The sequence below is a fragment of the Rutidosis leptorrhynchoides genome, chromosome 11 (assembly GCF_046630445.1).
Source record: "Rutidosis leptorrhynchoides isolate AG116_Rl617_1_P2 chromosome 11, CSIRO_AGI_Rlap_v1, whole genome shotgun sequence".
Taxonomy (NCBI): Eukaryota; Viridiplantae; Streptophyta; class Magnoliopsida; order Asterales; family Asteraceae; genus Rutidosis; species Rutidosis leptorrhynchoides.
This window is the reverse complement of record NC_092343.1, coordinates 318480363-318552451: the sequence shown is the minus strand read 5'-3', so window position 1 is coordinate 318552451 and position 72089 is coordinate 318480363. Positions and strand designations below refer to the sequence as shown.

The 72089-nt window shown below is 34.6% G+C and overlaps 2 protein-coding genes across 2 annotated transcripts; both read left to right on the top strand.

The window, feature by feature from the left end:
• The first annotated feature begins 32367 nt into the window (after positions 1-32367).
• Positions 32368-34528, top strand: LOC139877627 (uncharacterized). Its single transcript, XM_071865054.1, has 4 exons — positions 32368-32766; positions 33523-33607; positions 34113-34154; positions 34277-34528. The coding sequence occupies exons 1-4, from the start codon at positions 32395-32397 to the stop codon at positions 34342-34344; spliced, it is 567 nt and encodes a 188-aa protein (XP_071721155.1). The 5' UTR covers positions 32368-32394; the 3' UTR covers positions 34345-34528.
• A 5321-nt stretch (positions 34529-39849) lies between these two features.
• On the top strand, positions 39850-44173 carry LOC139875681 (uncharacterized). The gene is made up of 6 exons (XM_071862994.1): positions 39850-39973; positions 41320-41426; positions 42652-42771; positions 42950-43215; positions 43346-43483; positions 43984-44173. Exons 1-6 carry the CDS (start codon positions 39850-39852, stop codon positions 44171-44173), a joined length of 945 nt encoding a protein of 314 aa, XP_071719095.1.
• The last annotated feature ends 27916 nt before the right edge of the window (positions 44174-72089 follow it).

The window sequence follows — 72089 nt, the reverse complement described above, 5'->3', positions numbered from 1 at the left end:
AAAGATCGAAACCGTTGAAAAGTGGGAAACCCCAAAAACTCCGAAGCATATACGTCAATTTTTAGGATTGGCTGGTTACTACAGAAGATTCATCCAAGATTTCTCCAAAATAGCAAAACCCTTGACTGCATTAACGCATAAAGGGAAGAAATTTGAATGGAAGGATGAACAAGAGAAGGCGTTTCAATTATTGAAGAAAAAGCTAACTACGGCACCTATATTGTCATTGCCTGAAGGGAATGATGATTTTGTGATTTATTGTGACGCATCAAAGCAAGGTCTCGGTTGTGTATTAATGCAACGGACGAAGGTGATTGCTTATGCGTCTAGACAATTGAAGATTCACGAGCAAAATTATACGACGCATGATTTGGAATTAGGCGCGGTTGTTTTTGCATTAAAGACTTGGAGGCACTACTTATATGGGGTCAAAAGTATTATATATACCGACCACAAAAGTCTTCAACACATATTTAATCAGAAACAACTGAATATGAGGCAGCGTAGGTGGATTGAATTGTTGAATGATTACGACTTTGAGATTCATTACCACCCGGGGAAGGCAAATGTGGTAGCCGACGCCTTGAGCAGAAAGGACAGAGAACCCATTCGAGTAAAATCTATGAATATAATGATTCACACTAACCTTACTACTCAAATAAAGGAGGCGCAACAAGGAGTTTTAAAAGAGGGAAATTTAAAGGATGAAATACCCAAAGGATCGGAGAATCATCTTAATATTCGGGAAGACGGAACCCGGTATAGGGCTGAAAGAATTTGGGTACCAAAATTTGGAGATATGAGAGAAATGGTACTTAGAGAAGCTCATAAAACCAGATACTCAATACATCCTAGAACGGGGAAGATGTACAAGGATCTTAAGAAACATTTTTGGTGGCCAGGTATGAAAGCCGATATTGCTAAATATGTAGGAGAATGTTTGACGTGTTCTAAGGTCAAAGCTGAACATCAGAAACCATCAGGTCTGCTACAACAACCTGAAATCCCGGAATGGAAATGGGAAAACATTACCATGGATTTCATTACTAAATTACCAAGGGCTGCAAGTGGTTATGATACTATTTGGGTAATAGTTGATCGTCTCACCAAGTCAGCACACTTCCTGCCAATAAGAGAAGATGACAAGATGGAGAAGTTAGCACGACTGTATTTGAAGGAAGTCATCTCCAGACATGGAATACCAATCTCTATTATCTCTGATAGGGATGGCAGATTAATTTCAAGATTCTGGCAGACATTACAGCAAGCATTGGGAACTCGTCTAGACATGAGTACTGCCTATCATCCACAAACTGATGGGCAGAGTGAAAGGACGATACAAACGCTTGAAGACATGCTACGAGCTTGTGTTATTGATTTCGGAAACAGTTGGGATCAACATCTACCGTTAGCAGAATTTTCCTACAACAACAGCAACCATTCATGCATTGAGATGGCACCGTTTGAAGCACTTTATGGTAGAAAGTGCAGGTCTCCAATTTGTTGGAGTGAAGTGGGGGATAGACAGATTACGGGTCCGGAGATAATACAAGAAACTACCGAGAAAATCATCCAAATTCAACAAAGATTGAAAACCGCCCAGAGTCGACAAAAGAGCTACGCGGACAGTAAAAGAAAAGATATAGAGTTTGAAATTGGAGAAATGGTCATGCTTAAGGTTTCACCTTGGAAAGGCGTTGTTCGATTCGGTAAACGGGGGAAACTAAATCCAAGGTACATTGGACCATTTAAGATTATAGATCCTGTCGGACCAGTAGCTTACCAACTGGAGCTACCTCAACAACTTGCGGCTGAACATAACACTTTCCACATCTCAAATTTGAAGAAATGTTTTGCTAAAGAAGATCTCACTATTCCGTTGGACGAAATCCAAATCAATGAAAAACTTCAATTCATTGAAGATCCCGTCGAAATAATGAATCGTGAGGTTAAGAGACTTAAACAAAATAAGATACCGATTGTTAAGGTTTGATGGAATGCTCATAGAGGACCCGAGTTCACCAGGGAGAGTGAAGATCAGATGAAGAAGAAATACCCGCATTTATTTCCAGAAGATACATCAACACCTCCAACTGCTTAAAATTTCGGGACGAAATTTATTTAACGGGTAGGTACTGTAGTGACCCGAACTTTTCCATGTTTATATATATATTAAATGAAATTGTTATTTACATGATTAAGTGTTTCCAACATGTTAAGCAATCAAACTTGTTAAGACTTGATTAATTGAAATAGGTTTCATATAGACAATTGACCACCCAAGTTGACCGGTGATTCACGAACGTTAAAACTTGTAAAAACTATACGATGACATACATATGGTTATATATATAGTTAACATGATTTTATTATAAGTATGTATCTTATTAGGTATTTTAACAATGAGTTATATACATAAAAATGAGACTATTAATTTAAGAAACTCGAAAACGATATATATAACGATTATCGTTATAACAACGTCTTACTAGGTACATATGAATCATATTAAGATATTGATACACTTGGTTAATTATTTTAAATGATAAGTAAATATATTATTAAGTGTATTAACAATGAAATACATATGTAAAAATAAGACTACTAACTTAATGATTTCGAAACGAGATATATATGTAACGATTATCGTTGTAACGACATTTAACTGTATATATATCATACTAAGATATATTATATATTATATATCATAATATCATGATAATATAACAATTTAACATCTCATTTGTTATAATAAATAATGGGTTAACAACATTCAACAAGATCGTTAACCTAAAGGTTTCAAAACAACATTTACATGTAACGACTAACGATGACTTAACGACTCAGTTAAAATGTATATACATGTAGTGTTTTAATATGTATTCATACACTTTTGAAAGACTTCAAGACACTTATCAAAATACTTCTACTTAACAAAAATTCTTACAATTACATCCTCGTTCAGTTTCATCAACAATTCTACTCGTATGCACCCGTATTCGTACTCGTACAATACACAGCTTTTAGATGTATGTACTATTGGTATATACACTCCAATGATCAGCTCTTAGCAGCCCAAGTGAGTCACCTAACACATGTGGGAACCATCATTTGGCAACTAGCATAAAATATCTCATAAAATTACAAAAATATGAGTAATCATTCATGACTTATTTACATGAAAACAAAATTACATATCCTTTATATCTAATCCATACACCAACGACCAAAAACACCTACAAACACTTTCATTCTTCAATTTTCTTCATCTAATTGATCTCTCTCAAGTTCTATCTTCAAGTTCTAAGTGTTCTTCATAAATTCCAAAAGTTCTAGTTTCATAAAATCAAGAATACTTCCAAGATTGCAAGTTTACTTCCAAGTTTTCTAAATCCATTCCAAGTAATCATACAAGATCAAGAAACCTTTGTTACTTACAGTAGGTTATCTTTCTAATACAAGGTAATAATCATATTCAAACTTTAATTCAATTTCTATAACTATAACAATCTTATTTCGAGTGGAAATCTTACTTGAAATTGTTTTCGTGTCATGATTCTGCTTCAAGAACTTTCAAGCCATCCAAGGATCCTTTGAAGCTAGATCCATTTTTCTCATTTCCAGTAGGTTTATCCAAGGAACTTGAGGTATTAATGATGTTCATAACATCATTCTATTCATACATATAAAGCTATCTTATTCGAAGGTTTAAACTTGTAATCACTAGAACATAGTTTAGTTAATTCTAAACTTGTTCGCAAATAAAAGTTAATCCTTCTAACTTGACTTTTAAAATCAACTAAACACATGTTCTATATCATTATGATATGCTAACTTAATGATTTAAAACCTGGAAACACGAAAAATACCGTAAAACAGGATTTACGCCGTCGTAGTAACACCGCGGGCTGTTTTGGGTTAGTTAATTAAAAACTATGATAAACTTTGATTTAAAAGTTGTTATTCTGGGAAAATGATTTTTATTATGAACATGAAACTATATCCAAAAATTATGGTTAAACTCAAAGTGGAAGTATGTTTTCTAAAATGGTCATCTAGACGTCGTTCTTTCGACTGAAATGACTACCTTTACAAAAACGACTTGTAACTTATTTTTCCGACTATAAACCTATACTTTTTTCTGTTTAGATTCATAAAATAGAGTTCAATATGAAACCATAGCAATTTGATTCACTCAAAACGGATTTAAAATGAAGAAGTTATGGGTAAAACAAGATTGGATAATTTTTCTCATTTTAGCTACGTGAAAATTGGTAACAAATCTATTCCAACCATAACTTAATCAACTTGTATTGTATATTATGTAATCTTGAGATACCATAGACACGTATACAATGTTTCGACCTATCATGTCAACACATCTATATATATTTCGGAACAACCATAGACACTCTATATGTGAATGTTGGAGTTAGCTATACAGGGTTGAGGTTGATTCCAAAATAAATATAGTTTGAGTTGTGATCAATACTGAGATACGTATACATTGGGTCGTGGATTGATTCAAGATAATATTTATCGATTTATTTCTGTACATCTAACTGTGGACAACTAGTTGTAGGTTACTAACGAGGACAGCTGACTTAATAAACTTAAAACATCAAAATATATTAAAAGTTTTGTAAATACATTTTGAACATACTTTGATATATATGTATATATTGTTATAGGTTCGTGAATCAACCAGTGGCCAAGTCTTACTTCCCGACGAAGTAAAAATCTGTGAAAGTGAGTTATAGTCCCACTTTTAAAATCTAATATTTTTGGGATGAGAATACATGCAGGTTTTATAAATGATTTACAAAATAGACACAAGTACGTCAAACTACAATCTATGGTTGAATTGTCGAAATCGAATATGCCCCTTTTTATTAAGTCTGGTAATCTAAGAATTAGGGAACAGACACCCTAATTGACGCGAATCCTAAAGATAGATCTATTGGGCCTAACAAACCCCATCCAAAGTACCGGATGCTTTAGTACTTCGAAATTTATATCATATCCGAAGGGTGTCCCGGAATGATGGGGATATTCTTATATATGCATCTTGTTAATGTCGGTTACTAGGTGTTCACCATATGAATGATTTTTATCTCTATGTATGGGATGTGTATCGAAATATGAAATCTTGTGGTCTATTGTTACGATTTGATATATATAGGTTAAACCTATAACTCACCAACATTTTTTTGTTGACGTTTAAAGCATGTTTATTCTCAGGTGAATACTAAGAGCTTCCGCTGTTGCATACTAAAATAAGGACAAGATTTGGAGTCCATGTTTGTATGATATTTTGTAAAAACTGCATTCAAGAAACTGAATTCGATGTAACATATTTGTATTGTAAACCATTATGTAATGGTCGTGTGTAAACAGAATATTTTAGATTATCATTATTTGATAATCTACGTAAAGCTTTTTAAACCTTTATTTATGAAATAAAGGTTATGGTTTGTTTTAAAAATGAATGCAGTCTTTGAAAAACGTCTCATATAGAGGTCAAAACCTCGCAACGAAATCAATTAATATGGAACGTTTTTAATCAATAAGAATGGGACATTTCAGCTAACGTGGTGGAACACGTTAGCTCAAGCGAAAGGCATTGATGAGGCGTATGCTACGCCATGGGAGGAATTCAAAGCGGCTATGATTGAGGAGTATTGTCCGAGAACCGAAATCCAAAAGATGGAGATGGAATTCATGCAGTTAAAGGCCGTTGGGAACGACCTTGATGGTTACAACAGGAGATTTTTGGAACTAGCGCTGATGTGTCCGACAATGGTCACCCTGGAATTCAAACGAATGGAAAGGTATTTCTGGGGACTCCCTAAGAGCATCAAGGGAAACGTCACCTCGTCCAAGCCACCGAATGTTCCCGAAGCAATGCGCATGGCGCATACCCTCATGAATCAGATTCTCATTGATGAGCCGGAGAAGGCTAAGTTTGAAGCTGGTGGTAGCGAAAAGCAAAAGTGGGATAATAACAACAACAACAACAATAACAACAACAACAACAGGGGGAGAACCTATGACCAGACCCCCACCAAGAGGCACAACAACGGTGGAAACCCTAACCTCAACAACAACACCAACTCCAACCCGAACTACAAGGGAACCTTACCACAATGCAAGCGGTGCTACAAGCACCATACTGGATATTGCAATGTTGTCTGCGAGAAGTACCAACGGACTGGGCACATCGGGAAGGACTGCAAGGTCACTACTTTGAATGGGAAGCCAAACACCAATGGGCCGAAGAAGTGCTACGAATGCGGGCAGACGGGCCATTTCAGAAATGCATGCCCAAACAAGGGAAAAGATGGCGGGCCACCCCGTGGTAGAGCTTTCAACGTTAATGCAAGGGACGCACGCGATAACCCCGACTTGGTGACAGGTATATTCAAAATCAACAATCTTTTAGCTTCTGTCTTGTTTGATACTGGTGCGGATAGAAGTTATGTATGTAGACATTTTTGCGATAAGATTAATTGGTCATTAGTTCCGTTAAAAGAGAGTATGCTTGTCGAGGTCGCCAATGGAAAACTTGAAAAGGTTGACCATATTAGTCGTGGAGCTATTATCAACATAGCTGGTGCAGATTACGACATTGATTTGATACCTATCAAACTGGGGAGTTTTGACGTGATCGTTGGTATGGATTGGTTGAGTAAGATAAGGGCCGATATTATCTGCGGAGATAAAACACTTCGCATACCACAAGGAGATGGCGAACCACTGGTTATCTACGGAGAGAGATGTACCTCGAAGCTGAACCTCATTAGTGGCGTGAAAGCGCAAAAGATCATGAAGAAAGGACGTTTTGCTGTCCTAGTACATGTGAAAGCGGTAGAAACTGAGGTGAAAAGCATGAACGACGTTCGAATTGTGAACGAATTTTCCGATGTACTCCCAGAGGAATTGCCTGGATTGCCGCCGCAGAGAGCAGTAGAGTTTCAGATTGATTTGGTACCAGGAGCTGCACCTGTAGCTCGCGCACCTTATAGACTCGCACCTTTCGAGATGCAAGAATTACAGAGTCAACTACAAGAGCAACTTGATCGAGGATTTATCCAACCAAGCTTCTCGCCTTGGGGCGCACCTATGTTGTTTGTGAAGAAGAAGGATGGATCCTTCCGTATGTGTATCGACTACCGTGAGCTCAACAAATTGACAATCAAGAATCGGTATCCTCTTCCACGAATTGACGATCTTTTTGATCAACTACAAGGATCGAGTGTCTACTCAAAGATCGATTTGCGATCCGGTTATCACCAGTTGAGGGTGAAGGAAAGTCATGTGATGAAAACTGCATTCAGAACTTGTTATGGTCATTATGAGTTTCTCGTGATGCCATTCGGTTTGACAAATGCACCTGCCGTGTTCATGGACCTCATGAATCGTGTCTGCAAGCCGTATTTAGATAAGTTTGTTATCGTCTTCATAGATGATATCTTCATCTACTCTAAGAGCGAATAAGAGCATGAGCAACACCTCCGACTAGTACTTGAACTCCTGAGACAAGAGCAACTTTACGCCAAATTCTCCAAGTGTGAATTTTGGTTGAAGGAAGTACAATTTCTGGGTCATGTTGTGAGCGACCAGGGTATCAAAGTTGATCCCGCCAAAATTGAAGCTATCAGCAAATGGGAGACCCCCACTACTCCGACTCACATCCGCCAATTCCTAGGCCTCACCGGTTACTACCAAAGGTTCATTGAAGGATTTTCTCTGATTGCGCGTCCTTTGACCGCGCTAACTCACAAGGGCAAGAAGTTCATTTGGGAACCCGCACACAAATCAGCATTCCAAACTTTGAAGGAGAAGTTAACCACCGCACCTATCCTATCACTTCCTGAGGGCAGTGACGACTTTGTTGTTTATTGTGATGCTTCAAAAAGTGGCTTTGGTTGTGTACTGATGCAACGATCAAAAGTTATTGCCTATGCCCCCCGCTAATTGAAGATTCACGAGCGAAACTACACTACTCACGATCTTGAACTTGTAGCCGTTGTCTTTGCGCTCAAATTGTGGAGACATTATTTGTATGGAACTAAGAGCACTATCTTCACCGATCACAAGAGTCTCCAGCACATCTTCGATCAGAAGCAACTGAATATGCGACAGCGTCGATGGATCGAGACGCTCAACGACTACGATTGTGAACTCCGTTATCACCTTGGCAAGGCCAATGTTGTAGCTGACGCTTTGAGCTGAAAGGAGAGGACGGCACCTCTTCGTGTTAGGGCTCTGAACATCACCATTCATTCGAACCTCAACAGTCAGATCAGAGTAGCCCAAGATGAGGCTCTCAAGGAGGAGAACATATCTCACGAACATTTGAACATACTTGTCTCTCGATTCGAGGTTAGGGAGTCTGGACTCCGATGTTATGCCGGAAGAATTTGGGTACCTCTTTATGGAGATCTACGGAACCTTATACTTGATGAAGCACACAAATCGAGATATTAGATTCATCCTGGAGCGGGCAAGATGTACCACGACCTTAAAGAACAGTATTGGTGGCCGAATCTTAAGAAGGACGTTGCGACTTATGTTGGTAAGTGTTTGACTTGCTTGAAGGTTAAAGCCGAGCATCAGAGACCTTCTGGGTTACTTCAGCAATCGGAGATCTCATAATAGAAGTGGGAAAGGATCACAATGGATTTCATTACTAAGCTGCCGAAGACGGTGGGCGGATACGACACTATTTGGGTTATTGTTGACGAAATATGCACACTTTCTAGCGATGAAGGAAACGGATACAATGGAGAGACTTGCTTAACTATACATCAAGGAGGTTGTATCTCGTCATGGTGTACCTTTATCAATCATCTCCGATCGCGATCCCCGTTTTTCTTCCAGATTTTGGCGTTCTTTGCAAGAAGCCATGGGAACTCGTCTTGGAGGACATGCTGCGTGCATGTGTCATTGATTTCGGAAAGGCCTGGGAAAGGAATTTGCTGTTAGCCGAATTCTCGTACAACAACAGTTATCACTCGAGCATTAATGCTGCACCTTTCGAAGCGTTGTATGGTCGCAAGTGCCGATCTCCTATTTGTTGGGCCGAAGTAGGCGAAAAACAAATCACCGGACCCGAAGTAGTCCATGAAACAACGGAGAAGATTGCTCAGATCCAAGCTAGACTTAAGACTGCCAGCGATTGTCAAAAGAGTTATGCCGATCTTAAACGTAAGGACTTTGAATTCAACGTTGGTGACCACGTAATGTTGAAGGTTGCACCTTGGAAAGGTGTAATCCGTTTTGGAAAACGTGGAAAGTTAAACCCACGATACATTGGTCCTTTTGAGATCTTTGGACCCGTTGCTTACCGCTTAGATCTCCCAGCACAATTGAGCTCAGTTCATCCTACCTTCCACGTGTCGAACTTGAAGAAGTGTCTTGCTACACCAGAATTTATCATACCACTGGAAGAACTTACGATTGACGACAAACTCCACTTTGTGGAAGAACCTGTTGAGATTATGGACCGAGAGGTCAAGACTTTAAAACGCAACAAGATTCCGATCGTCCGAGTACGATGGAATGCCAAACGAGGACCTGAGTTTACCTGGGAGCGAGAGGATCAAATGATGCAGAAGTATCCTCACCTTTTCCCGACTCCTCCATCTACCTCAGTTTAAAATTTCGGGACGAAATTTTCTTTAACAGGTGGGTAATGTAACGACCCTGGATTTTCCAACGTTTATTTATTAATAATTATTATTATTAATACGTATGATTAAACGAATGTATGTTATTACATTTACATGTTTCCATGACTAAACGTACTTGACTTTAATTGCCCGAAACGTCTTTGTGACACCCGAAACTTACATGAATAATATTTTCAGATATTATTTACATTCATGATTATTATTTTTAATCATTTTAATTAACTAAGGTTAATAGTTAATTACTTGGGCTTTATTTAGTTAATTGCATCCTTATTTGGACTTGGGCCTTTAATTAATAAACTTGGACTAGTAAGCCCACCCTACACTTTATATGGACTTGTAAGCCCATGTTATAAGCTAGTATTACATTAAGGTTAAGTGTGGTTTTATTACACTAATTAGGAGACAAATTACTTAAGCATGCAAGACCATACTCCCATGTAATTTAACCTTATTACTCTTCTTAGCTTTTCACATCTTTCCCATGCTTGAAAGTTGCCATTTGACCTCCCATTTTTTTTTACAAAAACCGTTGGCATTAGCTAGCATATGGGGAGCTCATTTTTCACTTCACTTGTTACTTGTATACTTGCATTTCTCTTTCATTTACACACACATCCAACACCACTTCAAACTCTCTCAATTTTCTCTCTTTTTCTTGTAAGTAATAAACTTTTCTTCTCATTTTTCTTGCTACCAAAACCGTAACATTGTACATCATCATCATCTATATCACTTGCTTTATTACTTGTTTGTTACTTGTAGTTTGTTAGTTGTTATTCAAGATCAAACTTATTAGTTTGCATCTCCATGAACCTTGTTTTTCTTCACTTCTTTTGTTGATGAAAATCAACACAAGAACTCAAACTTGTTAGTTTGGAGTTCTACATTTAAGTGTTTCAAAAGTTCATAAGATTTATAAATTTCTTTCTTTGTTTTAATGTTTGTAGACTTAAACCCTAAGATTCAACTTTGTTTTGAATCTTCCTAAGTATGACACAAACATGAAACATAATACTTATAGATCTAGTTATTTTCTTCATTTATGTTCACTTTAAATTCGTTATTTCAAGTTCATAAGTTTTAGAATCTTCTTTATGTTTATGTTTTGTAGACTTGAACTCTTAAGATCTAAACTTTGGGTTGGATCTTCTCAAGTATGAAACAAATATAAACATAATACTTGTAGATCTATGTTATTACTTTCTTTTGTGCACTTTTGAATTCGTGATTTATAATTATGGTCAAGTAATTACTAGTTAATCTTGATTATTATTCTTGAAACTTTGTAAGTTCAAGACATAGAAGTTTAACTTTCTAGTTACAACTTCATATACTTGTGTTTGATTTAACTTAATAACTTTAGATCTAGACTTTTGAGTCTTGGATCTTCAAGATCTAACTAAGAATTATGTTTTACATCTTAAGATCTTGATTAGTTAGTTACTTTCAAGTTTGTAGTTCCATATTTACTTTTATAGTTCATGAAAGTGTCAAACCTAAGATATTGATGTAACTTTGGTTCATCAAAACACTTACAACTCTTAAGTGAAGTTGTGCTACATGTCTTAGACTTACACTTGGGTTATGATGGTCAAACCTTGGTAAAGATGATGTAAACACATCAATGATTTGTACACTTGAAGCTATAGGCATCAAGGATGAGAACCATGATGAACATCAAGCACCAAACTCACCGGAACCCATTATTTTTCTGTTTACTGTCTTCTACCTAGTGTTTTGGTGATTCTGTAACATACCAATAGACCTGGGCTGTTGTGGTTATGATTTTCAAATATCTCTTTTTGAGTAGATAACTTTTCATATAAGACTCGTCTTAATCCGAGTTACGGTTTAGGATTTATGGCCCTCCGATCGTCACTATGTCCTTTTAACGTTGTGCAGAAATTTCTGACCTACTCGCACTTAAACCGTCACCACGGTTAAACGAAGACGAGTTTGCTTCTGGAATTTTTACCACACCTAAGGGACTCATATACGGAGCCATGTCCACTTGTCTCACCTTAATTCAGTAAGGGTAGAGGCCGTGGTGACTGACTGAAATCAGCCTTTGTTTTAAAACTACTTCCATAAACGAAACTTACTTTACGCCTTTTGTTTGATGATGAATGATGATAACCTTTAAGACCTTAATTACATACTTTTAAACCTATTAAGACGATTTACTGACTTAGTACTATTTGACTTAGGTTGAGGACCTTCGGACCGATTACTTGCACACCTTTTCCGAACCAACTTTACGACTACATTATCATTGTGAGTTATAGCATCCCTTTTTACTTTAACTATTTTGGGACTGAGAATACATGCGCTTTTACATTTTACATACTAGGCACGAGTACTTAAACTTATATATGTGTGGGTTATACAACGGCATAAACATTCCCTTTAGCTCGGTAACGTTTAATCATTGGTTTTTGAACCGTGAACGCGAATCTTAGATATGGATCCATAGGGTTTGACATCCCCACTCAGGCTAGTCGCGCTAGCATTTAACGGGTGTTTAATACTTTGTAATTCATACGCACTCGCCAAGTGTACTTTCAGGGGGTATAAACGTTAAGTTAGTTACCAAGTTCCCACGGTTAGCATATACTTTACATACTTTTGAAACGCTCGTTGTAGCACTGAAATCTCGTGGCCTACTTACATTACTGTTATACTTAAACTATAGCTTACCAACCTTTGTGTTGATGTTTTTAAGCATGTTTTTCTCAGGTGCTTGAGGTTAGCTTCCGCTGTGTACTAATCGTGCTGTAGACACCCGCTGCTTAGAGTTGTCGTCGCATGAACTAATTTACCTTGCATTCAAACTTTAGTACTTATGAACTATGACTTGTAACGACCATTGTTGTCACATACACTTATTAGTTGCTTCTACTTAGTGAAGCATGCTTTTGGATTGTAAAACATTCAATGTTGGTTTATACATCACTCTATTATTGAATGCAAACTCTTTTTGAAAACGCATATAGTACTTAACCTTGTAATGATCCTGTTGTTGATGATTCGTACACGATGGTTTTGTACGGGGCGTCACACCTGTTGTTAATCAAAGGACCAACATGTCCTAAGTGTGGAAAAGTAAATAAGTGGAAAGATATCCGGAGTATGAAGATCATGAAAATGTTGATCAAGATATTAGTGTTGCGTTAGGGAAAGGTAATTATGCTTATGTTAAAGCTATTCTTGAATGATGTAGATCTGGTTGGACGAGCCAATTACACAGACCTACTTGTCTCTGAACTCTCGGAGTTCTCTTTGAGCAGTGAGAAGTATGTCACTTGGTTGTATAATTGAAAGGTAGCTATACCTTGGAGGTTATCCTCAGGAAAGTACTAGGTTTATTAGTGAGTTGAGCTCTAATCCTAACCCTCGTTATCAGTTTGGTTAACTGAATAACAACGTGCCGTGTTGATTGAACACTAATCACAAACGGAAGGAATCCGTCGGTTTAAGTTGGCACAACCTTAAATGAAAACTAACAACTATTTCATCATACTAATGAGATCATATCAGTTCAAGCATTATACAGTTGATATAATAAAAGTAAAGCAGATAGAAACATAATAAATACCTAAACAATTGATATGACTTAATCCTAAGGCAACAATCATTCAAGAACATGCAGTAGGCTTGGATCGTAAAGTGAAGGCACTAACTAGATCTTAACAGCCCCTAAGAAGTCTCTTCAGAATAGTCTATAAGCATACTAGGTCATTCATGTCTCAATTCCTAAGTTCCGTGTCCTAAAAGCGCATTAAATGCCTCTCGGGAACTCCGGCCATACCGAGTTCATAGAATATTCAGATACAGTATAACCAGGGGTCTTAATCCTATGAAGTATCTAAGTTTATATAGGTGGACAAGTCCTGATCACAACCTAGGTTGGCCAATCCTTAAGATGCTAGCATACAAATCTATCAGACTTACTAGTTCAGTATTACGACAGTAATCGTACTAAATTAACATAATTACGCTAACCCAAACTTCTATCATGGCAACATACAGATTAATTAAGCTATCATGGTAATATCAGAACACATTATTAAACATAAAAAGTAAGAACACATGTTTAATACAAAAGACAATCGTTTCGGATAAAAACCTAAAAAGGGTGAAGAAATCTGCCCGAGATCACAGAGACTCGCCGGGATATCCTCCGAAAAATAAAAGCTAAGCTAACTACTACTAAAAACTAACTAAAAGCTTGAAAATATATAGTGAATTACAAATTGAATGTGTGTTGAAATGGATGGAGAGAGCCCTTTAAATAGACTTGATTTTTGTCAGCAAACGGCTGGCAGGCCGTTTGGCAAGCCGTTTGCTAGGCCCGTTTGCTTTGTTTGCCCGTTTAAGGTGCCCGTTTGATTAGGCCATTTGGCAGGCCGTTTGCAAGCCAGGCAAGCCGTTTGGCAGGCCGTTTGGCAGGCCGTTTGGTTTGCCTGGTCAGCTGAAATTCACTGGATTGTAACTTGATTTCTTGTCTATCACCGTTTTCGCTCTAGAATATTCGTTTTAGCTCCGTTTTACTTGATTATTTTTGCATCGCCTTCGTAATTACTTAATCTACAAAATCAACCGAAAACACGATAATTTTGCTGACAAAGTTTGAATCTTTATTGTTTTAGGGCTAAATATTGGGGGTAAAAATGTGACTTTTTGGCCGATATCAATGACAATATCAACAAAATGATTGACTAGCGTATGTTAATGTAATTTTTATTAGCGTAAAAAGTGAAACTTATTTAAACAAGGGAAAACTTCATCAAAACGAGGAATACCTGAAGAAACCATACAAACCGAAAAAGTTCCCCACATTAGGAGAGAAAAAAAAGGGACATCTATAAAGTCATTATTTGATAGCCTTCACGAAACAAAATTAACCTTACTCGAAAATGACATAAAACTAGCAACACAAACCAACCAAACAACTAAACACCTAAAACAAACTACAACAAACATAACAAAGGCAAAAAAAAGAGGGTCGACAAAAGCAAGACACCGCAGGACAAAAAGAAAAAAACACCAATAAATCGAAAGGAACCAAACTCGCCACTATGAATTAAATATCATTCACGAACACTGATATTGCTCTAAACATACATATTATTCAACGCAATATCACTTATATTTCATAGGTTTTTACCATCTACAAAGACATTCAATGCGCATTTCACGAGAAAAACGATTAAAGTAAACATAGAAGTGAAGTTGGAAGAAAAGACGATAAACGATGAGTTTAAATCAAATATATCGAGGAAACGTTCATCCGAATTCAAGAACGAAGAAAACTAAAGAAAAAAGGTTACAACAAGTCATCCAAAATGTTACACGTCGATACGAGGTCAACATAGAACAAACGAAAAAGAAAAATAAAGAAAACTGTCATTATCTCTTACGCGAATCGTGTAGATCTACACGAAACGCGTAGTAATTTAGCCTTACGCGAATTGTGTGACCTCTACACGAAATGCGTAATGTTAGGCCGAGTTAATCATGAAACTGAAATGGGGCGGCTGCTTTTGTGTTTAAAAATCAATTCTTTTTCTGAATTGTGCTACAGCAAGGAACCAATTAAGCTTCACCTACTACTATTTCTCAATGATAAATACGGAGTACATGTTGAAAGCAATAGGAGACACTTATTATACACACATACAAATTATTGTCATTTATTTTTAGTACTCTATATCATTTTCATTTTAATCTCAAGGTTCAATATTTAGGATAGTTTCAAATATTAAGGGTGTATTGTTCGTGATTAAGGGTGTTATTGTACGCGTGAAAGGGGTGTTATTATTGTAATTTTCTACCGTTTGAAGTTAATGAAAGTGAAGATATTTTAGTAAGTTTACTCTGTTAAAATTATCGTTGTTATTATGTTTGCATATCCATATTTTTATGTTTACCCTAGCGTAATGAATAGCTAAATTTTCATAGTGTTTGCTTAGATGTAGAGCCCCTAGTGAAATGGATTGTTATCAATTGTAAAAGTTAAAATGTAACTTTAGTATTTTTAATATTGAGCCTAGTTAAAAGAACCATTTTTATGTAATTAGGTATTTAACTCTTGCCACTTAATTTATTAAATTTAAAATAACGAAAGTTGTTTTTATTTACATAAATTAAGCTTCAACATTAAAAATGATCTAGACGAATTTATGGATAAGTTATTAACACCAATTTAGAAATAAACTTCGGTGGTTTGGGTAATATCAATAATTATATGACAGTGAAATTGTAAAAAGGGAAACCGTTACGATTTGGGTATTGGCGAAAGTCAAAACTAGGCTAGGTCTCAATTTAAATACTTAAGGAATAGTAGCTATCTAAAAAGAATCCGATGAAAATTAGATTTTATTTAGTTAGTCTTAACCTTATATTTATTCGAAAGAAAAATATAAAGTTTATTACTAAAACATTTTAAATAGGGCGTAAACTCAAAACAATCCATGGACCTAGGGGTGACACATTTAAGTAAACACTCCCATTTATCCCATTATTATTTCTTGTAAACGTATTATTATTATTATTTACGAATTATTATTATAAAATATAAAAGATTACATAAAAATACTTAAAATTCGTACCAGATTGTTTGTCACATCGTATAAGTCATACGCGAATCGTGTATGGTATACGCGAAACGCGTATGCCTGTAAATCAAACTGTACGATCAGAATCACACAATTCGCGTAGGTTTTAAATTATACGCGATACGCGTATAAATACGCGAAACGCGTAAGGTAATAACGCGGCTACAGTACCAGTTAGGGTAAAATTAGGGTTTTAATTATTTAATTATTTATATTTAGGTTATTACTATATAATTAATATTAGTTATTATAAAATACCTTAATACATGTTTTAACCTTATAATTAGTGTTAATTAAAAGTTTATAACTTATAATTAGTTTGTAAGTAGTTAAATTACTATTCCTAATAATTTATATTAATATAATTAAAACTTGTCATTTAGTTAATTTAAATAAGTTTATATTATAATTACTCAAAACAAAATTCTAAACATATAGTTTTATTAAAAATTACTATTTTACTAATTACCATCTAGTAATATAATTAATGCATCATAATTAGCATAATTTCATTTAGTTCCTTTTTAAGTTATTTATTGTAATCTTGTAATTTTATTTATGAAGTAAATTAGTTAAGTTATTTTCTGTTACTGTTATATTATAAATTCCTAATCCAAAACCCCCTTTAATTAAGTTTGACATCAAAGACTATTAAAAACCATTAAACACTCCATCTCCCTGTGGAACGAATCGAATTTACCAACAAACTAAACTACATGAATAGGACTAGTTGCCTATATATGTGTGAAATCAACCTGAATTCAATAAAATACCACATATACAATAAATCAATTCGTGTAACAAAACAACTCAAATCCGTTCATAAATAAAGGTTACGATCCAGCACATCAACTTTTTGGCGCCGCTGCCGGGGAGTTGGCAGTTAAATAAATAGATAATTTTTCTGATTCGTAGTAGTAGTTGGATTTGTACGTGGACCGGGTTGTTGGATCACCAATTTTATTGGTCAATAGAAGGATCCTGCCCCTCTGTTGCATCTTTTGGCTATTCGAAACGTGGGCAAAATCAGAAGGAAAATCTGTTTGTTTAAGGGTTTTTATCATTGTTTTTATGTTATTCGATACTCTCGAGGAAATTCATTTCCAAGAAAGTTCAAAGTTTTTGAATAAATCCTTTAATTCTTTGTACAATTTCCCAAATTGTATGATCCGTTCAATCCTAAACTCGTTAAACTTAATCCGGAACCTCAAAGAATTAATAAAGGACAAAAACAACAAAAAGAAATAGGAAGTACTAGTAATTTTAAAACACCGAAAAACACTAAAAAAGAGAAACAAGTAGGTAACCCTAGATAAACCTTTAGTGAAGTGATCTCATAATAGAAATTAATGTATGAACTTACGTTCCTCCAACGCTGAATTAACTCCTTCACATCCTGAACCCGAAAGAAAATTCCACGAACGCTTAAGAGCTCAAGAAGTAGAATCTCTTGCTAAAAATTTAGAGTCACTTTTCTTAGAATCTGACTCTGAACCAATAATTCAATCAATCATAGAGCCGATTATTAAAGAAGAAGAAGAAATGGCTGATACAAATCAAACGATGGAAGCATTAATGAAGGCCACAAGAAAAGGTCAAGGCCACGCAATCATCCAACCCACGATGAGTGATGGCTTTGAAATAAAAGGTCAATTTTTACACATGGTAACTAATACATGTCAATTCGGTGGAGCCCCAAATGAGGATGCTAACGACCATCTTCGTAAGTTTGTAAGCATTTGCAAGCTTTTCAAAATCAAAGATGTCACCGATGAAGTTGCATGTTTAAAAATCTTTCCATGGTCCTTAAAAGATGATGCAAGAGATTGGCTAGACTCATTACCAGAAGGTTATATTGAAAACTGGAATGATATGATGGATAAATTTTTGTCAGAATTCTTTCCTGCTTCAAAAGCAGCAAAATTACAAAGTAACATAAATCACTTTAAACAAAAGCCTAATGAAACTCTTTATGAAGCTTGGACCCGATTCAATAAAATGCTTCGAATATGTCCTCAACACGGGTTGAATACATTCCAAAAGGTCCAAATATTCTATAAAGGAGTCAATGTGGCAACTAGAAAAGATATAGATGTTGCAGCCGGAGGTTCGATCATGAAGAAAACACCTGAAGACGCTCACACAATCATTGCTGATTTAGCTTCCCATTCCCATAATTGGCATCAAGAAATAGAATTCTCTAGATCATCAAATGTTGCTAGTATTGAAAGCAATGATGAAATTGCTTCTTTAAAAGTTCAAATAGCAAATCAAGCACGGCAAATCGAGAAAGTAACCAAGGAAATGCATGCTATCAGAGTAGGATGTGAACTGTGCCAAGGTCCCCATCTTACTAGAGATTGTGATCAAAGTACAATGGAAGAGCAAGCAAATTTGTTAGGTTACTTACGAAAAGGTGAAATGAACTTCAGTGATTTTCCAGCTATAGAAGCAAACAACCGAAAATATCCTCCTATAAACAGCTATCAAGTAGGAGGACCTTCAGGATCAAATAATAATAACTATCAAAATAATAATAACTATCAAGGAGGAAATCCAGGTTACCAAAATAACCGGAATTTCCCAAATCAAAATCAAAGAAATCCGCCACCAGGCTATAATAACCGAAATCAACCTCAACGAAATTATCAAAATAATTTCCAACACAATCAGCCACAACCACTAGCACTTATGCAACCACAACCATTAGCAATTATGCAACCTCAACCTGAGAGGAAATCTGGTTTAGAAGATCTCTTAAGAGATTTTATGGTTAAGCACGAGCAAAATGCAGAGCTCCAAACTCAGCAAATCCGAAATCAACAAGCCACAATACAAAACTTAGAAAGGAATGTTGGAAGGATATCACAGTTACTATCAGAGAGACCACCAGGTACTCTCTCCTCAAATACTCAAGTGAATCCCAACAACCCCCAAACAAGGAACGAGCATGTAAATGCTATAACTACTAGAAGTGGTTTAACTACTAAACCGGAGACTCTTAAGTCCCCGGAAGTTCCTTTATGTCCTTCTGTTTTACAAATTCCGGTTGATGAAAATGAGCAAGTTGACAAAGAACAAGAGAAAGATGATCCACCTGAGGTCATACCAAAGAAAAGTGAAGAACCAACAGTAAAGGTGCATAAGGAACCTATTCCATACCCAAAAGCATTAAAAAAAGACAGACTCGCAAGGCGATATGAGAAATTTGCGGACATGATTAAGCAAATTAGCATTAACATGCCACTCGCGGAGGTTCTTAGGGATATGCCCAATTACGGGAAGTTTTTAAAGGATCTCATATCCTCGAAGGGTAAATACCACGACGTTTCTGCCACATTCCTCCATGAGGAATGTTCGGCCATCTTAAAGAAACAAAATGTACCTCCAAAATTAGGAGACCCTGGTAGTTTTATCATACCATGTATGATGGGTGATTCGGTGGTTTACGATGTACTAGCCGACCTAGGTGCAAGTGTTAACTTAATGCCTTACTCGTTATATTTAAAACTTGACTTAGGAGACTTAAAACCAACCCGAATGGGTATTCGATTAGCAAACCAATCATTTGATAATCCCATAGGTATAGCCGAGGATATACTTGTAAAAGTTGGCTCACTTATTTTTCCCGTTGACTTTGTTATTCTAGAAATGCAAGAGGACACTAAAGTTCCTATCATTTTAGGACGTCCTTTCCTAAACACTGCAGATGCTATCATTAATGTCCAAAAAGAACAATTGAGTCTAGGTGTGGGAAACGAGAGAATAATTTGTCACATTGACAAAGCCATGAAAAGACCCACTTCTACCGATGACTCTTGTTTTCAAATTGATGTTATAGATCTTTGTGTCGAGAATGAATTGAAGGAGCTACTTGAAATTGATATCCCGGGGTTAGCCCCGGTAAGTGAGAATGAATACTTCAATATTGATAAAGATTTTGATGAGTTGATGAAGGTGGTCACGGATGACGAGACCATAACAAAAGAAATTCCCATGGAAGAGGAATCGTTTGAGGAAATCAAAAATGAAGATAGATTTCGTATAAAAAATTCCTTAGAAGAACCACCCGTACTAGAGCTTAAAGAGCTACCCAAACACTTGGAGTATGCTTATCTCGAAGGTACATCTCAATTACCAGTAATTATTGCTTCACATCTTTCAGATAATGAGAAGGATAAGCTAATTTCTGTATTAAAAACCCATAAAAAGGCTATAGCCTGGAAAACAACCGACATTCCGGGAATAAACCCGTCTTATTGTACACATAAAATTATCCTTGAGAATGACTACAAACCCATAGTACAAAGACAACGCAGGCTAAATCCCAACATGAAAGAGGTTGTTAAAAAGGAGGTCGTCAAGCTTCTTGACGCCGGGTTAATCTACCCCATCTCCGATAGTCCATGGGTTAGTCCAGTACAAGTAGTACCCAAAAAGGGGGGTACAACCGTTATATTAAATGAAAAGGACGAACTCGTCCCAACTAGAACAGTTACCGGCTGGAGAGTCTGTATTGATTACAGACGTCTAAATGATGCCACTAGAAAGGATCATTTCCCGTTACCTTTTATTGATCAAATGCTTGAACGATTAGCGGGAAAAGAATATTATTGCTTTTTAGACGGTTTCTCCGGTTACTTCCAAATTCCAATTGATCCCAACGACCAAGAAAAGACCACATTCACTTGTCCTTTCGGTACCTTTGCCTATCGACGCATGCCGTTTGGTTTATGCAATGCACCCGGAACCTTTCAAAGGTGCATGATGGCAATCTTTGATGACATGGTAGAGGATTGTATGGAAGTCTTCATGGATGACTTTTCCGTATTTGGAGACTCCTTTGAATCGTGTCTTTTCAACCTTGAACGTATGCTTATCCGATGTGAGAAAGCAAACTTGGTCCTAAATTGGGAAAAATGCCACTTCATGGTGAAAGAGGGCATTGTACTTGGTCACAAAATATCTCGTGCGGGAATAGAGGTAGATAAAGCTAAAATTGAAGTTATCTCTAAGCTACCTAAACCATCAAATGTTAAAGCAATTAGAAGCTTTCTTGGTCACGCAGGATTTTATAGGCGATTTATCAAAGATTTTTCTAAAATCGCCCGCCCATTGACCAAACTTCTTGAAAAGGATGCTCCATTTGACTTCGATTCTAATTGCGAGAATGCATTCTCGATTCTAAAGTCAAAACTCACACAAGCTCCCATTATGGTATCTCCAGATTGGAGTATGCCATTTGAGCTAATGTGTGACGCAAGCGACTATGCTTTAGGTGCTGTTTTAGGACAACGTCCCGATAATCATTTTCTTCCGATTTATTATGCAAGTAAAACTCTAACGGGAGCCCAAATTAATTATACCACCATGGAAAAAGAACTCCTAGCGGTTGTTTATGCATTTGATAAATTTCGGTCATATTTGGTGTTGTCCAAGACCATTGTTTACACGGACCATTCGGCACTTAGGTATTTATTCTCGAAACTAGATGCAAAACATCGTCTCATACGTTGGGTTCTTTTACTTCAAGAATTTGACATTGAGATACGTGACAAGAAAGGAGCTGAGAATCTAGCTGCCAATCATTTATCCCGACTTGAAAACCCCGAATTAGATAAACTTGATGACACAATCATCAAGGACACATTTCCTGATGAATCTCTAATGAGGGTTGAAAAAGAATCTGAAATCCCATGGTTTGCCCATTTTGCAAACTATCTTGCTTCAGGCATTCTACAAAAAGGACTTACTTATCAGCAAAAGAAGAAATTTTTTGCGGATTTAAAGTCTTATTTCTGGGAATACCCAGACCTATTTCGTGTTGGTGCGGATCAAATAATTCGCCGTTGTGTGTACGGACAAGAAGCTCAACAAATTCTTGAGCATTGCCATCAAGGGCCAACCGGCGGTCATTTCGGACCAAACCACACTGCAAGAAAAATCCTTGAATCGGGATTTTATTGGCCCACGATCTTTAAAGATACCCATGATTTCGTTCGGACTTGTAACGCATGCCAACGAACGGGTAACATCACGAAAAAGGATGAGATGCCTCAAACCGGCATCCAAGTTTGTGAAATCTTTGACATTTGGGGAATCGATTTCATGGGACCATTTCCAAGTTCCCATAAGTGCAAGTACATACTAGTAGCCGTTGACTATGTATCCAAATGGGCTGAAGCAAAAGCTTTGCCTACAAATGATGCTAGAGTGGTGGTAAACTTCTTGAAAAATCTCTTCTCACGCTTTGGAATCCCAAAAGCACTCATATCCGACCGAGGAACACATTTTACCAACAACCTTCTTGAAAAGGTGTTGAAGAAGTATGGAGTAACTCATCGTTTCTCTACTTCGTACCACCCGCAAACAAGTGGTCAAGTGGAGAACACGAATCGTGCTTTAAAACGCATACTTGAGAAGACGGTTAATAACAACCCTAAAATCTGGCAACGCAAGTTAGATGACGCGTTGTAGGCTTTTAGGACTGCGTATAAAACACCAATAGGTACCACGCCATTTAGACTTGTATACGGTAAAGCGTGTCATCTACCTGTTGAAGTTGAACACAAGGCATACTGGGCTATGAGAGAATGTAATACTGACCTTGTACAAGCCGGAGAAAATAGGTTATTACAACTTAACGAACTAGATGAATTAAGATTACAAGCCTACGAAAATTCTAAAACATATAAAGAAAAAACTAAAGTATGGCACGATGCACGATTAAAAAAGAAAGAATTTGAACAAGGGGATAAAGTATTAGTATTCCAATCACGTTTCAAGTTTTCACCTGGTAAACTTAGATCCCGATGGACTGGGCAATATATAATAAAACAGGTTTTTCCATCTGGATATGCAGAGTTGTATGGTAAAGACGGTGGAACTTTCAAAGTGAACGGACACAGACTCAAGTTATACTTTGAAGAAATCAATACTACGGAAAGAGACGAAACCACCTTCTACCCTAAGGACAAATAAATTCAGGGTAACTCTAAGGTTTTAAACTCCATTCTTGATTTTTATTCTTATCTTTAAGAGTGGGGTTAGATTGGTCTTTCCCTAGCAGACCCTAAAGAACTAGTCTTCTCCCTCCATTCTACCTTTTTAATTTCTTTTTGTTTTTATTGTGTAATTTCAAGATGCGCAGTCAGTATATCTACAACCATTTCATTTTAAAGTGCGATAAGATTTTACCGAGGGTTGTGGTGTTAGATATTAAGAAAAGATGCGATAAGGCGAGGAAAGAAGAAAGACAGAAACTAAATGAGACAAACTATGCAAGAGGAAAATCTAAATCAGCTAAAAGGCGTAGAGCACGTCATTTGGGTAAATGTGTGAAATGTGGAAAACCGACTCACTCCGGAGATTGCCCAAAGAACCAAACGGACTCTAATTACGAGTACGTAACCTTATGCCGAGAAGGGCCTTTAAAATGTGCAGAAGAAAACCTCTTAAACCAGCGAGGTTACGCCTACGAAGCAATGGGGAGCGAAATAATGCGACTCCACTACGAGGCGAGCCAACGAGGCTTCACTCTTTAAATCTTTTTCTCGCCAATTGTGTGTTTGTGCATTTTTGTGTGTAATGTTTTGGTGTGTTTGGTTTGTTTTTGTTTGTTGTATGTTCTATTAAAACGGTCTACCATTTAAAAGTGATGAACCTTGAGTTCAATATGTTTTCATTAAAAACGATAAATGTTAAGTGTTACAACTGAATTATCGTTTTTCAAATTGCACGAAATTTCTTATTGGATTCATAAGATATCTGTTAAATAGTAAACCACGAAAACAAAAAAAAAATTTTAAAAAAAAAAAATCCTTCCTACTAAATTGAAGGTGAAACGCCTTGAGTTTAACTTGTTTCTTTGAAAATAAAAATGTTTAGGTGTCACAACTGAATTTTCATTCTTCAAATTGCACAAATTTTTTTTTTTTTTTGTTGTTAAATTCTAAAAGTCTACAGTAGATTGCAAAATATACCTTTTTATCAATAACCGTAAAAATATATAACTTGTAAATCTTTGTCGTGGATAATGATAGGTTTGACGACCGAATTTATCTCTACCTAATCGATAGGAAACAAAGTTTTAAGTTTGAAAATTAGTTGATCTAGGGGTATACACAAAAAAAATAGAGTGTATTTTAATTTGTGTAATTTTTATTTTTCATGTACTTGTTTTAAAATTAAAAATGTTAATAATTTTAACACAAAAATAGAGTGTTTTTATTTTATTTTAAATTTGTTTTCGAAAAACATTAAAAACTTTAACTTTTAATGGATTGAATTTTATAAATTGAAATTAAAAATTTATAAACAGATTAAGATCAGGTGTAACAACCGAATTTCCGTTACAAATATAAATCTATAAAAGATATTTTAAAATCAATTGTTTATAAGTTGAAAAAAAAAAAAAAATTAGAGACAAAGCATACGCGAATCGTGTAGACCTACACGAAACGCGTGGAATACAAAGCTTACGCGAATCGCGTAGACCTACGCGAAACGCGTAAGGTCAAAAATAGCTGAACATAACAGACGGGCAGCAGGCTGTTCTTCACACACTCTCTTTCAATTTTTTTTCTGCTGTGGACGAGAAGAAAGCACAAAAACCCGAAAATCACACCCAAAAACTTAAATTAACAATTCCAATCTTCCCCAATCCTTCAATCTTTCAACATGCCTAGATTGGTAAGGGTCCTAAACCCATTTTACCTCATGTTCTTCAAGTTTTTCATTATTTTTCTTTATAGCTTTAATCCGATTTATATGCATGTTTTTGTTGAATTTTGCTTGATTAATGCTATATCTATGTTGTTAGTAGGATAATAAACCCGATTAGCATAAAAAAAATGATGTTTAATTGGTTATTGAAAATTAGGGTTTATACAAAATTGGGGAAAATTAGGAAATTGATACTGAGGTGTGTTATTTTGGTTGTAATTAGTTGTTTTTGAGTGTTTTGTTAGTAGTTAGAACTTTTGAACATGATTTTGATTGTTTGACTGTGTGATTTTTAATTTTAGCCTAAATTTGTTAATTTTTTGCAAGTTCATTTTAATGAATCAAGTATGAACTTTAATGCTATTAAGGATTGTTTAAAAGTTGAAATACACGCAATGTGATTGAGTTGAATTAGATACACTTAGATAAATTGCGTGTTTTCACTTGTGAATTAAACTTTGCATATGAAACTTGATTTTTGAATTATGATTTTTGGTTTGTTTCTGCTTTATTTTGAATTATAGAACTAAATCTTCCAATGTTGTTGAAATAGATTGATTCATGTGGTGATGAAACAAGCTTGTTTGTTGAATTTAAACTCTTTGCTAACATTGACACATCCTATTGGGATGATTTCCTTGTTTTTAAAATGTTATGCAGGGACCATTTAGAATGAGGGCATTTAACCAACAACAAGTACAAGATCAAGTTACCCCCGAAATGGAACAACAACTCTTGAACCTACACCCGATCCTGCAATTTCCTAACGAATTACATCAAAGGGTGCAAAAAGTTAAGGATTTACTCATTCTGGTAAATCGAACCATCTCTCCAGTTTACGTTGTTGATTGGGATCCCCTAGGAGACCCAGTCAATTTAGATACACCGATAAGGGAAATTTTAACCCAAAGTTTCACGAATGAATTTGGGGAAATTAGGTATTATAATGACTTTGAGAGATTGTTTAGGTTAAATTCTCCTGTATATAGAGAATGGTGTTTAGAATTTTATTCTACCGTTAGGATGAATATACACCCGGAAAATATCGAAGATACTAGTTTCCTACAATTTAGATTGGGTGGTGTAGATAGAGTAATGTCCCTAGGCGACATGACTATGGCCTTAGGGATTTATGACGGTAATGAGATGAATGCTCCAGGTTTTTGGGAATATATTTTTACAGGAGCTAGGTATACAGGAGATTATGATTCTTTGAGTGTCTGGCGCTCTTTTTCCCAAAAGAATACTTATGTAGCAGGCCAAGAATCATACCTTAAGATCACTGATGTTCGCTATCGAATAATTCATAAATTTATAGCGAACACAATTAACCAAAGGGCATTCCTTAATACAGATAAGATTAATTATGTTGACCTTTGGTATTTAGATGCAATCAGAGATAGGGATACATTTATTAGTATACCCTATGGAGTGGCCTACTTTTTAGCCCACTTTGGTAAGGGTGCTCGAGGATCCAGTGACATGTCGGGGGGTCACTATGTCACGTGTTTGGCAGCCTGGTTCGGTCTCGACCCGAACGAATTTGATCCTCCAATCCAACCAATAGATCAACCGGTTCGTAATTTGGGATTGGAGGTGTATAGGACAGCTAAGGCTATACGTGTAAGGGGTGGGGTACGTAGTTTAAGGCAACAGGAAGTTGCTGCTCACGCACCTATGGAGGAGGATGATGAACCCGCGAGGGAAGCTAGGAGGAGACGCAGAGAGACAGATCAGGCTAGCTCGTCTCATACAGGTACTTCTGATTTCGATATGCTCCAAAACTCGTTTAACGCATTGAGTTTAGATGTACGTAATTCATATCAAAACTGGGGAGCGAGATCAGAAGATCAGTACACTGCTTTATCTCGGCAATTAGGGGACATTAGGCATACCCAGCTAGATCAATATAATATGCTATCCAACATCCGATATGATCAGAGGGGAATGGGAAATCAATTAGAGTGGGCGCACCAACAGGCATATCTATACGCGTCTAACCCGCAAGCTTACGCACCCTCAGCCTTTCCATCATATCCCCCATGGCAGACACCCAATGACCCTCTACCTCCACCCTATGACCATAACGCCGCCATAGCCTCGAGTCAGGATGCATATAGGCGTTTCTACGAGGAACAACGCCTAAACGAGCAACGGCAGCGACAGCAACAGGAGGAGGGCGAACGAGGAGGACCATTTTGGAGCCCATTTGACTAGTTCTATTGTTTTAAACATTTTTATTTTTATGGTGTGTAATAACGTTATTGTATGGTGTGTTTTAATACTTTTATGTTTCTTATGTTTTATTATATATTAGCAAGAAAGTAGTGTGGGGTAAAATTGTTTTGTACGATTGATGTACAACCCCATGTTTTGTGTGCTTTTACATGGTTTTGACAGGTACAGAAGAAAATGCAATTAGACGAAACGAAATATCGAATTACATTGTGGTACAAACATTGGATAAAATCATAGGTAAAACAATTTGAAAATCCAAATCGGTTAACAAAGGAAGTTCCAAATATTCTACACTTTTTGTCCTCTCAAATTTATACATTATTATCTGATTTTATGTAATGAGGGCATTACATAATCTTAAGTGTGGGGTGGGAATATATAAATTCTCGAGAACTTATAAGTTATTGGTTTTTATGAAAATTTGAAAATCTTTAAACAAATATAATAAATAAATTTTTAAGGTAACTACGAGCGATTAAAGCATAGGTGTCAAAAACCGAAATTATCGTCTCAATACATTAAAAACGCATAAGTTTATTTGTTTAAAACCTATAAAAGAAAACCAAGTATAACAAGAATTTATAAAACCTTATGTTGAGAACCATATATCACATGTTTCTATGAAGTTATTGCAGATATCATTGCTTTGGAACGTATAAACCTGAATATTCCATTATTACGAGTAATAGGGGATGAATCAAGTCCATCCCGTAAGGAAGTAAAGTCTTCCAAATTGACACACTTGCTAACTTATGTTAGAAGATGTAGTCCAGAACAGCTGTAGGTTGACGAAAAATCTTGTAAAGTCATCCCTAAAATCGGCTGGAAATCCACCTAACCTCAGCATCAAACAGGGTTTTTGGTGGTCAGACTTATCCTAACCATGAGAAGGATATGTCTCGTACAATGGGGGGGCACAATGCAAATTAGCTTTTAAGACTAATGAATCTAATCCCCAGATGGATAATCTCCGTAAAGATTAACCGCATCTATGTTTGACCGCGGTCAACATACATATGCCATAACAAATTGAGGTGTGCAAACTCATGGTTCACCGATGATATTTGGACACGATATAATTTTGTTCTAAAAACTTATGCTATTTTATGAATTATATTTGTGTAAAACTATTTTTGAACATTTGGCTTCAAGTTCCATGATACTACAATCATGGGGGCGAATAGCTTGCTAATCGCCGACTGAGACTTCGGTTTTCAGTTACCCTCAACCGGAATTTGAGGTTAAAACCGGAAAATGTGTCTAGTGTAAAAACTAGCATGACATTTTATAAAATCATAAAACGTTTTCACAAGGTCCAATTTTCCCTAACGATCCAAATTTTTAAACCCTAATCACGAGTTTCATGTTTGTTTCTGTTGTCAGAATTTCGTTTCGTGTGCGTGTGATCTAATAAATGCTGTGTTGTGTAATATATTTCATATAGCGTGTGTTTCATTTCGTGTAGTGTGTGTTGTGTGATCTAATGTTCGATAATAAAGATATATATAATGTTCCGATTCTGTTCAAAGATGTAATTGCTTGAGGACAAGCAACGTTCAAGTGTGGGGTATTTTGATATTGCTCTAAACATACATATTATTCAACGCAATATCACTTATATTTCATAGGTTTTTACCATCTACAAAGACATTCAATGCGCATTTCACGAGAAAAACGATTAAAGTAAACATAGAAGTGAAGTTGGAAGAAAAGACGATAAACGATGAGTTTAAATCAAATATATCGAGGAAACGTTCATCCGAATTCAAGAACGAAGAAAACTAAAGAAAAAAGGTTACAACAAGTCATCCAAAATGTTACACGTCGATACGAGGTCAACATAGAACAAACGAAAAAGAAAAATAAAGAAAACTGCCATTATCTCTTACGCGAATCGTGTAGATCTACACGAAACGCGTAGTAATTTAGCCTTACGCGAATCGTGTGACCTCTACACGAAACGCGTAATGTTAGGCCGAGTTAATCATGAAACTGAAATGGGGCGGCTGCTTTTGTGTTTAAAAATCAATTCTTTTTCTGAATTGTGCTACAGCAAGGAACCAATTAAGCTTCACCTACTACTATTTCTCAATGATAAATACGGAGTACATGTTGAAAGCAAGAGGAGACAATTATTATACACACATACAAATTATTGTCATTTATTTTTAGTACTCTGTATCATTTTCATTTTAATCTCAAGGTTCAATATTTAGGATAGTTTCAAATATTAAGGGTGTATTGTTCGTGATTAAGGGTGTTATTGTACGCGTGAAAGGGGTGTTATTATTGTAATTTTCTACCGTTTGAAGTTAATGAAAGTGAAGATATTTTAGTAAGTTTACTCTGTTAAAATTATCGTTGTTATTATGTTTGCATATCCATATTTTTATGTTTACCCTAGCGTAATGAATATCTAAATTTTCATAGTGTTTGCTTAGATGTAGAGCCCCTAGTGAAATGGATTATTATCAATTGTAAAAGTTAAAATGTAACTTTAGTATTTTTAATATTGAGCCTAGTTAAAAGAACCATTTTTATGTAATTAGGTATTTAACTCTTGCCACTTAATTTATTAAATTTAAAATAACGAAAGTTGTTTTTATTTACATAAATTAAGCTTCAACATTAAAAATGATCTAGACGAATTTATGGATAAGTTATTAACACCAATTTAGAAATAAACTTCGGTGGTTTGGGTAATATCAATAATTATATGACAGTGAAATTGTAAAAAGGGAAACCGTTACGATTTGGGTATTTGCGAAAGTCAAAACTAGGCTAGGTCTCAATTTAAATACTTAAGGAATAGTAGCTATCTAAAAAGAATCCGATGAAAATTAGATTTTATTTAGTTAGTCTTAACCTTATATTTATTCGAAAGAAAAATATAAAGTTTATTACTAAAACATTTTAAATAGGGCGTAAACTCAAAACAATCCATGGACCTAGGGGTGACACATTTAAGTAAACACTCCCATTTATCCCATTATTATTTCTTGTAAACGTAATATTATTATTATTTACGAATTATTATTATAAAATATAAAAGATTACATAAAAATACTTAAAATTCGTACCAGACTGTTTGTCACATCGTATAAGTCATACGCGAATCGTGTATGGTATACGCGAAACGCATATGCCTGTAAATCAAACTGTACGATCAGAATCACACAATTCGCGTAGGTTTTAAATTATACGCGATACGCGTATAAATACGCGAAACGCGTAAGGTAATAACGCTGCTACAGTACCAGTTAGGGTAAAATTAGGGTTTTAATTATTTAATTATTTATATTTAGGTTATTACTATATAATTAATATTAGTTATTATAAAATACCTTAATACATGTTTTAACCTTATAATTAGTGTTAATTAAAAGTTTATAACTTATAATTAGTTTGTAATTAGTTAAATTACTATTCCTAATAATTTATATTAATATAATTAAAACTTGTCATTTAGTTAATTTAAATAAGTTTATATTATAATTACCCAAAACAAAATTCTAAACATATAGTTTTATTAAAAATTACTATTTTACTAATTACCATCTAGTAATATAATTAATGCATCATAATTAGCATAATTTCATTTAGTTCTTTTTTAAGTTATTTATTGTAATCTTGTAATTTTATTTATGAAGTAAATTAGTTAAGTTATTTTCTGTTACTGTTATATTATAAATTCCTAATCCAAAACCCCCTTTAATTAAGTTTGACATCAAAGACTATTAAAAACCATTAAACACTCCATCTCCCTGTGGAACGAATCGGATTTACCAACAAACTAAACTACATGAATAGGACTAGTTGCCTATATATGTGTGAAATCAACCTGAATTCAATAAAATACCACATATACAATAAATCAATTCGTGTAACAAAACAACTCAAATCCGTTCATAAATAAAGGTTACGATCCAGCACATCAAACACCTTAAAGATCTTCAACTCGACTCCTTGAACGACAATTTTCTTCTTAGGCCTAGTTGGTTGCTGCGAGTTAATGAGCTTTGCGTCAACCCGCTAGTATTCAAAATCTTTTAACTCTTTATTATAATAACGGGCTTTTATAAAAGGTCCAAATAGCTTAACAGGCCTATATAAATATATCAAAACAAGCCAGTAACGTGATACATCACCGATTTAAAAGTTCATGCGACAACAGAAGAAAATGGCGATGGAGCAAAACTCCTGCACCGGAAAAATCAAAATTATCGCATCAGCGAAATCGAACGGTAAAAATAAAAGCATGGAAACTGATAAACCTTCGGTTGTTTGGTTTTGATTTACGGTTTGATGTACGGTCTACGGTTTTGATTTACGATTTTGATTTACGGTAACCATTTCGAATTTGATTTACGGTTTTGATTTTTTGGGGACGATGACAAAATTAGGGTTTTGTTTTTCTTCGGACGTTTGAGAATGACTCACTGAGAAAACATAAGTGATAGTTTAATAGCCAACAAAAGACTTCTTTAAACTGACCAAAATACCCCTTAGCTGCTACCCACATGAGCCAACTTAACGGAACAAATTTAACATTTGTTAAATCGAAGGTTATCTATGAAATATATTAAAAGTTCAGGGTCAACGAAGTCAAAAATTAATTTAAGATCACCTGCAATGTTTAATACAAAATTCAGGGACCGACCATCGACAAAACATTATCTTTAGAATATAATTCTATAGAACCCACCCCAGTGATTCAATGGTTCACCCTTTTACACTTGATTATTGAGATGATATTGGGGAGGTCTCAAGTTCGAGTCCCTCCCCTTAAAAGTATCTGTGGGATTTATTTCCCGAAAGCCATATTGCTGCGGCGAGGTTTTATCGATCCGTATTCCGGACCCAGATCCGACCCGCCTACTTTTCGGGATGGTTTAAAGTTTGGCTCCCTGTAATGCGGTTCGGGTTTCCGCCGAAAGCGCGTGCGTGGCTGGCAAATGAGAGTATTCGATGACAATAAATAAAAAAAATATAATTTTATCGGGCTTTTACAACAGGCCCAATTAGCTTAACGGGTTTATATATATATAAATATATCAAAACAAGCGAGTAGCGTGCTCAATCACTTAGTTTAAAGATTCCTGCGACAACAGAAGAAAATGGCGACGGAGCAAAACTCCGGCACCGGAAAAAGTAAAATCACGGCATCAGCGAAATCCAACGGTAAACCTAAAATCAAAGAAACCGATAAACCCCCGGTTGTTAAGTCTTCAACTTCTAATTCTCACAGTCACAGTAACGGAACAAAAGCAAAATCATCAAAATCAAAAACAAAGGCATCACAACCACAAGGAGAAGGTTCTAGAGAAGATGAAGTCATAGAAGTTAACGGAAATGATGATTTGAAACAGAGTGTTAGTAGTAGTATATTGTATCAAATACCGATGAATCGAGTGAGTCGGATAATTAAGAGTGAAGATGCGAATATTCGTATTACTCAAGATGCTGTTTACGTCATTAACAAAGCTTCGGTATAATACATCTCTCTCACACTTGATTTGTTTTTTTTATTTTTTTTTGTTTTTTTTTTTTTTTTTGGTTAAATTAGGGTTTTTATATCTTGTTGCTTTTGCTTACTTTTTATCATTTTAGGTTTGTTGTGGTAAATTGACTCGTATAATGCAATTAGCCTGGATAGGTGACATGTTGAAACATATGTTATAGAATACTTAATTGTGAAATGTTTGTATGTTTAGACAGTGTTTTGTTTAGATACTTATATATTGTATTATAATTAAAATGATTAATGTTGTCTATATAGATAATGATTTACTTATTTATGAAGAGATTTGATATTGCTAAGAGACAGACAATACAAAATATAAAAATGAACTTGGATACAAACAATAAACTTTGGATCATAGGTTGATACATTCTTAATCCAGATACGTATCTCAAGTTCTTAACTTTATAACAATCTGGCTTCTAATAACAAATTGTGATAGTAATTGTTCTGTTAATAATTTGTGATCCTAGTTCTACCTGTTTGACACAATAATTGTGAAGTCTCAATGTTGTTTAAAATGCTTAAATTAAGCACGATTAGCTACAAGATATAAGCAGACACCATATAGTAGCCACATCTACATGCATCTTGATGTTCAAACATTTGCAACTCAATTAAAATTGAAACTTATTGGGACATCAATCTTTTATTTGAGGTTTTTCCTTTATTTGCTGCATTTCTACTGTTTAAATTCATGTGCATTGTATATATCTATATGCAGGAAAAGTTTCTCCAGCTGTTAACTACTGAAGCATTTGCTAGTGCTTTTCTGGATCGCAAGAAGAATATCGATTACAAATGCCTTTGTAAGTTCTCTTCCTTAGCCTCGTCAACAAGTATCATATGATAGGTCAGATTTAGCAATGCTGAAATTATATGTACTCCCATTTTCCAGCCGACTTTGACCCGATTTACCGACTTTTTAACTGATCTGGGCGAAACGGGTCAGGATAACCACCATTCGGCCGTCGCCACCTTTTTTAACAACCTTGCTTTGGCGGTACGCCCAGTTTGATCGCATATGAGTTTGTTGGCCTGGTGGTTTGAGCACTTATGCGGAACGGGTCGGCGTGTACCATCCAAGTCATTTCTATTTATTGTATTTGCACATTAATCTTAAATATTAATTTGATGGAAGGTTACTTGTTGAATAGTCAGTTTTCGCGTACAAGACACATTTTATCAAATCATGGGCAACATTTTGGGGACACTAAATTGTTTCAAACTTGTATAGTATGTGGATGTTCGCATTAAAGTATTATAAATATCATAAATTTCTAACAAATCTTCTTATTTGTGTTCTTGAATCAGCATCGGTTGTTAGTAAACGAAGAAGATTGGACTTTCTTTCAGGTATCTTACACGCCCAATCACAACTGCAAATTCGTTTCTTTTTTACCCATAAAATTCTATCCAAAAGTATCATTTTTCAACATGTTTTATATCCGTTTTATCTTGTGTTTGTTTATTATCAGATTTTGTTCCTGAAAAAGTCAAAGTAGAGGATGCACTAAAAGAGTCACCACCAGCAGTAGAGAATTAAAAAGGTATTCTAAGATTGATTGACTTACTGATCCCTTTTTCGTATGTGGAACGAATCTAATCAGTAGTTTTTACCCGATTAGCGATTTTGTAATATCTGTTTATGAAGATGGCAATTCTTATTTGTAATGTTTAATGTGCCTTTTGGTGATGGTAAAGATTTAATTATTATGGACATTGTTTTGTGGTTGCTTGGTTTAAGTAAGACAAAACAAGTGGGTTGAATACTTGAATTGTATCAAGGGGACCTGCACCTCAAAGTTTGTTTGCACATTCTTTTTACCCTCCTATTTAATTTTAAATTACATATACCGAAATACTCCGTAGTAGTCTAATAGATATGATAAGAAACCCTTTAACAAAATGGATTAGACAACTAGTCCCCGCGATGGTAGTTTAGTAGTTGGAGGACATGCAACATAAAGCGGTGGTCATGGGTTCAATCCCTCTGTCCCATATCGCATGGGTTATGTGATTTTCCTCTCACATGTTGGCCGTGGACCGGTCGGTGTGGGGCTGCTAGAGGGTCGGTTTTACCCTCTTTTTTTTTAGACAACTCTCATCCATGATCTATTTCCTCATCTCCAGTCACATCAATATTCTTCCCATATTTCCTTCCCATGACATAATCATTAATATCCATGATATCATTCATTACTATCACTTCACCAAATTAATTAAATAAACAAAATTACAAATGTTCAACCCTAAAGTATAAACAGTCACCCTAGGTTGTGCTTTGTGAAGAAAATTTTAAGGGCAATTGAGGTCAAGGTGAGGGCGGGGTTGCTAATATCAGTGCTCTCGAGCACATGATGAGGACAAGGTGAGGACGAGTATGGATATCAGTGGTCTTGCTAAGAATAACTTGAATCTAAAATTGACACCAACAACAAGGGTTGTCAATCGGCTCAGTTTATTTGGATATAAAAATTTCGTGAGCAAAATTGAACAAAAACTGAATTTGACATTTGAAAACCTAACTGTATATCAAACAAACAACAAAACATGAAACTCATAACACAATGTAATTTACAATGCCATATATCACTTTGGAATACCCATTTGTAGGGGAAACTTTTTTCAATTTACATTGAATGAATGATTTGTTATTTCTTTGTAAGTTCTCGCACCGGGACTGGGGTACAACATTTTGTAAACGGAGAATAACCATGTTTTAATTTTTAACGAAATCCCAAGGGTGTGTTTCTAAAGTTATTTGATAAGAAAAATGAAATGAGACGAAGGGGAATGAAGGGAGGGAACTTGAATCCTTTCAATTAGGAAGGAAGTGTTTGATGGAAAATTACACTGAAATTATCCATCCACTTCCTTTCCTTTCATTTCTTTCCTATCAAAGACTTTTTTGCTCCGTTGGTCCTTCAATTATACACGAAATTGCAATCCGAGTCCCTTAGGTTTTTTTTTTGGATTTTCGAGTCCTTAAAATTGTAAAATTTTGCAATCCGAGTCCCTCCGTCTAACTTCCGTCTAAATTGGCCGTTAACCTTTGACATGTGCCATGCATGTGAGGGTAAAATCGTCTTTTACTCTAGTCTTTGACTTTTTTTTTGCTTCGTTGGTCCTTCGTTTATACACAAAATTGCAATTCGAGTCCCTCAACCTTTTAATTCGAATTTTTATCTTTTTTTTTAATCTTTAATTTTACTTTTTATCTTTTGTAAAAATTATTTTTACTGTTTTAAAAGGTTTACAACAATTTATATAGATTTTTTATTATATATATACTAGCCGATTCAATAATAAATACATAATAATTATTTAATTGATCAAATAAATTTATAAAAATTATGTTTTCATCAGATCTATTATATTACAAATTTTCATCAGTTAATGATAATAAAAATCAATTTTTAACTATTTATTCTTTATTTATCCTAGTTTCGGTTAATAAATAATAATAATAATTAATAAATTGGAATATAATTATATAAATTAAGTTTTGATCAGAAAAATACTTATAAACCTGCATAATTAAATCCACAACAAAATTAGCAGTACACATAAACAAAGTTAAAATCATAATCAAACCAAATGAAGATAGCAGCGGCAGTACACATAAAATCCATTTATACTCATTTATACTCCTACATCAAATACTTAAATCATAATCAAACCTGCAAAATTAAATCCACAACAAATCTGACGGAAAACTAAACGGAGATAGCAGCGGCAACGGCAACAACATCGTGGTGGTGGTGGTCCAGATCTGACCGGTCGGATTCCACCTTCTGCTGGGTCTTCTGCCATCGTCAGACTCCACCTTCATACACCTTCTGGTAGGTCTTCCTCCAACTTCATACACCTGCCGCTACTGTTGTGTCATCGATGGTGGCGGTGAAAATAGAAACAGTGTTGGCGGTGGCGATGGTGGAAACAGAGGCGGCGACGGTGGCGAGGACTTAGTTTGATTTATTTCTTTGTTTTGATTTTGGATTTGAGTTTGATTTTATTTAAGATTTGGATTTGAGTTTGATTTTATTTAAGATTTGGGTTTGATTTTGAATTTGGTCGGTTTGATTTGCAGGCATGATATTGATTTGATGAGGGTTTGAGTTTGGTGGATTTTAAAGATGAACTAAATCTGTAAAAAAAAAGATGGGAAGGAGTCGATGGAAAATGACGATTTGGGTTTTGTTTTGGTTCAAAGAAAAAGAAGAAGATGAGGGTAATGATGATGACTAATAAAGTCAACTGATTAGGTAGAGATGGAAGTGAAAGAAAAAATAAAATAAAGGAAAAATACAAGTGTTTATAAACGAAGGACCAACGATGCAAAAAGTCAAAGAAAAAGTAAAAAGACGATTTTACCCTCACATGCATGGCACATGTAGAAGGTTAACGGTCAATTTAGACGGAAGTTAGACGGAGGGACTCGGATTGCAAAATTTTGCAATTTTAAGGACTCGAAAATCCAAAAAAAACTTGAGGGACTCGGATTGCAATTTCGTGTATAATTGAAGGACCAACGGAGCAAAAAAGTCCCTATCAAAACTCATGAACGCCAATCTTTTTAAAATTCTCTTCCGTCCCTTTCATTTCTTTCTAAATTAGAACTTTGGAATAGAACCCAAAGGCCGGGACACATCTTCCTGCCTAGGAATTTTTGGAAGACAAAATGTTGTATGGTGTAACTATGTATCAAATGTTTAATGAAAGTTATGCTATTACTGAGACATTTTTTTTATAAGAAAAGCTAATTCTCGCACACCTTCATCACAAATATATATATTTTTTTGAAAAGTAAGATAATTTTATTGATAAGGAAATGATACAAAGAGGATTACAACATGAGTAACACTAATTTGAGCGAAACTCGAGGACCTATACTAGATATAAAGTAAGAGACTAACAAGATGTAGAATATCCTGATTTCGGAGCAGTATTATCAAACTTAACATCAATCACCATTACCTTCATCATCTACTAATACATAAAAAGGATTGTTTGTTTCAATTCTATCTTTGGAATATGTCTTATTATTTCCTTCACCATCAATGCCCTTTCCTTTATCTCTTTTCCTTAAAACATTATGATTTCGATTTTTCTGGGACTCCACATTCCAATCTGTTTCCTCCACAGCAATATTGTCTTTAATACCATAATTATTCTTAACCGCATTTTGCTTGATACCTTTTGCTTCTGTTGACTGCCATTGACTTTTATTATTATCAAAATTCAACTTATGAAATACCCTTCCTTTCTTACCAACAACTTTAGAGCCGTCCTCAACACACTGGTTATTTAAATCTACTGTTTCACCATCATTGTTGATTTTCAAAGCGTCTTTTAACACTTGTGCAGATACTTCATCTTCTGTTTTAGGCCTAATTTTACAAGTATTAAAAGAGTGCCCAAACACTTTGCAATGAGTGCATAAAGGCGGTTTTCATTGATAAGTCACCTCAAGTTTACCCACTTTGGCTGGAAAAGAACCAATCACAGGATAGGAAAATTCGACAAAGCTAGGAAGATCATCAGCTGCATTGACTTCAGTCAAAACTCTAGCAAAACCTAGTCTTCCACTTTTACTCAAACATCTCTCTGAAGTAACTTTGTCCATCAACATTGGCCTACCAATACCACTAACAAGTTTACCCATACTTCTGCCACTCCATAGTTCAATGGGAATATTGTAAATGCAAATCCAAATTGGAACTTTTTCAGGTTCAATTTTTTCAAGCCAAACCCCAGGTTCCCATGATTCACGAAAAAAGAACATTATTAACTAACCATGGACCACTCTCAAGAACCTCCTTCATACCCTTTTCATTTTTAAATTTGCATAAGTAAAATCCTGCAGTTGTTTTGACGATTTCTTTAAGGTCATACCTCCGCCACATTCTCCTTAGATGGGCATTAACAACCCTATAATCCATAGAAGTTCCAATAAAATACCCATATAATTGAAGAGAAAATGCACTACCGCCCTTCTTAACCTCCTCAGCGGAGAAAACTACTCTCTTTTGACCATTAGACATTAAAACAGGAGGAATGAACTCCATTTTTAATTCTTCTTCATCTTTGTTTTATTTTAAGAAGTCAGCAAAAGTGATGTTTGGATTTACCCATGCTCTTGGGGTTTTAGTATTTGTATTGCCTTGCCCATCACTAGTCTCAACCCCTTCCATTGTTGTAGATTTAATTCCAGAAACAACATTATCTTTATCACCGCTATTATTATCCTTCGTATTCATTAATGTTACATTGTCACCCAATGTAAATTGGGAGAAATCATCAGGAACAACAATTGACTCTCTAATACCATCATTCTTAAATAACTTAACAGCATTCTCAGCAGCAGCCACTAGGTTTACATCAACCTCATTATAACTACCATCTTTTGAACTCTTAAAGAATACAACAGGACTAGCAGAAACAGTCGGTTTAGCAACAATAATTGTTTCACCAATAGATTTAGCAATAATATCATCGTTACTAACTACAATATCATCAATAGAATGATCAGTTACAGCAGAATTCTTACCATACCCACCTTTCTTCCTGTTCGTGATTGAATAATTGAAATATTATCACAATACCACCAGCCTAATGGCCTTTAATGCTATTTCCTACATTAGAGAATCTCTCAGTATTGCGACAATAATATTAATTAGGGGTAACACAGGACCACTTAATCGATTAGTCCGTTATACCTCTTCTTTTTTAGAGTTGATAAATTTTTTTTTTCCTAATCCAAAACTAATAAGAGGAATATACAAATCCGACTTAAACCTACAAATTTGGAATTATGACAACTTTGAGGTCAAGTTGGAAACTAGTCGGACTACTTCAAAATCTCAAAAAATCAGGGACTAGTCGACCTAGTCAGGGGACTTTTACAACCATGAAAAATACTCGCGATTAAAATTTACCTTCTACAAAGACAAATTTGCTTGCGATTAAAATATCATTCCCCTCCTGTTCTAGTCCGACTGTCACTCTTAATGTTGAAGATGTGTTGTGCATGCTTGAACGATTGGTTATGGAAGAAGAAATAAGGGAAGCTGTTTGGGATTGCGGGAGTAGCAAAGCACCCGGGCCCAATGGGTTTACAATTGCAACTGGATCAAATGCTCGATCAAAACTACCTAACCCTGATAAATTACGTGAGCTTCGACTCTATGAATCATATCATGATACAAAATAAATAACCCCAAAACCTATCATTATGTATAAAACACAAAAACCCTAAAGATGCGTCATAAGAAGAAAACATAATTACCAGAATTTAATCATGTCTGTAAATTAACGGTGTTTTAATTGAAACTAAACGCAAATACACACTCGGACACTATGCAACGCGACGTAATTTGACAATTTACGCGAAACAAGGGATCGCCGGAAGATGATAAAGTGTATGATATACTAATTTAGGTTACCGGAAAACATGTGATCCGTTATTGTGTAACGATATGGGATTCTATACGGTGAATAAAAATGTCCAGAGACTTTTTGTTGTTGGTATTTTAATTGTTGATTTAGAGACCCTTGTACTTATAAATGTATCTAGTTTAAACCCGGTAACGTTAACGTTTGTGTTCTTTTTAAATAATACGAAATACACCCTCCGTCTTATATCTATTTCATATCTACTGTCTCTAGACAAAAAACACATGGTTTAAGAAAAAATATTTGTCACGTGTACTTTTTTTTAACTTTCAGTCTTACCTTTTACTTTTTACATATCATTTTGTTTTACATGAATAAAGTAGGGGCACAAAAGTTTTTTTTCTTCGCATCATTCATTTCCATTTATGAAACTGGACAATTAATTTAAGACATCTCAAAATAGAATAGTGGACTATAAATTAGGAATAGAGGAAGTATTAAATTACTATTACTATTACTATTACTATTTACCAAGCTTATTAACGGTTCATTAGTGGCTAATGAGGATAGGTAGCAGCTCCCCACTGGCGAAGCCAGTGGCTCCTGCAACGACAAGGTAACAGATCAATTTGTGGGGCGCGACTACTTTTTCTTGTTTTTTGACCATGTTTTTTGAATGTAACATATATATTTGATATATATAAATTTTTTTTCAAAACCAATAAATTACCATCTATAAATATAACTTATTTACACAATTAATTTACACTACCATATCATATATTCTCACAACCATTTCATACAATCTCACTACAAGTACTTTCAAAAAAAGTCTCAACCAACTAACAATGATTTTTTCAATCATATGATCAACAATCCAATCCCGGGACCAAATAATTCGTCATCGAATCAAGCTAGCAATTCATTTCCGAGCCAAAACAAGTTTTCATAATTCGCACCAAATCAAAACGCCTTCTACCAACAACAATTATTTCAACAACACCACACCAACAATTTGTTCAACTACCATTTCAACAACAATTACAATTTCAAAACATCAACCCATATTATTCACAACAACAACAATCTACTATTAATTAACAACCATTCTTTTCACAATAAGTTCCAAAAAGATCACAACCTTTAACACAACCAACTGTTGAAACCGTACCCGAACACAACCTGAAACCGGAAAAAAACAAAAAGAAAAGGAAAAACAAAGTGACCGAAGTAAGTGAACGTCCGAAACATTAGATTATGCATTGGACTCCGGATGAAGAAAAACTATTGGCGGAACGTTGGCTCGATACTACGGAAAATACGAAAATTGGAACCTCACAATCGTACGATTCGTTTTGGAATACGATTTTATTCAACTATAATCTTGTCGCTAGTTGTCAAAAGAACAACGATCAAATAACCGAAAAATGGGCGAAAATGTCAAGAGATCTCAAACTTTTTATTGCTATTTACAATCAATTCAAAAAAGATTCGTGAAGTGGAACTAATGACTCGGATGTCATTGAAGCGGCACATGCAAAATATCGACAACGTCAAAGTGTTTCTTTTAGGCACGGAAAAACATGGAAAGTATGTGACAACCCGGAAATTTCCGAACAAATTTAAACTTGATCTTTATATGTTTCCGACACGATAAGCAAAGTCTGTAATGTTGAAATCTCAAAAACTTTGAACTATGTTCATGTATTCATTTACCTTTCAACCGCTCTCGATGATTCACGAACAATTATGTGTAAATAGATATGTATGAATATATACATATGTGTGATTATTAAATTGAGAAATATTAATAAAACATTTAACGGTTTGGTTGATATGAAAATAAGTTATGAAATTATTATATGACTTGAAAACGTTAACAAAGTATTTGATGAATAATACTTTACATAAACGTATTAGTTTCAATATATGTTTATCAACGGGAAATTTAAAAGATAATATCAAATGATTGAATTATCAGTTACATTGTAATATGATTAGGGTCTCTGTTGTGAGGTCCACGTTGATTTGAGAAAATCTTTCCATTTTAACAATATTTGAAAAATTAGAAAAGTGATTTACAAGAAGGAACTAGACAAGGGTTAGTGGAGTTTCCTGTTCGATTTTCTATATAGGTGTTAACTAGTTAACTTTCATATTATTTAGAGTGAAAGAGAAATTTGGGAATATAGATAACTTAGAAAATGGATATCGACAAGTTAAGAAAAATGACATTTTTCATTAAAGTAATTTCATACGTTTATCTAACCTTCGGACTATATCTTACGCTTCACCAGCAAATGGTAATTTAAAAACTTGAAAACCTGTTATGAGTTATATACGATTTTACTTTTCTAAAACATTTTATGATATAACGATTCCCATTAGTTTAACCTTTAAACAAAATGATTCCTAAATATATTTATCATGATATGATTCCTTTGCGTTCATTAAGGATTATTGGGGCTTGGTTAAAGAGGATCTGGTAGCTGCGATATCAAAGGCCTTCATTGATTTTAGGTTGCCGAAAGGGGCTAGGTTAACATTTATCACATTGATCCTTTATTGGCATCCAGTACATGATTATTACTAAGATTTTGGTGAATCGTATAGTAAAAGTTATGGGAAAATTGATTTGTAAGGAACAAACGGCATATATTACGGGTCGTCAAATTCTTGACGGATCGTTAATCTTGAACGAAGTGTTGGATTGGTATATAAAAATAAAAAAGAAAAAGCTTATGGTTTTGAAGGTTAACCTTGAGAAAGGTTACGACTCAGTTTCATGGAGTTTCCTCGATAGTATGTTGGAAATCTTGAGTTTTGGAAATAAGGGGAGTGCTTGGGTCTACATGTGTCTTGTGACGGCCAAGACATCTATTTTGGTTAACGGGAGCCCGATGGATAAATTATTGGTTCAACGTGGTCTTCGTCAAGGCGACCCGTTGAGTCCTTTATTTTTTATTTTTGATCGTTATGGAGGGCCTTCATTTGGTCATCAAAAAGAATGTATAAGCAGGTTTTATTACCCCGTCAGTAAATGTTTCTCATCTTTTGTATGTGGATGATGTGATTATTGTTTCGGATTGGAACAAAAATTTCCTTGATAATGCTTTTCAAATCCTTAATAATTTCTATTACTTTTTCAGTTTGAATGTTAACGTTAACACATCTAATTTGTTTCGGTTTGTGGCCGTTTGTGTATCTCGGGTTACTAATGGTGCTAATATGGGTCGTATCACTAGTGGGGAAGTGATGGTCGAGCGATTCGAAAAACGTTTAGCAAGGTGGAAAGCTAATCTTTTTTCATATGGTTGGTGTCTTACATTAATCAAATCGGTCTTGGGGACGATTAGCATTTATTATTTTTCGCTCTTTAAATGCCCGGAATTAGTTTTAAACGTGTTGTAAAGTCTACATGCAAATTTTTTTTGTGGCGCTAAGGATTCGAAGAGGAAACTAATTTGGGTAAGTTGGAACCAAACGCCTGCTTCCTTAGAAAATGGAGGTCTAAGTATTGGTAATCTTCGGGCTTTTAATCATGCTTTATTATTAAAATGGGTTTGTTTTAGAACTAGTCCATATTCTTTATAGGGCTCGACCATTATGGTGGCTCGTGAAAGAGATGTGGTATAGAACAAAAAAGATTAAGGAAATAGTGTAAGCTATCTTATCAGAAACTAACTGCAGGCACAAAAATTCGAATCCAGAAATTTCGGGGTCAAAACGTTAAAAATAGCAAATGAGCGCTTATGCAATTTTCTTTTTTGATGATGTGTCGTTATAGTTTATTTAGAGAAATAACGTTTTGGTTATGTAACACCCTGAATTTTAGTACATCTGAAAGTGTCAGTAAAAGTGTGCATCAGAAAGTGCCACTAGTCCCTGGAGAAAAAGGTTGCCTTCGATTTAGCCTGTTAGCCACGCCGCGTGAGAAAACAGGTGCGTCGCGCCACCTACAACATTCAGAGGCTTGATTTTGTACGGACGACTTTAATGAATTTCTACATGAAGCCGCGCCACGGCCGTGTATAGGCGCGCCGCGCCTAGCGGCCAGTCAGCATCCGGATTTTGGTCATTTTGGGTTTAGTGGAAGGGTATAATGGTCTTTTTACGTGGTGACCAGCTCATAACACCACACCACATCCACATATTTCATTTTATCATTTTCTTTTCCTTTTATTTTCTCTATTTCTCTCAAACTCACATTTCTTCCCAAGATCAAAGTGGTAAATCGAAAGGGAAGACTCGAGTGTCGATCTTTGGAGCAAGAGTTAATATTGTTCTCCTCGTTCACGGCTACATTTTGATACTAGTGGTAAGTCTCGAATCCAAAATTCGTTTTCATGTTCATTGTTCATAATTAGGGCCTTTGTCTTGAATGACCTTGAGTGAACCCCACTAGCTCATTGATAATGCTAAAAACGAACATATATTTCATCGCATTATCCCTCAAGAAAGACAAGCTTTTAGTTGCAATTGTCCTATTTACAAGTGATATTCGTTTAAATAATAAAAGGTGAAGACAAAAGACAGATTCGACGAATTGAAGACGCAAGCGACCAAAAAGCTCAAAAGTACAAAGTACAATCAAAGAGGTTCCAATTATTGATGAGAAACGTCTCAAAACTACAAGAGTACAAGACGCAAAACACAAAGTACAAGATATTAAATTATACGCAAGGACGTTCGAAAATCCGGAATCGGGACCAGAGTCAACTCTCAACGCTCGACGCAACGGACTAAAAATTACAAGTCAACTATGCACATGAATATAATATAATATATAATTAATTCTTAAAATTAATTTATATATTATATTATATTATATAAATCGTCGGCAGAAGAAAACAACAACATGTGAGCCTCCCCAGCTGGCCATGCGATCGCATGAGCTGAAGGAGCAAAACTCATGAGCATCTTTTTCAGTTCACAGGCCTATAAAATTCGCAGTTTGGAGCATCATTTAATATATCAATCCATCTCTCTATCTCACATACGATATATATATATATATATATTTATATTATAATTTTAATTTTAATTTTAATTTCTAATAATAAGGGTATGTTAGCGAATGTTGTAAGGGTGTAAGTCAAAATTCTGTCCGTGTAACGCTACGCTATTTTTAATCATTGTAAGTTATGTTCAACCTTTTTAATTTAATGTCTCGTAGCTAAGTTATTATTATGCTTATTTAATACCAAAGTAATCATGATGTTGGGCTAAATACTAAAATTGGGTAATTGGGCTTTGTACCATAATTGGGGTTTGGACAAAAGAACGACACTTGTGGAAATTAGACTATGGGCTATTAATGGGCTTTATATTTGTTTAACTAAATGATAGTTTGTTAATTTTAATATAAAGATTTACAATTGGACGTACCTATAAATAACCATATACACTCGATCGGACACGATGGGCGGGATATTTATATGTACGAATAATCGTTCATTTAACCTGACACGAGAATGGATTAATAGTCTATGGAATTATTAAAACAGGGGTGAAATTATGTACAAGGACACTTGGCATAATTGATAACAAAGTATTAAAACCTTGTTACAGTTTAAGTCCCCAATTAGTTGGAATATTTAATTTCGGATATAAGGATAATTTGACGAGGACACTCGCACTTTAAATTTATGACCGATGGACTGTTATGGATAAAAACCAGACGGACATATTAAATAATCCAGGACAAAGGACAATTAACCCATTGGAATAAACTAAAATCAACACGTCAAACATCATGATTATGGAAGTTTAAATAAGCATAATTCCTTTATTTTCATATTTAATTGCACTTCTAATTATCACATTTTTATTTATTGTCATTGTATTTAATTGCACTTTTAATTATCGCACTTTTTAATTATCGCAAGTTTATTTTATCGCACTTTTATTTATCGCAATTTCATTATCGTTATTTACTTTACGCTTTAAATTAAGTCTTTTATTTATTTAATATTTTACATTAGGTTTTAACTGCGACTAGAGTTTTAGAAATCGACAAACCGGTCATTAAACGGTAAAAACCCCCCCTTTATAATAATAATATTACTTATATATATTTGTATTTTTATAAATTAAAACTAATATAGCGTTAAGCTTTGTTTAAAAGATTTCCCTGTGGAACGAACCGGACTTACTAGAAACTACACTACTGTACGATTAGGTACACTGCCTATAAGTGTTGTAGCAAGGTTTAGGTATATCCATTCTATAAATAAATAAATATCTTGTGTAAAATTGTATCATATTTAATAGTATTTCCTAGTAAAATATAAGCTATTTCATATACACCTCGCATTACATCAAGTAGTTTTGGCACCGCTGCCGGGGACTAGCTAAAACGCCGGAAGCACAACGCTATTAAAAAAAAAAAGATTTTTATTACTTTTATAAAAATACGCTTTTGTAAAAATACGTTTTAAAAAAATTCAAAAAAAAATATAAAAAGAAAAACAAAAATATAAATATTTTTAAGAGTTTGTTAAATACATAAGTTCTATAAAAGTTTCTTTATCTTTATTTTATAAAAATATAAGTTATATTTAATTTATATAAATACATTATATAAATATATAAAACAGAAAAATTAAAACTAAAAAAAAAAAACTCTCGGCCTGGTACTGTAGCAGCCCAGACCATGGCCCAAAAACAAAGCTCATGCGATCGCATGAGCCCGAAGGCAAAATCTCATGCGATCGCATGAGAGTGTGTGACACGCCAACTGTTGCCCTAAATCAGCATTAATTACGGAGTTTATTTATATTATTTTTACTTTAACCCTAATTAGGTTATATTAATATATTATTTTGTTTTAGTTTTTATTTTTAATTTGTATTATTTAGTTTAATTAGTTTAAATAATTTATAAAATTAATAGTTTTATAAAATAAATAATATAAAAATAATATTTTTATAAAAATTGTACTTTTTACAACTTTTAGTATATTTTTATATTTTGTACCCTTTTAATTGTTTTAGCGTAATATTTGTATTTTTTTCGCTCGTATTTAGTTTTAAATCATAGTATTTACCATAGTTATTTTTATTTCTAGATTTTTAGGCTTTGCCGTAAAATCCATTAAGTGCTTTTTCTTTAGACTAAGATCTAGGTGCTTTAGAATTTTGCGACGCCGTTTTTAGATTTTAGTTCCTTTTTAAGTTATTGCCATTTGGGATATAGTATTTCTTTTAAGCTTTAATATTTTTAGACGCAACTTTTAATTTTTAGTTTTTAGTGTCTTTTTAAGTTTAGACGCGCTACTTTCTTATTTTTATTTTTCGACGCCTATTATTTTTTGATCTTTTTATTTTTCGACGTTTTTTGACGCGCTCTTTTTCTTTCTTATTTCTCGTCATCCTAGTTTTAGGACTTAGAATTTTCTCTATTTCTTATCTAATATTTCTTTAAATTTCAAACGAAAAAATTGTTTTAAGTGGTTAAATTGATGGACATCAAAATTTTCTGGTTCGTAGTTATAGTTGGATTTGTACGTGAACCGGGTTATTGGAGCCAAACAGTACTCAATTATATTGAGACCAAACGAATCCTGCCCCTCTGCTGCATCTTTTGGCTATTCGAAACGTGAGCAAAATCAGAAAAGTCTATTAATTGGATAACTTATATAATTTTTCTTATTTTTTAAAAACTAATAGGATATTCAGTGAATGCACCGAGCAAAACGTTCACCACCTTTTGTACGATCACCACCTGTAACTCGATCAAGACATCTAGCTAATATTACCGCCGTTGATTTTTCTTTAGAATCGTCATCCAGTCGACCAAGTACTCCAATTCAAATTTCCGATAATCCATTTTTTGAACCCGACCTCACAATTGAGAATCCGGAGAATATTCAGGGACAATTTATAGATCCTGAACCATTAATTTTTCCTCCGAAACCACCAATCATTCAAACAGAGATTGTTGAGGAACCAACCATTAAATCAGAATCCTATAGTGATTCAGATTCAACAAATTCAATTATGGAAAATCTGGAACCTTTAAGTATGGAAGACCGAATGAGAGCTAAACGCACTGGCCAAGGTCACGCAATTACTCATCCAGACATTAATGCGCCAGATTATGAAATCAAAGGACAAATTCTACACATGGTAACTAATCAATGCCAATTTAGTGGTGCGCCGAAGGAAGATCCAAATGAACATCTTCGTACCTTTAATAGGATCTGTACACTATTTAAAATAAGAAAAGTGGAGGATGAATAGATATATCTCATGTTATTTCCCTGGACTTTAAAGGGAGAAGCCAAAGATTGGTTGGAATCGTTACCTGAAGGGGCGATTGATACATGGGACGTTTTAGTTGAAAAATTTCTTAGACAATTCTTTCCGGCATCTAAAGCCGTAAGACTTCAAGGAAAAATTGTTACATTCACACAGAAGCCAAATAAAACTCTATATGAGGCATGGACAAGATTTGGTAAGTTATTAAGAGGATGTCCGCAACATGGTTTAGACACTTGTCAAATAGTACAAATATTCTACCAAGGATGCGACATCACTACAAGGAAAGACATAGACATAGCAGCTGGTGGTTCCATTATGAAGAAAACATAAACTGATGCTTACAAAATTATTGATAACACTGCTTCCCACTCACATGAGTGGAACCAAGAAAAAGGTATCGTTAGATCATCTAAAGCAGCTAGAGCTGATTCTAGCCATGACTTAGATTCCATTTTCACAAAGGTAGATGCTGTCGAGAGACGAATGGAAAAGATGACTAAGGATATACACTCAATACGAATTAGTTGTGAGCAGTGTGGAAGACCACATTTGACAAAAGATTGTCTCAGTATTGAACTAACAATGGAACAAAGAGAGAATGTTTCATATCTAAACCAAAGGCCTGGAAATAATTATCAGAATAATTATCAACCGCCAAGATCGATTTACAACCAAAACCAGAATTATAACCGAAATATTCCATACAACAACCAACAAGGACCTAGCAATCAACAAGTATCCAATAATACTTACAACCAGCAAAGACATAATTTTCAAAATAAACCACCACAAACCGATGATAAAAAGCCGAATTTAGAAGATATGATGACGAAGCTAGTTGAATCTCAAACACAGTTTTTCACATCTCAGAAACAAACCAATGAACAAAATGCTCAAGCATTTAAAAATCAACAAGCTTCTATTCAAAATCTGGAACAAGAAGTAAGTAACCTAGCAAGGTTAATAGGAGAAAGAAAACCGGGAAGTCTACCTAGTGATACAAATGCTAACCCCCGAAATGAAACAGCTAAAGCCATTACCACAAGAAGTGGTATTACACTTAAACCATCTGAAATACCTGTAATTTCTGAGGAAGCTATTCCTACTCCACAAGAACCACAACCTGATCAAGAAAAGGAAACAGAACCGGTAGTTGAAAAGGTTAATGAAGATAACACAGTTAAAGCAAAACCTTATGTTAAACCATACCAACCACCACTTCCTTACCCGAGTAAAATGAGAAAAGAGAGACTTGAAGCCGAGCAATCCAAATTCTTGGATATATTTAAACAGATAAATGTAAATCTTCCTTTCATTGATGTGATTTCAGGAATGCCTAGATATGCTAAATTTCTGAAAGATCTAATCTCAAATAGAAAGAAAATGGAAGAACTCTCGGCTGTTACTATGAATGCTAATTGTTCTGCAGTGCTATTGAATAAAATACCAGAAAAACTATCTGATCCAGGAAGTTTCACAATTCCATGTTTTCTGGGTAGTCTTAGTTCAATAGAAGCATTGGCAGACTTAGGTGCTAGTATAAATTTAATGCCGTATTCACTATACGCTAAACTAGACCTTGGAGAATTGAAACCAACAAGAATAAGCATACAACTAGCCGATAGATCAGTAAAATATCCTAGAGGGATAATAGAAAACATGCTAGTTAAAGTTGGTACTTTAGTATTTCCAGTAGATTTTGTTGTTCTGGACATGGAAGAAGATTCTCAAGTTCCTCTCATATTAGGAAGACCATTCTTAAACACGGCTAAAGCAATGATAGACGTGTACTGTAAGAAACTGACCCTAAGTATAGAGGACGAGAGTGTTACCTTTTCAGTTGATAGATCAATGCAACAACCGCAATCTGCAGATGATACTTGTTATTATATTCAAACTATAGAATCACATGTAGAATTATTAGAAGAATTTCCAGAATTATAAGGAACATGAGAATGTTCTTTAGGAGAAGGAACTGAACCAATTGATGAAACTGAAATGTTAGCTACACTAATGGTTAATGGATATGAACCAACAACAGAAGAAATTCAAATGCTAAAAGAGGAAGACAGATATCGATACAAATCATCGATAGAAGAACCACCGACATTAGAGTTAAAGCCACTTCCAAACCATTTGGAATATGCTTATTTACATGGTGAATCTGAATTACCTGTAATAATATCGTCTTCTCTTACTGAAAATGAGAAATCTCAACTCATTTCTATGTTAAAAGCTCATAAACCAGCTATTGCATGGAAAATTCATGATATTAAAGGAATAAGTCCTTCGTATTGCACACATAAAATCCTTATGGAAGAAGGTCATAAAACGTATGTGCAACACCAACGAAGACTAAATCCGAATATGCAAGATGTTGTTAAGAAAGAAATTATTAAACTGCTTGATGCAGGTTTAATTTATCCAATTTCTGATAGTCCATGGGTAAGCCCAGTTCAATGTGTGCCTAAGAAGGGTGGCATGACTATCATCACAAATGAGAAAAATGAGCTTATTCCTACTAGGACTGTAACAGGATGGCGTGTTTGTATTGATTATAGAAAATTAAATGACGCCACCAGAAAAGATCACTTTCCCTTACCTTTTATTGATCAAATGTTGGAAAGATTAGCCGGAAACAGTTACTATTGTTTTCTTGATGGTTTTTCCGGATATTTTCAAATTCCAATAGCACCCGAGGATCAAGAGAAAACCACATTCACTTGCCCTTATGGTACTTTTGCTTACAAACGCATGCCATTTGGACTTTGCAACGCCCCTGCAACCTTTCAAAGGTGCATGATGGCGATTTTTCACGACATGATAGAAGAATGCATGGAAGTTTTCATGGATGACTTTTTAGTCTTCGGTGATACATTTGAATCATGTCTAGTTAATCTTGAACGAATGCTTATTAGATGTGAACAATCAAATCTAGTTCTTAATTGGGAAACATGCCATTTCATGGTTAAAGAAGGCATCATTCTTGGACATAAAATTTCAAAGAAAGGAATTGAAGTGGATAGAGCTAAAGTAGATGTAATTGCTAAACTTCCACATCCCACCAATGTTAGAGGAGTTAGGAGTTTTCTAGGGCATGCCGATTTTTACCGACATTTCATAAAAGATTTTTCTAAAATTGCCACTCCTATGAATAAACTCCTAAAAAAGGATGCTCCATTCATATTTTCAGATGAATGTATCAAATTTTTTAATATACTTAAAGAAAAACTCACTAATGCGCCGATCATGATAACACCAAATTGGAATCTACCGTTTGAACTAATGTGCGATGCAAGTGATTTTGCAATGGGAGCCGTTTTAGGATAAAGGATTGAAAAACAATTTCAACCTATATATTATGCTAGTAAGACGTTTCAAGGAGCACAAACAAATTACACAACTACTGAAAAAAAACTCCTTGCTATTGTCTTTGCTTTTGTCAAATTTCGTTCATATCTCGTTCTAGCTAAAACGGTGGTCTATACAAACCATTATGCTCTTAGATACCTATTTTCGAAACAAGATGCTAAACCAAGATTAATCCGTTGGATCTTACTCTTACAAGAGTTTGATATTGAAATCTGAGATAAAAAGGGAGCAGAAAATCTCGCTGCTGATCATCTTTCTCGTCTTGAAAATCCAGAATTAGAAGTTCTAAATGAATCCGCCATACAAGACAACTTTCCTGATGAATATCTATTGAAGATAGATTATAATGAAATACCATGGTTTGCAGACTATGCAAACTATTTAGTATGTGGATTCCTTGAAAAAGGATTGTCGCACCAAAAACGAAAGAAATTCTTTAGTGATATAAAACACTATTTCTGGGAAGATCCACATTTGTTTAAAAGTTGTCCAGATGGAATAATACGCCGATGTGTATTCGGAGATGAAGCTAGTAAAATCTTAAACCATTGTCACACAGGACCAACAGGAGGGCATTATGGTCCTCAACTCACAGCAAGAAAAGTTTACGATGCTGGATTCTATTGGCCTACAATTTTCAAAGACGCACACCTTCTTTGCAAATCCTGTGATGCTTGTCAAAGGGCTGGAAAAATAAGTCAACGTGATGAAATGTCACAAAATGTCATTTAAGTATGTGAAGTATTTGACATTTGGGGTATTGACTTTATGGGTCCATTTCCAAAATCTCATAATAATCTCTACATTCTCGTAGCCATTGATTATGTACCTAAATGGGCGGAAGCACAAGCTCTCCCAACTAACGATGCACGAGTTGTAGTCAACTTTTTAAAACGTCTTTTTGCAAGGTTTGGAACACTGAAAGCTTTAATAACTGATCGGGGTACTCATTTCTGTAATAATCAACTTGAGAAAGTTCTTAAAAGATATGGAGTAACTCATAAAATCTCCACCGCATATCATCCACAAACAAGTGGACAAGTTGAAAATACCAACCGAGCTTTAAAACGTATTCTAGAGAAAACCGTAGGATCAAATCCGAAGGAATGGTCCATTAAATTGGAGGATGCACTCTGGGCTTTTAGAACAGCCTACAAAACTCCAATTGGAACCACACCTTTTAGACTCGTTTATGGAAAAGCATGTCATCTTCCAGTAGAAATTGAACACAAAGCATTTTGGGCTTTGAAGACATGTAATCTTGATTTACATGAAGCTGGACGTCTACGATTAAGTCAATTAAATGAATTAGAAGAATTAAGACATGAAGCATACGAAAATTCGCTGATCTATAAGGAAAGAACGAAGAAATGGCATGATAAAAGAATCAGAAGTTCAAAAGAATTTAAAGAAGGAGACAGAGTTCTTCTTTTCAATTCACGATTCAAGCTATTTCCTGGAAAATTGAAATCAAGATGGTCTGGACCATTCATAGTCAAAAGAGTTTTCCCATACGGAACAGTAGAATTGATAAATTCAAATGGGATTGAATTTAAGGTTAATGGTCACAGAGTTAAACATTACATAGATAGTCCAATGGAAGTTGACAACTAAGTTAATCACAATTTTGACACCACAGCTAACTAAGTGTGGGGAGAATCAAGTTTTTAAAGGATAATATGTATTTCTGTTAGAGTTAGATTTTCTGTTTTCGTGTAGTTCTCGAAAATGGAACCCGAATGGTCTTTCCCTAGCAGACCCTAAAGAACTAGTCTTCTCCCCCCATTCTAAATTTTTATTTTTTTAGGTTTTACGAAATGAAAACTTCCTGTGATCTAAACCATGGTCTAATGCTACACGCTTTGATCACTAAACGTAATAATGACACCCTTCCAAATGAAATAGTATCATTAATCAGAGGTAAATTGGACGGAGTAAGAAAAGAATCCAGATGCAAAAATAATAAGTTACAATTTGGTAAAGAAAAATCAAAATCCGCAGCGAAAAGGAGAGCACGACACCTTGAAAGATGTCACAAATGCGGAAAATGGTCACACGAAGGAAAATGCTCGACGAATCAGACATATTCCAACACCGAATTTGTTACTTTATGCAGAGATGGACCGTTCATATGTTTAGAAGAAAAAATGTTGAATGCTCGAGGTTACGCCTATGTAGCTATGGAAAACAAATTAGTCCGACTATCTTATGAGTGGGCTAGAGCATATCACTAAGAAATCTATCTCACAGGTAAGTTTGTACAGTTTTTATTTTTATTTTTATTTTTATTTTTAACCTTTTGATAATAAACGCTAATTTGTTCGCTATAAAGTATTAAATTGGTATTCAATAAAATTAGGTCTTGCGACCGAAATTATTGATATCATACAAAAATTTATTACATCACTGCGAAATTTACCGTTTATTCTTAAGGTATAAATATCTTTAATCAATCAACCAAAAATATTTTAAAAATTCGTCATGAGTTAAATTAGGTTATGGAACCGAAATTACTTTACCGAAAAGAGGGGCATATATTTTTGATAATATTTGATTGATTAAAGTGGGATAAAAGACCAAAAAGATTTTTAATTTTATTTTTACTTTGTTTTTAAAATTAATATTAAAATAATATTGTAAACTTGTTTAAATCAATATATTTAAAATTGTAAATATTTGAAAAATTAATATTTTTAATATAAGTTTGTATGCATAAAAACAAAAATATAATTTAAGTTTGGTGTGAATTTATAATATGAATTTTTAATTTTATGCATTTTAAATTTAAGATTGGTGTGAATTTAAAAACAAAAATTTACTTTATTTCGTAAGTTAAAAATATGATTTTTAAAATTCGTCGTAAGTTGAAGACTAGGTCTTTGAACCAAAATTGCTTTACCCGAGGGAGGGACGAGAACTTTTATTATCATTATTTTTATTCTTATTGAATTAAAGTACGCCAAAAACATTAAAAAAACCCAAAAATCTTTACTTTTAATACCGCGCTTAAAAGTGACAAATTTTAAAATTTTTTGTCTAGGGACGGACTAGGACATCGATCCGAAAAGCCCTCATCCTAAAAAGAAATAAATTTTTAAAATTTTATTAATTATATGATTTATAAAGTATAAGGTTTTTATTAAAAAAAAAAAAAAGCTGAAAACACTGTACTCGGCACCCCATACGATCGCATGGGGTTTACACTTCAACTCCATGCGATCGCATGGAGCTGGAAAACTGGCCAGATCAAAAACTCTCAGCGAGCTGTGTTCTTTACCACTCCACACACACACATACGAAAATACCCCAAAATAATCTCTAAAATTTGCAATTTTTCATCGTAATTCGTCAAATTTCTTGCTCTAATCATGCCTAGATTCGCATTCATCAGCAAAAAGGTAAAACTTATACCCCTAAACTCTATAAATTCCTAGTTTTTGTGATAATTACCAATATTTTACCTAATGCAATTTTATTGATTTCTAGTGTAATTAGTGATAAATTGTTAGTATTTTATGCATGTATAACCTAGATTGATGCTATTTAACATGATTTGAAGCCAAAAACTTCAAAATTTTTAGAAATCTAGGGTTTGTGTTCTTGAGCAATTTGGGGCTTTTTGATATAAACAGGTTATGGCCGATTTTTGTCATGAATTGTTGCTAAATTAAGTAGTGTAACATGTTTAGGTAGTTAAATGATCAAAACTTTGATCCTAAACATGATTTTTGGAGATTAAAGTAGACTTTTTAAGTCTAAAATTCATGAACTTGATTAATTTGATATAATTGCCATTTGAGACTTGTTTAATTGCTAGTAATGACTATTTTGATATGTTATTTGAGTTAAATGCTTAGAACATAGTTTAGTTAATTCTAAACTTGTTCGCAAACAAAAATTAATCCTTCTAACTTGACTTTTAAAATTAACTACACACATGTTCTATATCTATATGATATGCTAACTTAATGATTTAAAACCTGAAAACACGAAAAACACCGTAAAACCGGATTTACGCCGTTGTAGTAACACCGCGGGCTGTTTTGGGTTAGTTAATTAAAAACTACGATAAACTTTGATTTAAAAGTTGTTATTCTGAGAAAATGATTTTTATTATGAACATGAAACTATATCCCAAAATTATGGTTAAACTCAAAGTGGAAGTATGTTTTCTAAAATGGTCATCTAGACGTCGTTCTTTCGACTGAAATGACTACCTTTACAAAAACGACTTGTAACTTATTTTTCCGACTATAAACCTATACTTTTCTGTTTAGATTCATAAAATAGAGTTCAATATGAAACCATAGCAATTTGATTCACTCAAAACGGATTTAAAATGAAGAAGTTATGGGTAAAACAAGATTGGATAATTTTTCTCATTTTAGCTACGTAAAAATTGGTAACAAATCTATTCCAACCATAACTTAATCAACTTGTATTGTATATTATGTAATCTTGAGATACCATAGACACGTATACAATGTTTCGACCTATCATGTCGACACATCTATATATATTTCAGAACAAACATAGACACTCTATATGTGAATGTTGGAGTTAGCTATACAGGGTTGAGGTTAATTCCAAAATATATATAGTTTGAGTTGTGATCAATACTGAGATACGTATACACTGGGTCGTGGATTGATTCAAGATAATATTTATCGATTTATTTCTGTACATATAACTGTGGACAACTAGTTGTAGGTTACTAACGAGGACAGCTGACTTAATAAACTTAAAACATCAAAATACATTAAAAGTGTTGTAAATATATTTTGAACATACTTTGATATATATGTATATATTGTTATAGGTTCGTGAATCAACCAGTGGCCAAGTCTTACTTCCCGACGAAGTAAAAATCTGTGAAAGTGAGTTATAGTCCCACTTTTAAAATCTAATATTTTTGGGATGAGAATACATGCAGGTTTTATAAATGATTTACAAAATAGACACAAGTACGTGAAACTACATTCTATGGTTGAATTATCGAAATCGAATATGCCCCTTTTTATTAAGTCTGGTAATCTAAGAATTAGGGAACAGACACCCTAATTGACACGAATCCTAAAGATAGATCTATTGGGCCTAACAAACCCCATCCAAAGTACCAGATGCTTTAGTACTTCGAAATTTATATCATATCCGAAGGGTGTCCCGGAATGAGGGGATATTCTTATATATATGCATCTTGTTAATGTCGGTTACCAGGTGTTCACCATATGAATGATTTTTATCTCTATGTATGGGATGTGTATTGAAATATGAAATCTTGTGGTCTATTGTTACGATTTGATATATATAGGTTAAACCTATAACTCACCAACATTTTTGTTGACGTTTAAAGCATGTTTATTCTCAGGTGAATACTAAGAGCTTCCGCTGTTGCATACTAAAATAAGGACAAGATTTGGGGTCCATGTTTGTATGATATTGTGTAAAAACTGCATTCAAGAAACTGATTTCGATGTAACATATTTGTATTGTAAACCATTATGTAATGGTCGTGTGTAAACAGGATATTTTAGATTATCATTATTTGATAATCTACGTAAAGCTTTTTAAACCTTTATTTATGAAATAAAGGTTATGGTTTGTTTTAAAAATGAATGCAGTCTTTGAAAAACGTCTCATATAGAGGTCAAAACCTCGCAACGAAATCAATTAATATGGGACGTTTTTAATCAATAAGAATGGGATATTTCAATATACATATAAACAAGACTACTAACTTAAGGATTTCGAAACAAGACATATATGTAACGATTATCGTTGTAACGACATTTAAATGTATATATATCATATTAAGATATATTAATATATCATAATATCATGATAATATAATAATTTAACATCTCATTAGATATAATAAACAATGGGTTAACAACATTAATTGAGATCGTTAACTTAAAGGTTTCAAAACAACACTTACATGTAACGACTAACGATGACTTAACGACTCAGTTAAAATGTATATACATGTAGTGTAATTAGATGTATTAAAATACTTTTGGAAGACTTCAAGACATATATCAAAACACTCATACTTAACAAAAATGGTTACAGTTACTTTCCCATTCTTTTCTTTCATCAAGAATTCTAGTCGTATTCTTACCCGTATTATACACAGCTTCAAAACGTACTTACTATGGGTATATACCAATAGGAACTAGCATGGGATTCCACTCTTGATTATGTCATGTATGACTAATCAATTTTAACTTCTACCATGAGCTAGTCAATTAACTAGAACTCCTTTTAACCCCACTCACCACTCACCAATTACCACTCATCATTCACTCTATTTCACTTCCAATTCTCTTTCTAATTCTCTCTCAACACACACACACACACACACACTATTATGAACGTATTTTTCCAGTAGTTAATCATCATCTTCATCAAAAATCACTTCAAGAATCAAGCTATAATCATCATAGGAAGAACACTTCAAGAACACTTCTAAAATCCTTTCAAGTTTACTAATTTACTTCCAAGCTTTCTAATCTATTCCAAGTAATCATCTAAGATCAAGAAACCTTTGTTATATATAGTAGGTTATCTTTCTTATTCAAGGTAATATTCATATTCAAACTTTGATTCAATTTCTATAACTATAAACTATCTTAATTCGAGTAAAAAATCTTACTTGAACTTGTTTTTGTGTCATGATCCTACTTCAAGAACTTTCAAGCTATCAAAGATCCTTTGAAGCTAGATCATTTCTTGTCACTTCCAGTAGGTTTACCTACTAAACTTGAGGTAGTAATGATGTTCGTAACATCATTCGATTCATATATATAAAACTATCTTATTCGAAGGTTTAAACTCGTAATCACTAAAACATAGTTTAGTTAATTCTAAACTTGTTCACAAAAAAAAGTTAATCCTTCTAACTTGATTTTTAAAATTAACTAAACACATGTTCTATATCTATATGATATGCTAACTTAATGATTTAAAACCTGGAAACACGAAAAACACCGTAAAACCGGATTTACGCCGTCGTAGTAACACCGCGGGCTGTTTTGGGTTAGTTAATTAAAAACTATGATAAACTTTGATTTAAAATTTTTTATTCTGAGAAAATGATTTTTATTATGAACATGAAACTATATCCAAAAATTATGGTTAAACTCAAAGTGGAAGTATGTTTTCTAAAATGGTCATCTAGACGTCGTTCTTTCGACTGAAATGACTACCTTTACAAAAACGACTTGTAACTTATTTTTCCGACTATAAACCTATACTTTTTCTATTTAGATTCATAAAATAGAGTTCAATATGAAACCATAGCAATTTGATTCACTCAAAACGGATTTAAAATGAAGAAGTTATGGGTAAAACAAGATTGAATAATTTTTCTCATTTTAGCTACGTGAAAATTGGTAACAAATCTATTCCAACTATAACTTAATCAACTTGTATTGTATATTATGTAATCTTGAGATACCATAGACACGTATACAATGTTTCGACCTATCATATCGACACATCTATATATATTTCGGAACAACCATAGACACTCTATATGTGAATGTTGGAGTTAGCTACACAGGGTTGAGGTTGATTCCAAAATATATATAGTTTGAGTTGTGATCAATACTGAGATACGTATACACTGGGTCGTGGATTGATTCAAGATAATATTTATCGATTTATTTCTGTACATCTAACTGTGGACAACTAGTTGTAGGTTACTAACGAGGACAGCAGACTTAATAAACTTAAAACATCAAAATATATTAAAAGTGTTGTAAATATATTTTGAACATACTTTAATATATATGTATATATTGTTATAGGTTCGTGAATCAACAGTGGCCAAGTCTTACTTCTCGACGAAGTAAAAATATGTGAAAGTGAGTTATAGTCCCACTTTTAAAATCTAATATTTTGGGATGAGAATACATGTAGGTTTTATAAATGATTTACAAAATAGACACAAGTACGTGAAACTACATTCTATGGTTGAATTATCGAAATCGAATATGCCCCTTTTTATTAAGTCTGGTAATCTAAGAATTAGGGAACATACACCCTAATTGACGCGAATCCTAAACATAGATCTATTGGGCCTAACAAACCCCATCCAAAGTACCGGATGCTTTAGTACTTCGAAATTTATATCATATCCGAAGGGTGTCCCGGAATGATGGGGATATTCTTATATATGCATCTTGTTAATGTCGGTTACCAGGTGTTCACCATATGAATGATTTTTATCTCTATGTATGGGATGTGTATTGAAATATGAAATCTTGTGGTCTATTGTTACGATTTGATATATATAGCTTAAACCTATAACTCACCAACATTTTTGTTGACGTTTAAAGCATGTTTATTCTCAGGTGAATATTAAGAGCTTTCGCTATTGCATACTAAAATAAGGACAAGATTTGGAGTCCATGTTTGTATGATATTGTGTAAAAACTACATTCAAGAAACTGATTTCGATGTAACATATTTGTATTGTAAACCATTATGTAATGGTCGTGTGTAAACAGGATATTTTAGATTATCATTATTTGATAATCTACGTAAAGCTTTTTAAACCTTTATTTATGAAATAAAGGTTATGGTTTGTTTTAAAAATGAATGCAGTCTTTGAAAAACGTCTCATATAGAGGTCAAAACCTCGCAACAAAATCAATTAATATGGAACGTTTTTAATCAATAAGAACTGGACATTTCAGTTGGTATCCGAGCGTTGGTCTTAGAGAACTAGAATTTTGCATTAGTATGTCTTATCGAGTTTGTTAGGATGCATTAGTGAGTCTGGACTTCGACCGTGCTTACTTAAAAAATGATTGCTTAACAAATTTTGTTGGAAACTATATATTTTTAACATGTGAATATTATGTGATATATTAATCTCTTAACGCGTTTGATATTATGTGATAGATGTCTACCTCTAGAACAAGTCCCATTGACTCACCTAATAATAATGAAGAGTCAAATGTAAATTGGAATGATTCGTGGACTGATTCACAAGTTTCCGAAGAGGAACCGGAAGAAGAGTCGGAACCAGAAGAAGAATCGGAACCGGAAGAGGAATCGGAACCGGATGAAGAAATAGAACCGGTGGGGGAAATAATAAAACAGTTAAGTAAAAGAAAATCCTCAACCAACCGACCAAGGTTAATTATGGTCAATGGTGTTTCCGCTAAGGAAGCAAAATATTGGGAGGATTACCATTTCTCCGATGAATCGGATTCTGACGAGAATTCCGATGATGTTATAGAAATTACCCCAACTGAATTTAAAAAGGCAAAAGAAAATAATAAGGGAAAGGGCATAAAAATAGAGAAATCTAATTCCAACCCCGATGAACTTTATATGTATCGTCAACCCCCGAAGTCCTTAAGTTGTAACAATGACCCGGGAACCTCTAAACCACCAGGTTTTTCTAAACCAATGTGGAAAACGACGGCTCGTATTAGGGGAACATCATATATCCCTAGAAACTTGGCAAAACGAACCAAAACCGAAGAAGAAGAAACAAGCGAGTCGGAATAAGATAGTTGTATTCATGTGGTGTAATATATGTAATATAGTGTGCTTATGCTTTATGATATATGTAAAAATTGCTTGTATTAATAAGTATTTTTTTTTATGAATCTAACTCTTGTCTATTTTACAGTATAAAAACATAAAATGGATAGACAACCCAATATTTTAAGAGACCTACCCGGAGACATGATTGATGAAATCTTGTCTAGAGTCGGTCAGAATTCTTCGGCACAACTATTTAAGGCGAGATCAGTTTGTAAGACATTCGAAGAACGTTCCAAGAATGCCTTGGTTTATAAAAGGCTTTTGTTCGAAAGATGGGGGATATCACATTGGGAAATCCATAAGTTACGATGTGTTTACTTTGACGCATATATTGCGGGGAACCCAAATGCTATTTTACGCAATGGGTTAAGAAATTATTTTGACTCAATATATCCGAATATTGGACTTAGTGATTTAGAAAAAGCGGCTAACATGCAACATAAAGAAGCATGTTATGCTTACGGATTAGTAATGTTCGCTTCTCACCAAAGTGAGAACAAGAACATCGGCCTACAACTATTAAACAAAACGTTCCCACAAGTGACGGAGTCGGTAATTGGGGTAAGAAATGAGGTTTTTAGATTGTTACGGGACTGTTGAACATTACGTAACCCTCGTCCATTTGACGACGTTACAACACGCTGTCTTATCAACGGCCATAACGGTTATGTTCCACAAGACCAAGGATGGGAAGTAGTCCTAGTAAAACCAGAATGCATGACTTGTTTCTGGACGTATGATTTACGTGTCTTTATTGCCTTTGCTGAACGACTTGTGTACTAGCTAGAATTATCTTCACAACTATCTTGTATCAAAGTTATTGTGTGCTATATTTCATGCTTTATGTAAAATAAGCGGTATTGTAAGTTTGTAAAATATTGTATAAAAGTTTGAACGCAAAATATTATTATAATCAGTTTTTCATATAGAATTGTAGTAGTTGAATTGTATATTAGCTACTAAGTATGAACTTAACGGGTAGGTACTACCCGAATTTAAACTTATAAAACGCTAATATGAAGAAAAAGCTTTTATAAATGAGTTCATATTATGCTACGAAATACTATTAACTACTCTTAATATTCTGTATGATTAACTTGTTCCATTTGACTATTTTGAAGGAAATGGCATCGACTACTCGACACACCGTGAATATGAATGAAGAGGAATTCCGTACTTTTCTAGCTTCAAACATAGCCGCGGTACAGGCTGCGCTACATACCAACAATAACCTTGGATCTAGCAGTACAGGAAATCATGTAGGATGCACCTACAAAGAATTCACTGCCTGCAAACCTTTGGAATTTGATGGAACCGAAGGACCGATCGGATTGAAACGGTGGACCGAGAAGGTCGAATCGGTGTTTGCCATAAGTAAGTGTACTGAAGAGGACAAAGTAAAGTACGCTATGCATACCTTCACAGGTTCTGCGTTAACATGGTGGAATACCTATCTAGAGCAAGTGGGACAAAACGATGCGTACGCACTACCGTGGTCAGCATTCAAGCACTTGATGAACGAGAAGTACCGTCCCAGAACCGAGGTCAATAAGCTCAAGACAGAACTTAGAGGGTTACGAACCCAAGGATTTGATATTACCACGTACGAAAGACGATTCACAGAATTGTGCCTATTGTGTCCGGGAGCATTCGAAGATGAGGAAGAGAAGATCGACGCGTTTGTGAAAGGATTACCGGAAAGAATCCAAGAAGATATAAGTTCACACGAGCCCGCCTCCATACAACAGGCATGTAGAATGGCTCACAAACTAGTGAACCAGATTGAAGAAAGAATTAAAGAACAGACTGCTGAAGAGGCCAATGTGAAGCAAGTCAAAAGAAAGTGGGAGGAAACGGTGATAAGAATCACCAATACAACAACAACAGCAATTACAACAATAATCGCAACAATTATCTCAACAATCGCAACATCAATCGCAACTACAACAAACGGCCCAACAACAACAACAACAACAACAATAACAGCAACTACAACAATCATCCCAACAACAATAATAACCGCAACAACAACAACAACAACAACAACAACAATCAGAAGCAGCTATGCCAAAGGTGTGAAAAGTATCACTCGGGGTTCTGCACCAAATTTTGCAACAAGTGTAAAAGAAATGGTCATAGCGCGGCGAAGTGTGAAGTCTACGGACCAGGGGTTAATAGAACGAAAGGAACAAATGGTGTCGGAACGAGTAATGGCGGAGCAAGTAGTGTCGGAGCAAGTTATGCCAATGTAGTTTGTTATAAATGTGGAAAACTGGGCCACATTATTAGAAATTGCCCGAACCAGGAGAACACTAATGGACAAGGTCGCGGAAGAGTTTTCAATATTAATGCGGCAGAGGCACAGGAAGACCCGGAGCTTGTTACGGGTATGTTTCTTATTGACAATAAATCAGCTTACGTTTTATTTGATTCGGGTGCGGATAGAAGCTATATGAGTAGAGATTTTTGTGCTAAATTAAGTTGTCCATTGACGCCTTTGGATAGTAAATTTTTACTAGAATTAGCAAATGGTAAATTAATTTCAGCAGATAATATATGTCGGAATCGAGAAATTAAACTGGTTAGCGAAACATTTAAGATTGACTTGATACCAGTAGAGTTAGGGAGTTTTGATGTGATAATCGGTATGGACTGGTTGAAAGAAGTGAAAGCGGAGATCGTTTGTTACAAAAATGCAATTCGCATTATACGAGAAAAAGGAAAACCCTTAATGGTGTACGGAGAAAAGGGCAACACGAAGCTACATCTTATTAGTAATTTGAAGGCACAAAAACTAATAAGAAAAGGTTGCTATGCTGTTCTAGCACACGTCGAGAAAGTACAAACTGAAGAAAAGAGCATCAATGATGTTCCCGTCGTAAAAGAATTTCCCGATGTATTTCTGAAAGAATTACCGGGATTACCCCCACATCGATCCGTTGAATTTCAAATAGATCTTGTACCAGGAGCTGCACCAATAGCTCGTGCTCCTTACAGACTCGCACCCAGCGAGATAAAAGAACTGCAAAGCCAATTACAAGAACTTTTAGAGCATGGTTTCATTCGACCAAGCACATCACCGTGGGGAGCTCCTGTTTTGTTTGTCAAGAAGAAAGATGGTACATTCAGGTTGTGTATCGACTACCGAGAGTTGAACAAACTTACCATCAAGAACCGCTACCTACTACCGAGAATCGACGACTTATTTGATCAACTACAAGGCTCGTCTGTTTATTCGAAGATTGACTTACGTTCCGGGTATCATCAAATGCGGGTGAAAGAAGATGATATTCCAAAGACTGCTTTCAGAACACGTTACAGTCATTACGAGTTTATGGTCATGCCATTTGGTTTAACTAATGCACCAGCTGTGTTCATGGACCTTATAAACCGAGTGTGTGGACCATACCTTGACAAGTTTGTCATTGTTTTCATTGATGACATACTTATTTACTCAAAGAATGACCAAGAACACGGTGAACATTTGAGAAAGGTGTTAGAAGTATTGAGGAAGGAAGAATTGTACGCTAAATTTTCAAAGTGTGCATTTTGGTTGGAAGAAGTTCAATTCCTCGGTCACATAGTGAACAAAAAAGGTATTAAGGTGGATCCGGCAAAGATAGAAACTGTTGAAAAGTGGGAAACCCCGAAAACTCCGAAACACATAGGCCAGTTTTTAGGACTAGCTGGTTAATACAGAAGGTTCATCCAAGACTTTTCCAGAATAGCAAAACCCTTGACTGCATTAACGCATAAAGGGAAGAAATTTGAATGGAAGGATGAACAAGAGAAAGCGTTTCAGTTATTGAAGAAAAAGCTAACTACGGCACCTATATTGTCATTGCCTGAAGGGAATGATGATTTTGTGATTTATTGTGACGCATCAAAGCAAGGTCTCAGTTGTGTATTAATGCAACGAATGAAGGTGATTGCTTATGCGTCTAGACAATTGAAGATTCACGAGCAAAATTATACGACGCATGATTTGGAATTAGGCGCGGTTGTTTTTGCATTAAAGACTTGGAGGCACTACTTATATGGGGTCAAAAGTATTATATATACCGACCACAAAAGTCTTCAACACATATTTAATCAGAAACAACTGAATATGAGGCAGCGTAGGTGGATTGAATTGTTGAATGATTACGACTTTGAGATTCGTTACCACCCGGGGAAGGCAAATGTGGTAGCCGATGCCTTGAGCAGGAAGGACAGAGAACCCATTCGAGTAAAATCTATGAATATAATGATTCATAATAACCTTACTACTCAAATAAAGGAGGCACAACAAGGAGTTTTAAAAGAAGGAAATTTAAAGGATGAAATACCCAAAGGATCGGAGCAGCATCTTAATATTCGGGAAGACGGAACCCGGTATAGGGCTGAAAGGATTTGGGTACCAAAATTTAGAGATATGAGAGAAATGGTACTTAGAGAATCTCATAAAACCAGATACTCAATACATCCTGGAATGGGGAAGATGTACAAGGATCTCAAGAAACATTTTTGGTAGCCGGGTATGAAAGCCGATGTTGCTAAATACGTAGGAGAATGTTTGAAGTGTTCTAAGGTCAAAGCTGAGCATCAGAAACCATCAGGTCTACTTCAACAACCCGAAATCCCAGAATGGAAATGGGAAAACATTACCATGGATTTCATCACTAAATTGCCAAGGACTGCAAGTGGTTTTGATACTATTTGGGTAATAGTTGATCGTCTCACCAAATTAGCACACTTCCTGCCAATAAGAGAAGATGTCAAGATGGAGAAGTTAGCACGACTTTATTTGAAGGAAGTCGTCTCCAGACATGGAATACCAATCTCTATTATCTCTGATAGGGATGGCAGATTTATTTCAAGATTCTGCAGACATTACAGCAAGCATTAGGAACTCGTCTAGACATGAGTACTGCCTATCATCCACAAACTGATGGGCAGAGCGAAAGGACGATACAAACGCTTGAAGACATGCTACGAGCATGTGTTATTGATTTCGGAAACAGTTGGGATCGACATCTACCGTTAGCATAGTTTTCCTACAACAACAGCTACCATTCAAGCATTGAGATGGCACCGTTTGAAGCACTTTATGGTAGAAAGTGCAGGTCTCCGATTTGTTGGAGTGAAGTGGGGGATAGACAGATTACGGGTCCGGAGATTATACAAGAAACTACCGAGAAGATCATCCAAATTCAACAACGGTTGAAAACCGCCCAAAGTCGACAAAAGAGCTACGCTGACATTAAAAGAAAAGATATAGAATTTGAAATTGGAGAGATGGTCATGCTTAAAGTTGCACCTTGGAAAGGCGTTGTTCAATTTGGTAAACGAGGGAAATTAAATCCAAGGTATATTGGACCATTCAAGATTATTGATCGTGTCGGACCAGTAGCTTACTGACTTGAGTTACCTCAACAACTCGCAGCTGTACATAACACTTTCCACGTCTCGAATTTTAAGAAATGTTTTGCTAAAGAAGATCTCACTATTCCGTTAAATGAAATCCAAATCAACGAAAAACTCCAATTCATCGAAGAACCCGTCGAAATAATGGATCGTGAGGTTAAAAGACTTAAGCAAAACAAGATACCAATTGTTAAGGTTCGATGGAATGCTCGTAGAGGACCCGAGTTCACCTAGGAGCGTGAAGATCAGATGAATAAGAAATACCCGCATCTATTTCCAGAAGATTCGTCAACACCTTCAACAGCTTAAAATTTCGGGAAGAAATTTATTTAACGGGTAGGTACTGTAGTGACCCGAACTTTTCCATGTTTATATATATTAATTGAGATTGATATTTACATGATTAAATATTTCCAACATGTTAAGCAATCAAACTTGTTAAGACTTGATTAATTGAAATATGTTTCATATAGACAATTGACCACCCAAGTTGACCGGCGATTCACGAACGTTAAAACTTGTAAAAATGACATGACGATATATATATGGATATACATATGGTTAACATGAGATTATGATAAGTAAGTATCTCCATAAGTATATTAACAATGAGTTATATATGTAGTGACCCGAACTTTTCCATGTTTATATATATTAATTGAGATTGATATTTACATGATTAAATGTTTCCAACATGTTAAGCAATCAAACTTGTTAAGACTTGATTAATTGAAATATGTTTCATATAGACAATTGACCACCCAAGTTGACCGGCGATTCACGAACGTTAAAACTTGTAAAAACGACATGACGATATATATATGGATATACATATGGTTAACATGAGATTATGATAAGTAAGTATCTCCATAAGTATATTAACAATGAGTTATATACATATAAACAAGACTACTAACTTAAGGATTTCGAAACGAGACATATATGTAATGATTATCGTTGTAACGACATTAAAATGTATATATATCATATTAAGATATATTAATATATCATAATATCATGATAATATAATAATTTAACATCTCATTTGATATAATAAACAATGGGTTAACAACATTAATTGAGATCGTTAACTTAAAGGTTTCAAAACAACACTTACATGTAACGACTAACGATGACTTAACGACTCAGTTAAAATGTATATACATGTAGTGTATTTAGATGTATTAAAATACTTTTGAAAGACTTCAAGACATATATCAAAACACTCATACTTAACGAAAATGGTTACAGTTACTTTTCCATTCTTTTCTTTCATCAAGAATTCTAGTCGTATTCTTACCCGTATTATACACAGCTTCAAAACGTACTTACTATGAGTATATACCAATAGGAACTAGCATGGGATTCCACTCTTGATTATGTCATGTATGACTAATCAATTTTAACTTCTACCATGAGCTAGTCAACTAACTAGAACTCCTTTTAACCCCACTCACCACTCACCAATTACCACTCATCATTCACTCCATTTCACTTCCAATTCTCTTTCTAATTCTCTCTCAACACACACACACACACACACTATTATGAATGTATTTTTCCAGTAGTTAATCATCATCTTCATCAAAAATCACTTCAAGAATCAAGTTATAATCATCATAGGAAGAACACTTCAAGAACACTTCAAAAATCCCTTCAAGTTTACTAATTTACTTCCAAGCTTTCTAATCCATTCCAAGTAATCATCTAAGATCAAGAAACCTTTGTTATATACAGTAGGTTATCTTTCTTATTCAAGGTAATATTCATATTCAAACTTTGATTCAATTTCTATAACTATAAACTATCTTAATTCGAGTAAAAATCTTACTTGAACTTGTTTTTGTGTCATGATCCTACATCAAGAACTTTCAAGCCATCCAAGATCCTTTGAAGCTAGATCATTTCTTGTCACTTCCAGTAAGTTTACCTACTAAACTTGAGGTAGTAATGATGTTCATAACATCATTCGATTCATATATATAAAACTATCTTATTCGAAGGTTTAAACTCGTAATCACTAGAAAATAGTTTAGTTAATTCTAAACTTGTTCGCAAACAAAAGTTAATCCTTCTAACTTGACTTTTAAAATTAACTACACACATGTTCTATATCTATATGATATGCTAACTTAATGATTTAAAACCTGGAAACACGAAAAACACCGTAAAACCGGATTTACGCCGTCGTAGTAACACCGCGGGCTGTTTTGGGTTAGTTAATTAAAAACTATGATAAACTTTGATTTAAAAGTTGTTATTCTGAGAAAATAATTTTTATTATGAACATGAAACTATATCCAAAAATTATGGTTAAACTCAAAGTGGAAGTATGTTTTCTAAAATGGTCATCTAGACGTCGTTCTTTCGACTGAAATGACTACCTTTACAAAAATGACTTGTAACTTATTTTTCCGACTATAAACCTATACTTTTCTGTTTAGATTCATAAAATAGAGTTCAATATGAAACCATAGCAATTTGATTCACTCAAAACGGATTTAAAATGAAGAAGTTATGGGTAAAACAAGATTGGATAATTTTTCTCATTTTAGCCACGTGAAAATTGGTAACAAATCTATTCCAACCATAACTTAATCAACTTGTATTGTATATTATGTAATCTTGAGATACCATAGACACGTATACAATGTTTCGACCTATCATGTCGACACATCTATATATATTTCGGAACAACCATAGACACTCTATATGTGAATGTTGGAGTTAGCTATACAGGGTTGAGGTTGATTCCAAAATATATATAGTTTGAGTTGTGATCAATACTGAGATACGTATACACTGGGTCGTGGATTGATTCAAGATAATATTTATTGATTTATTTCTGTACATCTAACTGTGGACAACTAGTTGTAGGTTACTAACGAGGACAGCTGACTTAATAAACTTAAAACATCAAAATATATTAAAAGTGTTGTAAATATATTTTAAACATACTTTGATATATATGTATATATTGTTATAGGTTCGTGAATCAACCAGTGGCCAAGTCTTACTTCCCGACGAAGTAAAAATATGTGAAAGTGAGTTATAGTCCCACTTTTAAAATCTAATATTTTTGGGATGAGAATACATGCAGGTTTTATAAATGATTTACAAAATAGACACAAGTACGTGAAACTACATTCTATGGTTGAATTATCGAAATCGAATATGCCCCTTTTTATTAAGTCTGGTAATCTAAGAATTAGGGAACAGACACCCTAATTGACGCGAATCCTAAAGATAGATCTATTGGGCCTAACAAACCCCATCCAAAGTACCGGATGCTTTAGTACTTCGAAATTTATATCATATCCGAAGGGTGTCCCGGAATGATGGGAATATTCTTATATATATGCATCTTGTTAATGTCGGTTATCAGGTGTTCACCATATGAATGATTTTTATCCCTATGTATGGGATGTGTATTGAAATATGAAATCTTGTGGTCTATTGTTACGATTTGATATATATAGGTTAAACCTATAACTCACCAACATTTTTGTTGACGTTTAAAGCATGTTTATTCTCAGGTGAATACTAAGAGCTTCCGCTGTTGCATACTAAAATAAGGACAAGATTTGGAGTCCATGTTTGTATGATATTGTGTAAAAACTGCATTCAAGAAACTGATTTCGATGTAACATATTTGTATTGTCAACCATTATGTAATGGTCGTGTGTAAACAGGATATTTTAGATTATCATTATTTGATAATCTACGTAAAGCTTTTTAAACCTTTATTTATGAAATAAAGGTTATGGTTTGTTTTAAAAATGAATGCAGTCTTTGAAAAACGTCTCATATAGAGGTCAAAACCTCGCAACGAAATCAATTAATATGGAACGTTTTTAATTAATAAGAACGGGACATTTCAGTTGGTATCTGAGCGTTGGTCTTAGAGAACCAGAAAATTTGCATTAGTGTGTCTTATCGAGTTTGTTAGGATGCATTAGTGACTCTAGACTTTGACCGTGTTTTCTTTAAAAATGATTGCTTAACATTTTTGTTGGAAACTATATATTTTTAACATATGAATATTATGTGATATATTAATCTCTTAACGTGTTTGATATTATGTGATAGATGTCTACCTCTAGAACAAGTCCCATTGACTCACCTAATAATAATGAAGAGTCAAATGTAAATTGGAATGATTCGTGGACTGATTCACAAGTTCCCGAAGAGGAACCGGAAGAAGAGTCGGAACTGGAAGAAGAGTCGGAACCGGAAGAAGAATCGGAACCGGAAGAAGAATTGGAACCGGAAGAAGAAATAGAACCGGTGGGGGAAATAATAAAACGGTTAAGTAAAAGAGAATCCTCAACCAACCGACCAAGGTTAATTATGGTCAATGGTGTTTCCGCCAAGGAAGCAAAATATTGGGAGGATTACCAATTCTCCGATGAATCGGATTCCGACGAGAATTCCGATGATGTTATAGAAATTACCCCAACTGAATTTAAAAAGGCAAAAAAAAATAATAAGGGAAAGGGCATAAAAATAGAGAAATCTAATTCCAACCCCGATGAACTTTATATGTATCGTCAACCCCCGAAGTCCTTAAGTTGTAACAATGACCCGGGAACCTCTAAACCACCAAGTTTTTCTAAACCAATGTGGACAACTCTAACGACCCGTCCTAATCCACAAGGACGAATACATTACATTTGGTTACATTGCGAGGTACTAGACCTCTATATGATACATTTTACAAACATTGCATTCGTTTTTGAAAAGACAATCTTTCATTACATCGAAAGTTGACGACATGCATACCATTTTATAATATATCTAACTATAATTGACTTAATAATAATCTTGATGAACTCAACGACTCGAATGCAACGTCTTTTGAAATATGTCCTGAATGACTCCAAGTAATGTCTCTAAAATGAGCAAGTGCACAGCGGAAGATTTCTTTCATACCTGAGAATAAACATGCTTTAAAGTGTCAACCAAAAGGTTGGTGAGTTCATTAGTTTAACATAAATAATCCTTTCCTAATTTTAATAGACCACAAGATTTCATACTTCCATTTCTCATAATCATACGTCCCATGCATAGAGACAAAAATATCATTCATATGGATTGAACACCTGGTAACCGACATTCACAATATGTATATAAGAATATCCCCATCATTCCGGGATCCTCCTTCGGACATGATATAAATTTCGAAGTACTAAAGCATCCGGTACTTTGGATGGGGCTTGTTGGGCCCGATAGATCTATCTTTAGAGTTCGCATCAATTAGGGTGTCTGTTCCCTAATTCTTAGATTA

What these genes read in the sequence shown, in the direction of transcription:
- LOC139877627 (XM_071865054.1), top strand. Translation starts at nt 32,395, where the DNA reads ATGGCGACGGAGCAAAACTCCGGCACCGGAAAAAGTAAAATCACGGCA. An exon ending in ACGTCATTAACAAAGCTTCG is followed by an intron (nt 32,767 to 33,522) that starts GTATAATACATC and finishes ATCTATATGCAG; the next exon opens with GAAAAGTTTCTCCAGCTGTT. An exon ending in AAGATTGGACTTTCTTTCAG is followed by an intron (nt 34,155 to 34,276) that starts GTATCTTACACG and finishes GTTTATTATCAG; the next exon opens with ATTTTGTTCCTGAAAAAGTC.
- LOC139875681 (XM_071862994.1), top strand. Translation starts at nt 39,850, where the DNA reads ATGGAAGAAGAAATAAGGGAAGCTGTTTGGGATTGCGGGAGTAGCAAA. An exon ending in ACCTAACCCTGATAAATTAC is followed by an intron (nt 39,974 to 41,319) that starts GTGAGCTTCGAC and finishes TTTCACAATAAG; the next exon opens with TTCCAAAAAGATCACAACCT. An exon ending in TTCGAAAAACGTTTAGCAAG is followed by an intron (nt 43,484 to 43,983) that starts GTGGAAAGCTAA and finishes GTGTCGTTATAG; the next exon opens with TTTATTTAGAGAAATAACGT.